This window comes from Doryrhamphus excisus, chromosome 17, assembly GCF_030265055.1.
Source record: "Doryrhamphus excisus isolate RoL2022-K1 chromosome 17, RoL_Dexc_1.0, whole genome shotgun sequence".
In the NCBI taxonomy this organism is placed as follows: Eukaryota; Metazoa; Chordata; class Actinopteri; order Syngnathiformes; family Syngnathidae; genus Doryrhamphus; species Doryrhamphus excisus.
The window spans coordinates 17377022-17449110 of NC_080482.1; the positions used below are offsets into that span (position 1 = coordinate 17377022).

The following is a 72089-nucleotide window of genomic DNA, read 5'->3' on the forward strand; positions in this document are numbered from 1 at the left end:
ACAAGAGATAATCTTTGCAGAATTCATTAATTTAGGTTTTGTACTCAAAACTGTGCATTTTTTCAAATAGAAAGGATTACTCTAAATCAGAAATCTCATACAAAAGCTATCATGTAAAACTTTTTATGAATAAACTTTTCAATTACAACACTTAGCAGCATTCAATTGGTCTTATTGGTGAAATAAACTATTTTTCAAACCTCAAAAAATACACTGGCCTTCAAAAATATGAAAAGGACCTCAAAATAGATTTTTTTCGATAAAATGTAATTATTCGTTAATTGAGCATTTGCTAAGTTGAATTTTTTGTGTTTACATTTTTACCTGTGTGATAAGAAACGAACGAAAATTTTCTTTTGTTAATTCTACGGATGAATTGATCTTTTTTGAAGCGGCCTTTCTCAGGTTAATCGTATAAGCAACTTTTGAAATGATATTTTTTTCAAAAATACTGCACAAAGATTCAAAAATGAAGGCAATCAATAACCTTTTCAATTTAATAAGGGCTAATTTATTTGTGGTAGATTAATTTATGAAAACAAATTCAATTCTTGAATGGAAACAAGTATATAAAAGTAGATTAATTTTAATTTTTTTAGTAGAAAATAGCATAATTAAGTAGGTGCAAGTTTTTTTCAAAGCTTGATGTACCATCAGAAATTAAACTTGCTTTAAAAACCTAAATACAATAATACAATAAAGGACCGCAAATAATTTTCATTATCGAATTTAGAGTAATTTAACAACAGTTTTGACCGGATATAGAATTTTCTCAAATTGTGAATTTGAGCTATTATATAGATGAAGTTTGCAAATTTGGGATTTTTCATTTGGAAAAGTGCTCTGTTGAACGGTTAATTAAATCAATGACACATCATTCTAATCATTTTCATGATAAATTCATTTTAGACAAATGGGAAGTGTTTTTTCATGGATTTGCCATTGAAATGCTTTTTTTATACAAAAGTAAAAAATGTGACATCTATAATGTCGGATCATATATCAAAAAAAGAACTTTTGGTGAATACTGAATTGATAAAACAGATCTAGTTTTCAAAGAAACAATCATAACGACAAAAGAGTGTTTTGTGATTATTTACATTTCAATCTGTTTTCTATTTATAGTACATTTTGCTGAAGAAACTATGACCTTAAATAAAGATTGAGAAATAGGCAATAGAACATTTACTTTTCTTGATCAAAATGTTTTTTTATGATTTTTACCTGCATTTTTTAAATATGTAATTTAGTTGAGTGAAATCTAGTTCTTTCATATCACCCGATGTTCGGAAATTCATTTAAAAAATCTTATTTTGAAAAAAAACTTTTGAATAATATCAGTGTTTAATATTCTTTCATTAAGAATGCTAACTGTTTAGGGTTTAAATTGAATCTAAAATAAGGGCCAATCAATCGATTTAGATTTGAAAGAAGAAACGAAATAACTGATTTGTATATAATTGAATGATTCGTGTAAAGATGAAGTTTTTTTGGAAGATCTTCAGATTTTTGAAAATTTGAAAGTATACCTATATTTTAATTTTGTAACAGTTAATCTTATGGTAATATATTGAAAAAACATGCTTTCTGTTTGTTTAAAATGCAATAATGGATACAGATTGAAATGACTCACTTGAAAAACTAAGTCCCATTTAATATAGGATCGTCAAATTCCAGGCTTTTGTGAGAAAAAACAACCAGATAAGAATTAAGTCTATTTTATATTCGAAACTATTGTATGAATAATATGAAAAATATCATGATTGAGAAGAAAATGAATCAATACAATTATTGATATTTTACATGATGCGTAAATGTGCTTTATATACGTACGTATAAAACGACTTAAAAAACAAACAGGTGTATTGCCATTTGTGGTCTGTGCAATTTTGATTTATTCTGGCTATTGTTTAGAGAGAAGTTTCAGAGTAGGCGTCGATATGGATGCTGAAAGCCCTCTCAAAACCCTTTTAGGTAATGGTGCGCGAAAAAATTCACTCATTTCCAGCTTTCTTAGTGAGACAAAAATTGATGATCAGTTTTCTGTTGGTTTGACCAACCAAAACAACGAGCAAAATAGTAAAAATTTGTTCATTAATAATGGTCAAAAGCTGCAAAACATGCCAGATAAGTCGTTTACGGACCCAAATTTGTCACAAATGAATTCACCACCGAAAAAAGTTTCTGAAGAAAATTTGAAAAAGCCAGTCAAGAAAATTAGTGTACAGATCGTAAGGCCTAAATTAAACACTATAGAATCCACTAATCAACAACCTCTTGCAAAGAACTCTGAAAAAAGCGAAAAAGACTCCGAGGAAAGTGAACAAAAAACTACACCTGATCCATATTTACCATCACCTGAGGAATCTACAAGCACACATAATGATTCAGTGCAACTCAAAGAGAGAAAAATAGTATTTGATGATACATTTGAACAAAACGATTTCCTTAGAGAGCTAAAGAGATCAATAAACAAAAAAGAAAATGCTATTTCAAAAGCTAAAACTTTACTCACAGAGCTGAAAAAGACTGGTGGATTCTTGAGAGAAGATCTCAAAATGTTCGAAGAAAATTTTAATCAATTTCTGAAGAACAGTGCAAATTATCAAAATATCTTACTCAAGGCAGACATTAGTCCAGATTCGTATAAGATTGATTTGGAAGATCTAAAAAAAGAAGTTGAATCACGGTTAGAAATTACTTCATTATTAGAAAAGTTCTTAACCGTGTCTAAAAATGGGCAGCCAGGCATTATTGAAAAAATGAAATCTGCATTTAGTTCCAATTCAAAGAAAAAAATGGAACCGAATCAACAATTCAAGCAGCAAAGTGCTCAATCAAACCTAAAGAAAGCCACATTTAGACCTGAAGAAAGTAGTATGGCTGACAATCAAGCAAGCAACATTATGTCCGAAAACATCCAAAATATAACTGAAAATGATTCCAAAATGAATGATATGAATCAAAACACCTCTTTCTCCAAGCAGTTCGAACAAAATGAAACAAATACAAGCAAGATCAACCTAAAAAATAATTCTATGGAAGAAAACAATTCATATGAATCAAACTTGAAGACAGATCATGATCAAGACGACGAATCACAAGATCAAATCGTCCAAAAAAATAGTTTAATGCCGAAACAAAATGATCTCACAAGTCTAATCCACGCAAATACTCTCGAAACGAGAAACAATCTCGAAAATTATTCATCTGCATCCAATTTCCTTGAAAAAAACAACTTTTTACTTCCATTTGAAAATCGGCTTTTTTTGACAGAAAAAAAGGAAGAATCATCCAAAGACACACAATCATCTGATTTTGATCACGAAGAAATTGAAAATCTTGGTTTTATTCAAGCTTTTATGGTAGTCCAAGGACTTATTTGTTTAGTCATATTCATCTTAATGGTTTGCAATCTTTTGAACATAATCCCACCATGCAAATTGATTCTATTGGTTGTTTTAATAGGAAATGTATTCATAGGAATCGTCAGTATGATATATGCACAAGCTCTTGCCAAGCGATGTATTATCATGGACGTTCCAAATTGTCAAAACAGAAACCTATTTGATGTCGAGGAAGTAGTCGACATCCTTAATGAAAGAGAAGAGCCAAAAACAGAAAATGTTGTCCATTTTATTCAGTCTAAATTCAAAGAAAACAGTGATGAATTGAGCATTTTCGTTGAAAAATTTGAAACTTTCATGAAAAGTAACGAATCCAAAGCATTGCACAAAGTTGACGTTTTCAGAAATATGATAAACAAGCTCATGTTTATTGAATCTGATTTTGAACCTACAAGCAAATTTTTTAGCCCAGTATATACAATGAAAAGATCCTTAGAAGATATTAAACATCAAATCGTATCACTTTCGAACGAGCAAGTTTTTCCCATCTATAGGGAATTGCTTGAAGCTCAAATCTTTTTTGATGATCAAAAAGACACAATCAGTCAAAGAATTGAAAATTTTTTAAAATTAAATATGAAAAGGAAGGAAGATAAAGCAAATGATGATTGTAAAAAAGAAATGAAGAAAATATGCAAAGCCAGAAAAGATTATGAACAATTAGCATTTGCGCTTGTTGTTTTTGGCTTAATCTTTGTAATATTAGTATGTTTTTGATAAAATAATTTATTTAAATGTGTAAATCAGAAAATAAATTAATCAAATATCAGATAGGGATAATTGGCTTTTGATTTTTTTTATTTTTTCATCACTTTTACACATGTAAAAATCTTGACCTAAATAAAAATCGCTCAAGAAATTGAGCGTCAGCTCTTTCATGTCATTTCGGAGGGGGTACATTTTTTGCTTTTTTTATACCAGGACTAAAAGGCTTAAGAGAAACTGCTTTTCATATACAATCACCACTAAATTATGGTTAACCAAGCTCTTAAAACCTATCCGTCAAGTAAAACGATTTGAAACCATCTATACGATTATCACGTTGATTTTCAAGCAATTTTTGTGGAATTTCATCAAATGCCAGATTGTTTGTTATGAATTGTACTTTTGCCATTTCTAAGTAAAAAGATGTTTCACTTTGATCAATTTCAATCCAATCTGAAATATTTTGGCCATCAAAAGGAAATTCACGTGGAAATAGCAGATTTTCAAACTTTTTAGCAATATTTAAAAGATGAAATATCAGATATTTGTTGTTTTTAGAAGCTTCTTCTACTGAAATGTCTATAACAGAATGTTTTAAACCATTCTTCTCATCACAAAAATTTTCTTTGTCATAAAGATTTTTGAAATCGTCGTGACATTTATTTATTAGAGTATCAAACGGCTCACTATTGTTATTTTTGAAAGAATTAGATATTTCTGATATTTTATACTCAGCAGCCATCAAGAAAATAGCCAAAGAAGTTTCAAAATCTTCCTTCATATGTCTTAAGAGGAAGACCGCATCTTCAATTGACATTTTCTCAGTCACCTTTTTTAAAAGAACAAGATTTTTCTCTATTCGTTTTACTTTGATGAATACTTGCTTATTACAGCATAGCGAGTTTTTGACCATTAAAAAGTTAGAAAATGAATTCTTCACGTGGTTTGCCGCATTGAAGACAAGTAAAACATAAAATCGCACAAGAAAATCGTCAAACTTCATATGTTTTTTTAGATTCGAATAATTATTGTAAACTCTACAAATGCTCGATATTTCTATTTTTGTCTCAATTTTGAAAATAGCTTCGATTAAATTGTGAGTTTTGAATATTTTAAATGCGGTAAAAAATCTTTCACACTCTAGAATCTTGAAAATCTCTATTCTAATCCTTTCACTACTGATCTTTTGTTTGAGACTAGTTTTTATTTCATCCGAGTTGAATGCTTCAAGTACTTCACTGTCAATCTGAAAATTTAATCGTATTGCAAACCTAACAATTCTCAGCACTCTCAAAGGATCATCAACTAAAGTTTGATGTGGCGCCAATGGTGTGCGAATTATTTCATTTTTCAAATCTTCAAGGCCTTTACCTGTGAAATCTTCTATTTTCTCAGTCAATAAATTATAAAATAAAGAATTGATTGTTAGATCTCTACGAAAAGCATCCTCCTTTGCAGAACAGGCAACCACCTTCGGGATACGAGTATTTCCGTATTCCTCTTTTCTTAATGAGAGAAAGTCTATACTTATACCATTGATTTTCATGACAGCAGTTTCCAAATGCTTCGATTTGTCAGGGTTAGCTTTTATTTTTCCAACAGGGCCAGTCCAACTGTAATAACTTTTAAGTCCACTTGCGAAATCAATTCCAGAAATTGTGTCAAGTGTAATGTCTATATCATTAGAATCTTTTCCCAACAATTTATCTCGTACCCAGCCACCTGCTATTCGAGGAGTGACTTTCGGAAGTGTTACTGCATATGCCTGTATCTTGCTCAACGCCATTTTTTCATTCAAAGTGAGTAAAATGTTTGTTCTAAGCTTCATTTTCAAAAAAGAATATTTTAAAGGGGCATACAAAAATCAGAATCTTAAAATTGCTCAAAGGAGTAGAAATTAGGAGCAAATCCACAAATAGAAAATGTTTTGCACAAATCATTTAATTGTATCCAAAATATATAAATCTACAAAAATGTATGACAATTTTTCAATAAGGTTCTGGATCACCATCTTTAAGAAATTGGAACTGTCAAAAAACGGTTTCTTTATTTGATAATTTTGAATGTTGACAGACCAGGTAATTTTGGAAAACTAATATTAGAAGTATAGCGACTTCATCCAAAAGAGTCGCTGAGAGGCTGAAGCCGGGCCTTTACTTTGTCTGACGCGCCGCACATAAAAAATCTCTGAGATACAAAAAATGAGTTCAACCTTTTATTAAAGAAAATTAATGATAAACTTATGATACCGTGCACAAACTCATAATCAAAGTAATCACAGAGATTAAATGAATTAGCGGTCAACAAAAAATACGGCAACCCTGCTCACCCTCTCTCTGTCTCTTCCCTGCACACACAGGTGAACAGGTGCCTATATTAACGAAATATCACCGCCCATTACCAATTGACCTACTTCCCGTGTCCACGTGATCACAACGAATCTAAATAATATAAACAATAACAAACACCACTATTCAAATTTAAACCATCATGCACCTACAAAAAAATCAATCCAAATTCATTCATGGCTCCTACATTCCAGCCCCTAATTATTAGGTTCACACATAATAATTACCCATATTCATATCAATAGGAGACATGTAACAATTAAAAGCTTCATATTCAAAGTCCATAATACATATATTGTCTTCTGTCTTCTTTCATCTTGAATCCAAAGTCTGTGAAGTCAATAATCAGGCTCAATCAAAAGATTTTAGCCATCATTCTGTGGCAAGTCTTCAGCTTCCTGTAGTAGGCAGATCTTCGTAATTGGACGATCCAAGCAACTGCCCTTTGTTTTGATGCGCACCTGCCGCACTAATCCTCTTCTATCTGGAAAGGTTTGAAGAACTTTTCCCATAACCCAGGAATTTCGAGGTGCTGTGTTGTCCACGATAAGCACTATATCTCCAGGGACAATGTTGCGCTTCACTCTGGACCATCTCTGACGCTCCTGCAGTTGTGGTAAGTATTCTTTAATCCACCTTTTCCAGAATAAATCTGACATGTATTGCACCTGCCTCCATCGCCTGCGAGCGTAAAGGTCAGCTGCCTGGCAGTTTCCTGGTGGTAAAGATGGTAAGGTCTTCAGCAGCAACAGGTGATTTGGCGTCAAGGCCTCCAGATCATTCGGATCTGTAGATGCCTTGGTAATCGGCCTGCTATTAACGATGGACTCCACCTCACAAAGAACCGTGTGAAGGCCCTCTTCATCCAGATTTTGCACGTTCAGAGTAGAATTTAGGACTTTCCTCACAGACCGGATTAACCTCTCCCAAGATCCTCCATGATGTGAGCCAGCGGGGGGGTTAAAGGTCCATTTTATTCCTTTCTGAAGAAGTGCATTGTTAATCTGTGACTGATTCCATTGTTCAATAGCTGTTCTCAACTCACGCTTTGCTCCAATGAAGTTTGTCCCATTGTCCGAGCGCAGTTCCTGGACTTGACCTCGTCTTGCTATAAAGCGTCTGAGTGCATTTATGAAGGAGTCTGTGTCCAATGAAGATGCTACTTCGATGTGAATTGCCCGTATGGCCAAACAGGTAAAAATAACACCATACCTCTTTACAACACTCCTTCTGCTCTTCACTTCAAACGGTCCAAAATAGTCAACTCCAACACGAGTAAAAGGCGGCTCATCTGGAGTCACTCTTTCAGCAGGTAGATCTGCCATCTGCTGGGACACTGGCTGAGCATTCAGTCTCCGACAGATGACACACTTAGACAGAGCTCTCCTTATGGCTGAACTAGCCCCAGTGATCCAATACTTCTCCCGCAGTTTGGCGAGCATGTGGTTACGGCCACCATGTCCCACTTCCTGGTGAATATGCCTTAGAATAATGTCTGAGATATGGAAATCTTTAGCCAATATAATGGGATGTTTAGCCTCTGCAGGCATAGAAGACCTGCTCAGTCGACCGCCAACTCTCAGAACACCATCTTCGACCAGTGGGCAGAGTTTATAAATTTGGCTATGGCCCTTAACACTTTTGCCTTGTTGTAGCCTGGAGAATTCCTCTGGAAACTTCTTCCTTTGGCAAAACCCAATGATTTCCATCCCGGCCTTCTCCAGCTCCTCCACTGACAGACAACTTGAACGATTCTCCCTTTGGAAAACATCCATATTCTTCTTCAAAGAACATTCCTTGTGTATCACATCCAAATCAGACTGGGCAAGCTCGGTGGTCAACTGTTTCCTTTTCTGACAGCAAGCCAAAAGCCAGTTCTTGAATCTCAACATCCAAGCTACAGACCTTTTCAGACCAGTCCAAGATGAGAAATAACTGATCATGCGAATCAAAGCATCATCCTTCTCGCTGGCCTGTACAGCATTCACTGCAGCGGCTTTCTTGACCTCAGGGTCATCTGATGGAAGCTGTTGCACATCCTCAGGATTAACAGGCCACGTACTCTCAGGTTGATGAAGAAAAGGTGGACCTGACACCTATGTTAGATTTTTGAGGAATGCATCCACTTTCAAGCCTCTCGAGGCCACATCTGCTGGATTACTTGCAGTGTCTACGTACCTCCATTGAGAAGACAGTGAAACTTTGAGAATCTCCGAGACCCTGTTGGCAACAAAAACTTTGAACCTGGAAGTCTCATTCTTGATATATTTGAGTACAGATGCACTGTCTGTCCAAAACACGGAATCCTGTAGATCCAAATGTAGCTCTTTCCTCCACAGGACATCAATACGGCTCGCCATAGTGGCAGCGATTAGCTCCATACGAGGGATGGTAACAGACTTAAGTGGAGCCACCCTTGCCTTTCCCATGACAAAAGCACTGTGTACCTGAGAGTCTTTGTTACGTGACAGCAGGTAAGTCACTACCCCGTAGCCATCTTCACTTGCATCACAGAAATGGTGCAGCTGTGCTGTGGTCGTCTCTCCAAAGTTTAGTGGTTTCAGGCATCTCATGACGTTAAAACCCTCTAGACAGCACAGTTCCTGTAGCCACGTCGTCCATTCTTTGACAACTGGTACAGGTATGATGTCATCCCAGCCAAGTGATCTCCTGCACAGATCTCTCAAGATTTTCTTAGCCAATAATACTACAGGGCTCAGGATTCCAAGAGGGTCATAGATGGAGCTGACAGTTGAGAGAATTCCCCTCCTGGTGAGTGGTTTGTCCTTAATAATGATCTTAAACTTAAAAGTGTCCGACTGAATACACCATTCCACACCCAGCACTCTCTCCACTGGTAGCTGATCCTGATCCAGGTCCAAGTCTGTCATGTCTGTTGCTCGGTGGCTTTCAGGTATTGCAACCATAACCCCACGTCTGTTGCTTATCCATTTCCTAAGCTTAAAACCACCCTTTGCACAGATGGAGACAAGGTCATGATGCAGAGATACAGCTTCCTCCTCTGAAGTCACCGACACCAGACAATCATCAACGTAGAAGCAATGTAGGACTTTATCAATCACTTCTTGGCTGAATTGTTCCTTATTATCTTCTGCACATTTCCTGAGAGCAAAATTGGCGCAGCTGGGAGACGAAGTTGCCCCGAAGAGATGCACCATCATCCTGAAGTCACTGGGTTCTTGATTTAAATCCCCATCAGGCCACCAGAGAAACCTCAACAAATCTGCGTCTTCAGCTGGTACCCTTACCTGGTGAAACATGGACTCAATATCTGCCATGATCACCACTGGTTCTTTCCGGAACCTGGTCACCACTCCAATCAATGAACTGGTCAGGTCCGGTCCTTGCAGGAGCTCAGCATTAAGAGATGTTCCTTGGAAACTCGCTCCACAGTCGAAAACGACTCTGATTTTCCTCTTCTTTGGATGATAGACACCATGATGGGGGATATACCAAACCTTGCCATCACAGCGGTCCAACTCCTCTTCAGGCACCTCTTCGGCATAACCTTTGGCAACAAGATCATTCATGAAGGCTGTATATTCTGCGTGGAATGACGAGTCCTTCAGAAGCCTCCTCTTCAGGTATTTCGCGCGTTGCTCAACAATTATTCTATTATTTGGCATGTTGAGTTCCTCATTCCTTAATGGTAATCTGATCTGGTAATGACCATTCACTTGCTTTGCTGAGTTTCTAACCAAATCCATAAACTTCTGATCCTCTCTTGACATTCCAGGTTGCTCATCCATACTACATTCAGGGAAATCCACTTTGAACTGCTGCTGCCAAAGTTCATCCAAATTCACAACTGACACTCGGTTCACAGATAACTCTGGATGCTCACAATCCATCGCTTCCTCACTTTCTCCATTTAGAGGTCCATTCACAGTCCAGCCCAGCATTGTCCTAATTGCATAGGGCCCACCATTGACGCTATGAATGACTTGCAATGGTTCCAAAGCCTTGGGAACATTTGTCCCAATCAGCAGCTCAATCCCTGCCTCCACCTCAGGCAACTGGACATGTTTCAAATGTGGCCATCTCTGAAGATCCCTCTGTCTTGGAATGTTCCCACTGTGGACGGGCATATACTCCTGTGTGAAAGTTTTGGGCAGATCACAGAAATTATCGCAGTTTAAACCAGCCACCTCCAGTCCTGACACAATATGGCTGCTCACTACCCTTTCTTGGCCCATGGTCCGCAAGAGAATACGTGCCTTCTTTCCTGTGAGGCCCAGCTTGTGCAGTAGTGCCTCTGTGCAGAATACTGCTGTACTTCCCTGATCCAAGAAAGCATAGGTTATAATAATCTTGCTGCCCTTCTTCGACTTAACTTGTACGGGGACTATGGGAAGTTTACAATCATGATCACCAGCCCCAGTGAGACCACTTGACACCAGGGTGCTGTCCACTGCTTTCTCTGATTTCCCTTCGGCCTGATCAGAGTCCTTTGACTTTGTATTTGGAATATGAAGAACATTTGGATGTAAAAGACCACACTTTGCACAAGAAATCCGTTTTCTGCAATCCCTGCTAATGTGTCCTATACACAAGCAGCCAAAACAGACACCTTTTTCTCGTAAGAAGCCTATCTTCTCCTTGTGGGGTCTTTTCTCCAACTGGGGACACGAATCCAATATGTGTCCTCCTCCACAACAAAGACACATCCTCCTTGCAGCTTGAAATTGTTCCTTCTCTTTGGTTCTAGAATGAGTGTTTTCTACAGGAGCTACCGTGGTGGCGAAGCTGGTTCCTTTCATTCCAGAACGAGACTGTTGCTTGAATTTGCTTACACCTTTATTTATTGTCGCTGGGGGAGCATCATATATATTTCCAAACACTGGATCAGTCAAGATCTTCACTTGTCTCTCAATAAAATTGGTGATGTCATTGAACGTTGGTCTCTGATTGCGCCTCTCCTGCAGCTCACAGGATACGGTTCTCCACTTGTCTCTGAATTTGTAAGGCAACTTCCTTATAATGGAGAGCATATTGGCAGGCAGATCTAACTCGTGCAAATATCCCACCCCTGCCATGGCATTAGAACAGCCTCTGAGGAAAAGACTGTAGTCCTGGAGAGCCTTTGCATCCTCCGTTTTAATGGAAGGCCATGAAAGAGCCCGTTCCATATATGCTGCGGCGACTTTCTGCTCATTCCCAAAATGCTCCCTCAATAGAGCTTTGGCTTTGACGTAGCCCCTCTCTGGGTTAAAATGCTGGCAGCTTCTAACCAGTTCCTTAGGGTGACCTCTAGTGTACTGCTCCAGAAAATAGAGTCTATCACTGTAACTCTGAGTGTTTCGTTCCACACCATTCTCAAAAGCTTTAGTAAACGCTTGATATTTTAATGGATCACCATCAAAAATTGGGATCTCTCTCTTTGGCAATGATGAGAGGCATTGCTGTTGTATCAGAAGCGTTGTTATTTCATTTTGCTTCCTCATAATTCCTAGCATATTGTTTTGATCCTCATTTTTTGATTCAAATGCTGCACTCCATAAATCTTCGTTTCGAGCTTGGGTGTTTCCATGAGCGCAGTGGTTCACTGAATGTTGTTTGGGTTCATTAAGTGACACAGGCTCAGAGTAGATGAACTGGGGTACAGCTTTGTCCTTAGGCCTTGCACCTGGATCCATGTAATCATGTTTGGTTTCCTTTTGTTTCAGTGACGCTTGTGGAGTAAATGTTTTTGCGTTAGCATTGAGAGCTTTTGGTTTAGATTTTCCTTTCTCCAGGTAAGAGTTCATTCCATTGGAGCGCTTGGATGAGGTTCCACTTAAGATGCTCTGAGATCGTAGCACATTTAATTTAGCCATGTGCGCTGCAATGTCTTCATCCAATTTTAACTGCTCTTTCTTTCTCCTCAGTTGTTCCTCCTGCTCCTCCAGTTCCTGTTTGTCCTTCAGTAGTCTCTGTCTTGCCATTAAAGCTGCCAAATCAGCCTCAGCTTTAAGACGTGCCGAAGAAGCAGCAGAGACAACAGACTTTCCGCCAGTAACATAGTTCTTGCTTCCCACGTTTGATACACTGTCACTTGGTTTTATGTTATCTTGCATGTCCTCTGTCGTGATTATGGACACAGCCTGAGTTGGTGCTTGATGTTCATCCTCAGTTGGTAAATGAAGCACTTCTTCACTGACTGCAGCAGGATCTGATTGGCCAAGACTGTTATTTTGCTGTGGCTCCTCAGCTTCACTAAGCCACCTTTTAACATCCTCTTCAAACGTGTTACCATATTTCATGATGCTGGCAAACCATTCATTTTGTTTATTTAGTTCGTCCTCAGGAAGTAAAGGAATCAACACATTATGTGATGTGATAGCATTTTCACAAAGTTGAATTAAGTTCTCCAGGTGAGATTGAACACGTGAGACGTTTCCCTTGCTTTTCATAAGCGTTTTCATTTCAGGTATGAGCCCTTTAATTTTATTCACAAAGGTTTTGCGTTCATGCTGAAGTTTTTCAATTTTATTTGCCCAGGCCTTGGCTGTGAGTTTCGTTTCTCTTTTTCCACACTCCATTTCAACACCAGCATTTATTTCACTCATCTTTATATTTTGATTTCACTTAATTTTTCTCCTTTTGAGATCCTTTAAACATATCCTTTTGATTTATTCGTTTGCACCTTTGAAACACATGGACTTCAAAACTTGCAACAGCAGCATTTTTTTTGACTCCGTTTCCTCCATTAATTTCCTTTTGGGATTTTCTTCAATGTATTCTTTGTGCATTTAAATTGTATCCACAGCCAAAAAGGAAATTCATCCAAAAATCATCCCACATAACGGCAGAGCAGCAGCAACGTCGGAGCGAGAGAGCGATATTTCACATATTTATAGCATGGAGATAACTTCAGCACCAGGATGTCTCGCAATAAATAACGCCGATGCGCCGAAGGATTCAACCCTCAATCAACCGCGCCATCATTCCCAATGAACAAACAGCAGTCAATTTCCAAGCCGCATTTCTTCCATTAACGTACAGCTTCATGCGCACATCCACAGGTGAGCTTGCCTGGCTGTAGTTCGCTTTGCAGCGGCTCCAAATTTGTTTGACAGCCACCTCCTACCTCCGTACTTTATGTCCGATGGTTGTTGGATTTAATCAGCTTCCTCTTTTTGTCCTCTTGATCCATTGATCCGTTGTGCTGTCCTGATGTCTCCTTTTAATGCCTTTTTTTTTGTTGACAAAATATAGCGACTTCATCCAAAAGAGTCGCTGAGAGGCTGAAGCCGGGCCTTTACTTTGTCTGACGCGCCGCACATAAAAAATCTCTGAGATACAAAAAATGAGTTCAACCTTTTATTAAAGAAAATTAATGATAAACTTATGATACCGTGCACAAACTCATAATCAAAGTAATCACAGAGATTAAATGAATTAGCGGTCAACAAAAAATACGGCAACCCTGCTCACCCTTTCTCTGTCTCTTCCCTGCACACACAGGTGAACAGGTGCCTATATTAACGAAATATCACCGCCCATAACCAATTGACCTACTTCCCGTGTCCACGTGATCACAACGAATCTAAATAATATAAACAATAACAAACACCACTATTCAAATTTAAACCATCATGCACCTACAAAAAAATCAATCCAAATTCATTCATGGCTCCTACAAGAAGCGTCAAAATAGTTCCTAAAATATGAAAAGTGGATTTTAACGGGAGCATATATCAGATTTGAAGAATTTTGATAAGCATATAGCAGATTTGAATGCTAACCATTCAATTTGATAAACCATGGAAAAGACGATTTTGAAAACAGCATAAAACTGAAAAAAATTTATTATTAAGGATAAAATTGGCCATTACTTCGTTTAATCTACTATTTGGAAAGGTCTTGTTTTAATTGATTCAATATTTGAATTTTATCTGCATGAAATCAATTTTCTAAAAAAAATTGATAAATTTAAAGAGTTTTGACAAATTTGTGATTTAAGTACTGATCAAAATATCTTTTTGTGGATTTTTCATCTAAGAGCAATAAATAAGATGAACCTAGCTTTTAATTAACACATTGCAGGCAATGAATTTGATTGAATTGTATTCTAAGTAAACAAGCTCGGTGAGACCGAACTAATAGCTTAATTTTCACTCAATTATCAAAATTGAGATTTATTTATGCTCAAAAGAGTTTTTAACTTGAAAAAGGCTATCATATTTTTCATATTTCACAAGTGTCATATGAATCAAAAAATATAAAATCATAATATTCATTATGTTGCAAATTTTTGGAAGATTTTTCTTCTTTCAAATATTTCTAAATGAACCAATCGATCAACATCTTGTTATTCAAACCTTTTTTGGTAAATTGCAATTAAATGGCATATTTTCCTTTTTTGCTACTTTTAAGCTGACAAAAGATAAAATTGGCTGTTTTTATTGGTTATTATAATATCTTAAAAACGTGATTTGTCAGACCTGAAAATATTTTTCTGAGTTTTCATCACATTCGATGCAAATATCTCATTTTTGAAACCTTTTTTTTGAAACATTCATTTTGCCTCAAGCACCAAAAATAAACAAAATACCCCCTTGATAAAAAAAAGGCGGGGTATTTTTCATCAAAATTAGATTTTCCCTCCCAATCTATTCTTTTTTGGTAAATCCACTTCAAAAAGGTTACTTTTTCATGGTTTTGATCCATTTCTTATTTTATTAGTGTTTTAAAAATCAAAACTAACAAATAATTATGTTTTTTTTGATCTGAAACAGATCATATTCCTACTTTTGATTTTACTCCTTTTTTTCAAATATAAAAAAGAGTTTTATCATACCCTTCAAATGGCAAGAACAAAACAAACAGCGAGAAAGAGCACTGGTGGAAAAGCACCACGTAAACAATTAGCAACTAAGGCAGCAAGAAAATCAGCAGTACAAGGTTCATCACAAGGAACAAAAAAATTACGTTTTAAGTCTGGTATGGTCGCTTTAAAAGAAATCAGAAGATATCAGAAATCGACTGAAACTGTTGTAAGAAAGGCCCCATTCCAAAGAATGGTAAGAGATATTACTTCTAAAATCAGAGATGATATGAGATATCAAGCACAATGCTTGTCTGCTTTACATGAAGCATTCGAAAATTACATTGTTGGTTTGTTTGAAGACGGTCTCCTTGCTGCCAATCACGCTAAGAGAGTAACAGTCATGCCAAGAGATATTAGTATTGTCGGTAAACTTAGAGGCAGATTTGGATTCTACTAATTACTAAAAGTACCTTTACACGTATAGCAAATATTTTTTATTGTTTCTGATTTATTTGATTTTGGAATTTCTTTCTTTTCGAAGATTCTAATTTTTTGTAGATTCAATTATTTTTTTGTTGTTTTTTGCTCTTTTTTTCAATTGAGAGCGCAATGTTACTAAAAACGGAAGGTGTTGACAGCTACTGCTAACATCATTTTTTTAAAAATAGGTCGTATGCATTCACGTAAAATGGTGAATATGTGATAGAAATACATCTTCATTACGTAAAAACGTATCAGTCAGGTTAATTTGAAATATTAACTTGAAATTCAAATATTTGTTTTGCAATTTTTCACTACAAAGACAAACACTCAAAGATGGTTTTCTTGTTGGAGTAAATTGATTAGTTTTAAATAAGAAAAGAATTACGTTTTTTAAAAAGTTAGTTTTATTGATTTTCGTTTCTTGAGACTATTCTTAGAAATATAATTGAATGCGCAGAAAATTTTCCTTATGACAGGATGGTTCTGATTTTGATTAAACATGATTATTTATTGAGACATGACTAGAGATTTTTGCTGTCATAAGTTTTGAACTCAATTCAGTTGAAAATGTAGATTTCAAGCTTTCTTAGAAGTCTTCGATTTCAAACTGAATAGGTTAGAAAAAAACAAAAAATACAAACATTTGAACTGTTTTAAATCTATAAATTGACACCAGATGAAATTTTCATTTTCAAGTTTGAATCAACAATAGATGTTGATGAATACGATTAATTTGAAATGCCCTTGAATATATGTCAATTACATCATTGTTGTCGTTTTCAGCAGGCATTTTTGCTACAGAACATTCTTATATGAAAAAACCAATTTCAACCGGACTTATCGGAGCAACAACACTTTTTTACGCAGGTAGTTTGTTAGAATGGGATAATTTAGTGGCTCTACAGCCAATTAAACCCTATAGGCCTGGTTTTTGGTTTTTCTGTGGTGGTATGAGCAGTTTAGGACTGATAACTGGTGGTTTTCTTCGAATGGCCACTAAAAAGTCTTCATTTGAGATATTTCAAGACATTTTGCTATCTAAAAGTGTTTTTGCACTGCCATACAAACAAAATAAAAACAAACATTGAAATAAAGCAATAATACTAAGATTTTAAAATCATTTATTTTTCTTTTTAAAATGTTGTAGCAAATTCGGTTTTGTGTCGAATATTTGACTTTCTTGTATGTTGAAAATATTCTCATTTTTGCATAATTTTTTCTGCCAAACATCTATTTCATCAAAAGTTTGTAATACCGTATTTTTTTCATCTATTAGAAAAGTTTTCATCTTAAGAGGCTGTTTTATCAGTAATGTGCCATGTAAAACTGTTTCAGTCTCATTAGTGCCTTCTAATTTAGCAGTATTAAATGGTATCTTGTCGGTATGTTTTGGAAAGGTGATTGGAACAATTTGCGGTTTCATAGGATTGAGGGCTTATTGTCGCTACTTTTAATTTTTTTGGAACTTTGTTCAATGTTTGAATGAAAATATTTTCGACAAATGTCAAATTCATGTCAGATGTCAAAAATTTCTCTAAAAACAATGAATTCTATTGATATTCAACTAAAAAACTAAGTTCTCCGCGTTTTGTAAGTGAATGAACATTTGATAGTAAATTATTTTCATTATGAGACTTTATTATAGAGTATTTTTTACTTCTGTTCTAGAATTTTTGAGAATGTAAATGAACAATTTGAATACCCTTTATAAAAGCATGTCTATGTCTGACAAAAGCCATCAAGCAAAAAAAGAGTCTCTACCCGATATTTTTCTGACAGGAGATCCATCACGTGATAAAATCATCAAAATATTCTTCAAAGCATTTCAAGATGTGATTCCCGATTCTGATTCTACAGCGTGTGGAAAAATTGCCTATGAAATAGAGTCATACATAAGAAATAGGAGAATAGATGCACAAACAGTAAAAACTAAATTTCTGAACTTGAAAATGCCACAAAATCAATTATGTTATAGGATTTATTATAACGAACTGTCAATCGGCGATTTTTTCGATTTGACAGTCGAGCAAATGAAATCAACACAGATGATTAAGAATGATGCGAAAATGGTAAGAGAAGGTATTTCCAATTCACAAATGGCAGAATCTGGTGAAGTTACGACCCTTTTCACATGTGCAAAGTGTAAGCAGAAAAATGGTAGATATAGACAGCTACAAACAAGATCTGCTGATGAACCGATGACCACATTTGTTTTTTGTCAATGTGGACATGTTTGGAAGTGCTGAATGTTCAAAAAATAAACATTTTCTCTTTTTCTATACTTTTTAAAGTCTGTCGTTTGAATTAGAATTAACAACTTGACGAAGATCTGTATTTTCCTTGATGATTTCTCCAAATTATTTGTTCTATTCATTTAGTCAAATTAAATTGTTTTCTGAGTAAATTTAATCTGCTCTCGAGCGGAGTGAGCTCAAGCGTAATAAATTACACAATCGACTGTAATTTGCAAAATTTAAAAAAATCGAGGTTACTGTTTAATATTGAGTGGATATCACCTCTATTTCGTTTTTTTAAACAAAAGGAATAAAATTGTGTTGATTTTTCATATTTTCATCAACGTCTTTATGAAAGAAAGGTGAAATGATAGAAAAAATGACACTAAAAAAGCTTTAGGAAGAGTCAAATATAGTTATGTGAAAACCAAAAAATATAGATTCAATACAACCTCATCATTTTTACTTTTTGGTGTGATTGTTTCAGAGATGCCTCGGCACAAGCTCTGCACAAGTCGAAGCTGGTGCTAAGACTAGTTTTCTAGACAGAAATAAATTTTTTTGATGCTTATTCAAAACCAACATATCAAATTTTTGTTAAGAAAATTTACATAGCTTTGTTTTCGATAGTGCTATTGAGGCAGATCTCATCTGAGTGTTGTAAAAAACATTACTTTCATTTCAATAATGAGAGATCTGCCCCAAAAAATTGAAAACAAAGTGGAAGAAGATAAAAAAAGAAATGAAAGATCTTTAATTTAAAAGGCATTCCTATTTTATAACTAGTTGATGATGGTGCAGTACAAAAGTAATTTTTTATATGAGAATTTGCTTTCATTTGCTGGTCCATGGGCAACCTTGGTCCTTTTATTGTTTTTGCACTTCCATAATTTCAGTGTTCAATATGAAAATTTCGTACAGTTTGTCTTGAATCAATAGTAAAATGAGCTCAATTATATATCCCGACAGAGTTTTACAACATTCTTGTCGAGAAATGTTAATTTTTACAGAGAGAGTTTCAAAAATCATCAAGTTCTTGAAATTTTATACACTCTTTTTTGCTAGTTTCAATTTCAAAATCCTCAAATTCTTGAAATATTTTTACCCCAATGTTGTTCAAAAAAAATATGTTAGTTATCATAACAAAAGGCAGAATGGCATCATGTAAAGGTGTTATTTTGGACGTTCTACCTGATAAAAGACTTCTAGTCACAGGTTATATTAACAGACGTAAAAGAAACAGAGAGACCAAGGGAGCAAAATTATTCCTCAAAAGAATGAACCCAACACATGTTTTGGCCACAAGTCATAGTATTTCGGTCGATTTCACATTGAGTGAATCCATTTTTGAAGATCAAAAGGCCAAAAGAGAGACACTAAATCAAATTGAAAATCTTTTGGATAATCAAAAAGTAGCAGAAGCCAAATGGATGAAGAAAAAACTTATTTTCAAATAAATTTAAGTTTCTCACATTCTTTTACGTTTCTAAAATGTTTTTAGTTCGAAAATATGAAAAATTCAGCAATAGGTCCCAAATATTTTATTCATTTTCTTGCATCCCTTATTCCTTCATGACAGATAACAGAACTCCATCTATCGAAAGTTTGACTAACCACGAGTTTTTAGATTTTATAAATTCCGATTTCACTGCATATTACAATTATCTAACATTAGGTGGTTCTCAAGATGATTTGATCAAAAAAATGGACTGTAATATACAAGAATATCATATTTATTTCCCTAATAGACAAAATAGAAAATGTTAAAAAAAATATTCGTAAAATAAAAAATGTTTACAAAATTGAATGTAGCTCAGAAAACAATTTTCAAAATAACAGATTGGTTTATGAAATAGCGATTCACGATAAAAACACTGCTCTTTTACTTGTCAAAGGCAGAAAATGGCCGTTGCAACAGTTTTACACAGAATTGCAGAAAATATGTGAGAAAAAAACAAAATGAACATCCTTAGTGTTTGCAAATTTCTACTAATGATACAATTGAATTTATTCGAATGAAATATTCCGTGCAACTTTTATTTTTAAGTTCTTAAATTCTCAAAATCTTAAAATTTTGAAACTTGAATGGATTGATATCCAAAAGACTCAAAATTCTTTAAAATCTTAAGTTCATAAGATTTTTTTAGTCTAAATGTTGGTTTAGACAATTTTTTTTCGAAATTTTCACTTCTATAAATATTTCCGTATGAGCTTTTTCAGTCAAAAGGTGATCTTTTTTGCCTTAATCGTTTATTAGATGGTTCAAAATCATCATCATAGAGACTTTTACGTCTTTCTTGCACAATTATGTCCTGGTCAAAAGCTCTGCTTCTCTGTTTTGATTTTCTTATACTGTCATATAATTTTTTTTGTAAATTTTCATTTGTTTCCATTTTTGAATATTCGCCCCAATATTTATCGAACAATAATTTGTCCATTTCCATAAATTCTTGAACTAATCGTGTGATATATTGTCTGTCAGGAATGTCCCAAAATTTTCTATTGATATTGAACATATTTTTGAAAATAGCAGGGAGAATATTTTTTACATTCAATCTCATTTGGTAACGAAATTGATCACAGAAGATGTATTTTTTTATTATACTTACCAAAAGATGATGCTCGTTCTCGAATGCTGAATTCAAAAAATAGCAAAAATGCTTGGTGTAATCCTCTAGATTTTTGTATCCTGAGATCAGAACAACAAAAAAAATCTCAAAGATTGTTTTTTTCACAGGTGTAGGCGAATGTGAAAAAATTTCCATGAAATAATTGAATAGTTTTTTGGTATAAAAAGAGGAAATAAAACAGACACTCTTATATAGATTTACAGCACTTGTTTGATACAAACAGGCATTTGACGGTGTAAGCAATCTGAAGACGTAATTATCGATAAATGATTGCAAGCTGTATTTTGATTGTGTTTTTGAATTGTGTGATGGCGCAGTTATCGAACCATTTCGATTTATCGGTTGTCCATCATATGAATCATTCAGAAGAGAACAGGAAAATCGCCTGTTTTCTTTTTTGTTGAAAGGAGAGTTGTTAGGACTGTTCTTATAATCTGAATTCAGAAACCGAGTCATATCTGATCCAAAAGATCGTCTACGATCTTGAGACTTATCATCCGATTCAAGATAATCTCTTACTATAACGGTGGTTGAGAGATCAAGTAGAACGTCTATATATGTAAAATTTCTACCGTTTTCAAGATAAATCGTTAATTCATTGTAAAGTAGATCTAACAAAACAGTTTTTAAATTGTAAGGTGGATTGTTTTTTTCTATGTTAGATGTTTGAGGCTCTATTTTATCAAAATTGCCACTGTTTGTAGGTTGAACACTACTAGATTGTGTTTTTAAATGAGTGACATCTCTGTTATTCGATTGAGGTCTTTCTATCGATTCTGTACTTATCTGTGAAATTTGACGAAAAGATATATCATTTTTGAATCTATTGTCGAAATCTAATTTAGTTTCATTTTCCCATTTACAAGCATTTTGCATCAAAATTTGCCAAATACTTGTCATAAGAGCTTTATTTTGAGAATTCAAAAGATAAACCATTCTGTATAAGTTCGGCAAGTCGTTTGTATTGAAAGATTTCATAAAAATTACCTGTGTACATCTTTTATGAGTAATGAATTCTGAAAAAACAACTAGCTTGCCAGAAAGATGAACATGGATTCTTTCAATATTATCTTTTAGTTGCAACAATATTTTATGATCAAAAGCAAGCTTGCCTGACATTTGGTCCTTTTTGAGCATTTCATTTCGAGATTGCTCACATTTTAATCGATGAAAAATTTTGAAAATATCCTTTTTCAAGCTTGTGAGGCCAAAAACCAATTGGTTTTTGTTAGATCGTTCAGAAAATAATAATCTTAAGTTACTAGAGTAAATAGAACTAGGCTGGTCTTCATCAACTGGGCGTCTTCTTTTATTTTCATTGGCTTCCTGGTCAGATTTCGTATTTTCTGTGTGATCCGCATTGGAAAATCTTCGCTTTAACATTGTTCTACCGAGTGATTTCACAATTGGTAAATCTGGGTTAAAAATTTTGGGTGTCTTTGGTGAGGCTTCACATTTTTTTAAGTGGTCATTGCTTAGATGAAAAGAAAAGCTATTTTGGTCCTCAGGACTTTTTGATTTAGATCGTTGTTTTTCACTTTTGAATTGTTTAGAATAATCGTCATATTGTTCCCGAGCCTGCTCGTTGATGTTATTAAAGTGATTTTGTCTTTTTTCATTTTCAATGATGCTCGTTTCTGCTTTAAATATCTGTTTCTGTTCAAATTTACCTTGTTTGAATTGACTTTTATCCCTAACTTGAATATCTTCAACATTCGAAATATAAGTGTTTTCTTCCTCAGTCTTTTTATTAGTTTGGTTTTCTGTATTGGAGTATTCCGATTCCTTTTTTTTGTCCAATCGCTCGCACGTTGGCATTTTCTTGCTTATGTTGTTTTTTATGTTTTATGAATATTCTTGGGGTTGTTGAGCTATTTTATGAAGGCACTTTTCTCCAAAGTATTACAAATTTGTAACTATACTTCAAAATTACCTGTTTTGTTTGAAGAGGTTTGAATTGTATATCGTTTGATCTATGAATAATTTCTTGTTTCCTTTTGTGATTTAAGAATCTATAAGGGTATTTGACCAATGTAGGCACAATCTACTCTTTTTGGTTGAAACCGATAAGAAATATCAATTTACTAAGGTATCAATCAATAATAAATCAATATATAAATGAATTGATTCTATTGATAATAAAACTTCTATAATTTTACAGATTTTAATTGAGAAATATTGTTTTTATCTGAAAAGATGTAAATTATTTCAAAAATGGCAAAAAGTATTGTGATGGCGTAGCAGTAAAAAAGCGCTTTTTGATATTATTTATATCCAGAAAAAGCTCTTTGTTTGAATGTAGATACTATATATGGTTAATTGCAAATTAGTCGGCAATAAGAATCTATTTTTGCCCGACATCTTGCATTTTGAGGAGCAAATATTTTCTTTAAAAACTAAATATTAAGAAACATAACACCATATATTGGAACATATAAAACTGACTGTAAAATATTCTCATCTAAATGAAGTACAATTGTTTGTTAAGTGAAATAATATGGCCGACAGAAAAAAAAGGTCGGGTAAATTGGTGAGGTGTGTCGGGAAAAACTGGTTTTAGTATCGAATAAACAAATTTCAAATACGAAAACAATTGATCATATGTAAATAGACATTTAAAGTTCTCGAATTTTGAATAGATTTCGAGGCACTTTTCCAAATTTTTAGTTTTCATATGAGCCATCAAATTTCAAAGTTGTGCTTGCTTAAAAAGGTCTCGGTTCGTTTCTTATAAACTTCTATATTGAAAAAATTGAAGTACAATTTATTTTTACTTTTTGATATGTATAGATTATGCCTTGCCTTATATCTTTTTATGATTTTTTGAAAATTTATCGAAATTTGATTCTTTGACCAAATAGCAACTTGACTATACACAAAAATAGACAGCTGGCCATCAAACTCGCGGTCCAACAGATAATCTGTTTTTCCTTACAGAGACGGGGCAATTTTTAAATTAAGATAAAAAAATTTTCTGCACATCAAAAGAAGTGTTCTTTATCTGAAATCAAAGAATAAAATTTGAGCCTTTTGTCTATTGTGATCTGTTTTACGGTTTGAAAAATGAAAATAAAATTTTGAAAAATATCTTTCTTCAAAGACAAACCTGTGAAGATTGAATGAATAATAAAATGTTTCAAATAAGTTTTAACGAATTTAAACCACAATAGTTTGAAATATTCATAAGAGATGAATATTGCTGATTGTATCATTCATACTAATGAATTCAAAACATTTTTAAGACTCAAATTTGACCATTCAATTGTATATTTATATGTTTTGAGATGGGAAGTTTTTCAATAGATCAGTTTGAAGCTTTTTTTCCGCTTGAGGTGTTGATATTGAAGTGTGCCTCAAAATTTATCTAGGAGCGCTTTATAAAACAAAAATGTTTTCATTTAAAAAAAAACACCTTCATAGCAAAAAAAACGAAAAAATAAAATATTCATCGATAATCTGTTTTACTTTTCAGTTACCCAGATTCCCTCCTCATTCCGTTTTTCTGTTCCTTCACCCTCTTTTACAATAACTGGTGTTTCAACTTTATAAACACCGGTGATTCTTCTAGGATTTCCTTTGAGACCTATAACACACAACAATTTTCCTAAAGTCACTTCCTTTTCGACGAAACGAAAATTAAGCTGATTCACGTTTATCATATTATCTTGATCTTTTGAGGCACAAACACTTGATTCATTTTCCAAAACGGGTTCAACATGTAAAAGTGCCCTATTTCTTGCACATTTCGTGAAAAGAAAAGATAACCATTCACTCCATTTTCCTTCCATCAAAATTACCATAATTAAAAAAAGAGCTGACTTATTGCTTATATTATCAATTTTTTGGTAAAATATTGTTGATAAATCGAACATACATCCTCCCAAATTTATCAGACCAAGCGATAAACCTTTGAAAAAATCAACCATTTTATCACAATCTGTAAGGGCTCCTTCTTGTTGAGAAAAAGATGCAGCCTGGCCATCATTATACGATCTCTCTGTTTCGTTATTCTGTGATAATCCCCCTATTGCTTCAATTACCTTTTTATTACCACTGCCAGCACAAACCATTCCCAATCCAACCAAACGATAAACCAATTGATCTCCTTCTAACACATTTATTCCTCTTAAAAGTGCGTCAATCACTGATTGATCGTTTGTGCTGTTAAACAATAAACCTATAAATAACGAAGACAGTCTCCTTTGCCTTAAGAGTCTCATACATAAATCTTTGTCATTTTTACTAATCAAAGAGATTGATAACATTGCCATATTTACATCTGTATAATCGTCATATGAGTCATCGATGCTTTGTTGTTCAACTATATTATTCTGATTGTTCAATGGATTATTGACATTTGATTGATTATTTAGATTGTTTGTGTTATTATCAACCAAATTTTGATTGTTGCTGTTTAAATTATCGTTGTTCTGTTGATTGAACCCCGAGTTTTCGTCATCATCATGGTTAGCATAATTTTGTGAAAGAATTTGTTCGATCACATCAGTTCTACCTGTTCCATAATAACGCATTGCTATCAACAGCATATTTACGTCCAAAGGTACATTTTCTAATAAGGTTTGTGGTATTTCTTTTTTATAGTACAATAGAGATAGGGAAAGAGCTCAAATATTTCTTGTCACACTGCTACTGTCAGCTGTATTATTTGTTTGCAAAATTAAACTGGTTATTACATCTGATAGTGTCTCATCAGACGATCCTATCATAGAACTGGCAATAACAAACACGATCAAGGCTCGATCGAAAGGTATTAAGGCATTTTCTTCATCAGATGGAATCGCCTGTTCCAGCAAACTATCCACAGAGAGAAGGCCCCTGTCCCATTTATCAGTCAAAAACATTGCAATTAACAACTTGGCTCGATTGTCATGACTATCCGGAATATTCAATAATTCATCATATTTCTCTTTCAAAAGTGCCATTGTAACCTGTTCCTCTTCTGTTTTGTTCATTGCTAGAGCCAAAAGACCATTTATATCATCTGTGAGAAGGGAAAAGTCTAAATTACCTGTAGAAAGAGGCAGCCCATCCAAGCAATTTAATAGTTCTGCATTGTTTTCTATTGGTTGGCCGTCTATTGATTGATCAGTGTTTTCTAATTCATTGTTTTCACAGGAAAGCAGGCCGTAATTTGAAAAAGCCCATTCAACCAAGTCACTTTCCTTGATTCCTCGTTTTATCCTGAAATCTTTTTGTGTATAACCAGCAATTTTATTGGGGAGTCCTTCTATGTATTTTTGAATGACCAGTTCTGTAGAAAACCAAATCCATTTTTAAACGAATCGTACTCAGTTCTGATTTCGATAAAAAATTTTCTACTTGATCATTAAAATTATAAAGTTTCTGGTTCACCTCTTCGTATAACTCTCTGGCACTGCTTATTTGGTCCATTGACAGTAACATGATCAACTGATCCACTAAAAGGCCGTGCTTAGAAAAAATTGATAAAAGAGTGCTCTGAAGCGTGTTGCTATTAAATGTGTTATTTTCGGTATTATTATCTTGGTTTATACGTAGGTCTACCTGTATCACCAATTTGTAAAAGTCCCTCAATATAATCAATTATCCTTCTCACATTATATTTATCTGTAAGCTCTACTATTTTATTGATTCTCTCCACCTCTAGTAGATAATCAATCGTGTCAATCTCTGAGTTTGTGTCAATCAGAAAAGAAAGGCATTCATTCTCTATTTTCATCAAACGGCCGTATAGATTATCAAAAAAGACACTTCTACTAGCCGCCTGCTCATTTTCAGCATTATCATTGGATGATAAGGAGAGATCCTTTCGTTGAAACAGCTGAATGAGCTGTTTCATCATTTCTTTGACATATTGATGACCAAATTCTTTTAATGGTCTGATCGAGTGTCTGTAAAGTATGTCATTCATTAAAAGACTCAAAATATCTGAAAGAATGGATTGACATTCTTTGTTTTTGTCTCCTTTTAATGATTTATATGATGAGAGTATCTCTGTAAGCTGTTAGGTGTATTTTTTTATCGATTGCAAATTATTGTAATCTTTTAAAAGAACAATCAGAGATTGTAGTGCATTATGTTTTATGAAAGGATCCTCTTCTGACAGCCTGTCTATTATTATTGGTAAATGATCTGTCAGGTCTATTTCTGTTTGTTGTGTCTCTTTTTTAGGTGATACATACGGTCTGCTGTCTGAGGTGTTCATTTTGAAGGGGTCTTTTTTGTTTGTTTAAAATTAATTGTTGAATTAAACTTGTTGAATTAAACTGTAGGATGTTATTATTATTTGTTTCATCCTATATGTACCATCAAAATTTTTAATCATTCTTATCTGATTGCTTATCAGGTGACTTTCAGGTTTTGAACATTCAAAATTTATATTCGGAGTTGAATTCTTTTAGCTTTGTGAAATAAAATTCGAAGAGAAGATCACATTCTTTTCTTGAAATTTAAGGCTTAGCTCCAAGATGATTCGGACAATGCTGTCAGTTGAATAACAGATTCAAAAATTACGACTCTTTTCTTTTGGTTAATCCTTGGATCTTTAAAAGTATGACAGGGAATTGACACACAAAATTGAATTCATTCTTGTTCTTTTATGATCACTAATACAATGATTCCACTGACTATTTGCAAAAACTAGAACTGTTCTGGCTCGATCCGGAGCGGCAGTAAAAAATTCTTTGAAAATCTCTTGATCCATTTCTCCCTATTCATGTCTCACTGTGGCTGGTTGATGATTTTACTATACGAAGAACTCAAAAGCTGAGACAACCTACAGAGAGCAAAAAACTTGAATACATTTATTTGGTTTGTTCAGGAATTTTTTATTGGTCAAATTGCTTACCTTTGATATGATTCGATATGTTATAAGAGATCGATTTTTATTTTTTGAAAAAGACAATCAACTTTTTATACACATGATTTTCAGTCATAATTAAAATCATCGAAAACAAAACAATTCACTGACAAAAATTAAGCTTTTTTCTTAGTTTTCAAAGAGTGCTTTGAAAAAATTGAAAAAATGCGCCACGCTTTGCTCTTTCCGGAGTAATATGGTACGTGTTGGCTTCGGGCATGAGCTGAGCCAGGCACTACTCATTAAAAATCTGTCTTAGTATTATGAATGTATTCGATTTGCAATTTTTCAAAAATGTGATCTCTTAAGATCTGAGAATGATTCTTGAAATGAGTAAAAAGAAGCAAAAAAATCTAAAAATCATTTTACGAAGAATTTTAAACGATCCACTTTTTATTTACCCGGTCCGAATGACTAAAGATTTTATTTTATCGCCGACCATAACCATGACTTTATATTGAAGATGGCCTAACATCAATTTTTGTTTTAATACATTCAAACAATCAGTTAACAGTTTTATACACTCATAGATAGTCATATTATTTGAATATTTCCTATCTAATAACCCGTATAGAAAAAGGGAGGCATAACCATGACATATATAATTTTCTCTTAATAATACGCCGTTATTGTCAATTGAACAGAGATTATAGTTTTTATCCATAAGCATGTAATTGGATTTACATGGCGATTGTGTTCGCAGAGAATCATGAACAGATTTTTGAATAAAGGAAGAAACAGTGTTGATATTAATGTCAATGTTTTTAGTCAACTCTACTAGTTTCAAAGATTGTATAAAAAATTCTTTTCTGCCTACAGAATCACCAAAATCGCCACAATGTGATAAAATAACATTCTTATTGACCATTCTGAATTTATCGTGTTCAGCTGTAATGTTTAAAATACTTCTTGAAACTGTCATGTCACTTGCAATCATAACAAACTTGTCAGTTCGTATTCCTATCAGGTTGTCCATTTTTAAGGGCAAACAAAATTGGCTCTCATAATTCAGTAAAACAGAAGCTGTCACTTTCAAAGGACAACAATGAATTCAAGAGAAAAAATTTCTAAATAGAATTCAAAAAACACAATTTATTATCTGGAACGAAATGATTATTGTTTATCACAATAAACGCAATAGCAGAGATCGTTATGCAAAAAATGTGAACAATCCGTGCAATAAACAGTTTCACAGGTCGGACATTTTTCTCTGCCAACCATTTTACAAATTTTACACTTGAGATTGGCAGTAGATGAAATCGCTAAAAAGTCCCGTAATGGATAGCAAAAATATAATGATTGTATCAAACTAGAATTAACGACGAGCTGTGTCTCACAAATTGGACATTTATAAGGCAATTTACATATTTTTGTATTACAAATCGGACAAATATAGCCTATATTGCTCTTTTCAAAGCAGCAAATGCAATAAGAAAGCTCTGTGGTTATATTTGGGAATCCTAACCGTAATAAATTGACATTTATCGTTGTGTTAATCGTGCTCGGCATGCAAAATTGTTTCAAATAGAATGAAATATCTTTCACATCTATTGGAACAAAAAAATGACCGTGTGTTTTTTTTGATAATTCTTGAAAAAAAAAACACTTCACCTCTTATACTAAGAAAATGAACTTTTATGTTTTCTAAACCTGCTATCTCTTGTGTTTGACTGCTTTTTGAGATGTTTGACAATAGAGTATGTGCCTGTGTAGTATAAATAGACGCAGTAATGACTAAAATTTCTTTTATATAATCATTCGATATGAAATTTAATGAACTCTTAAGCGCATCGGTTAAAGAAAATTCTCCGGATCCTGATTCGCTGAAAAATTTGTCTATATCTGTGTTTGTATCAACCAGAGAGTACCTTTCAATATGATTGTTTCTATATATGAGAATAGAAAGGATGGATATAGGATTTTCTGAATAAAATTTTTTTACAAAAATTTTTAGTTCTTCACAAATGTTGAATCTGATTGATGGGAGAAAGTCGTTCGATTCTATAGATTCAGAACAATCCAAAATAATATGAAAATGTCTGATAATACCTTTTTTGAAAGAATTCTGTGGAATTTTTTTATATGTCAAATATTCGTGGTCTTCATTATCTGAAAGATTTTCCCATGTTCTTTTATATTGCTTCTCCCAACTAAATGGATTTGTCATCCGATGGGCTAATTTTGAAATAAGGGCAGATCAGTTTTTTACGGTTTTTCCTTTGGCTCATTTTATTTTTGACAAGTTTTTTCACATTTTAACAACAGCATCGAAAACTTAGAAAAAGGAAAAATAACTTTAGAAATTAGTTTGTTGATACTGCACTATAATTTATAGGTCAATAATGTAAAAAAAGAATGCATTTTTTTCATGAGATTAAATAACCATTTGTGTCGTTTAAAATACTCTAAATCGAAGAGTCTGAATTTTTTTCGATTGCTTCAAGCAAAGTCGAGAAAGAACCATCATTAAAGACCCCTCGAAATAGTGGATTGTTATGTTGTCATTCAGCGGTATGAATAGGGAAAAGCTTAAAGCAATTTTTCTTTTAGCTAAAAACACACCAAATTTGCAGGATCAAATTGAAATGGCCTTTCAATTCAGTAAAAAATTGAAGAACAACGGAAAGGTGTTATTAGGATTATGGGAACGTGCACAGGTTGATCTGAGAAAAGACATTTTTTCACAATTGAAAATCACTGATTTCAAAGATGACACTTCAAATATAGCACATTTTGAACTGATCAGACTTCAAATGGGAGAGAAAATTGATTTCAAAAGTTTAAATGAAATTCTTGATAGAACAAATGTACATTTTAGAGAAAAAGCGGAAAAAATAATCAAAAAGTATCAGGTTTTTATCAAAAAGCAGCATAAATTCATTACTATCGGATCTTTCATTTTGAATCCTTCGGATATCATTACAGGACAACCATATGGAGCAGAAAATTCTGTACTCTTCGCTAAAAATGCGAAATCTCTAAATTTGGACGAGCTTTTTGACATAAATGACATTGCTCTAAAGAAAATAAGTTTAAAAACAAACGGACAACCGAGCTCAGTTTCAATTCAGGTTAATGAAACTCTCAAAGAATATAATATAAACGAAAACTATTATAAAACTATTATCTGATGGAAATTTCCATAAAATGGAAAGATACCTCCAAAGAGAAATAATTTTAGCAGATTCAAATTTTCATTACACATTCATGAATGAGATATATTCATTGATGCTCAGACTCGCCGACTTGCCTGGTCCTACACCACAAATATATTTAATATCAAATGGCCAATGGCAATCAAATTTTCTTGAACGGAATATATTATTTAAACCAGTGTTTTTCAACCTTTTTTGAGCCACGGCACGTTTTTTTTACATTGGAAAAATCTTGTGGCACACCACTAACCAAAAATGTTACAAAATGTCACCACGACCTCACACGTGCATCAATAAGTCTATCGGAGGAACAAGGTAGGTGTTGCCACACGGACCAATATTACATTGCTCTGCCAGTCTTTACACCACAGACACTCAACAGTAGCCACGTTTTTACATGACCAGTTTTTCTCTTTCCAAATGACCTTTCGAGAAACAATGGTATCCATGGAAAGGAATATTCCAATCTCTTGTCTACATGCGCCGTGAAAATCAACCAAAATAGTCAATGGGTCATGTGCAGTAAAACGTAAACATCAACATCACGTGATACTGGCTTCCCCAAGTTTTTCTTTCACTTGTTGGAATAACTCTGTATTGTCAGTTTTTCATCTGTCCAGTCTTGAAATTTAGTTTGAATCAAAAACAAACTTTGCTTAGTCCAGTGCCGATTGCTGGCCTCCATTTTTAAAAGTGACGAACATCTGGATCTGCGTGTTATGTCATATCTGAGCATGCGCTGAAAGAACGCACCCGGGATAAATTTAAACAGGAAAAGATCAAATTCAATCTTGCTAATATTTTATAATTAACTTGGGACATGTTTTATATAGATATATTTTTTCTTTTTTAATAAAACTGCACTTGTGAATAAAGTATGGAAGGGTTTAGATTCTGTTTCACAGATGGCGCTAATGCACACGAAAGCTGCTTGCCAACCGCCAATAAACAACAGAAGAAGAAAAACACCACGAAGAAGAAGGCACCCTGACGACGTTTGAGCGGGTACAAGATACCTCAATCGGATTGGTAAAAGGAATATTCCATCCCTGTTCAATTCTTTCCGTTTGAGCAAATAAACCAAATGCAATTGGAATATTTGGGTCCATATTCATGGCTATTGACATAATATTTGCAAATGATGATTAATAAATGATAAAAAAAGTGATATTAGATAATTCCTCACGGCACACCTGATGGTTTCTCAAGGTACACTAGTGTGCCGCGGCACAGTGGTTGAAAATCACTGATTTAAACCATTTGATCATTGTTTGAGAGACTTCAAAAACAGTTTCAGCTCGTTCAGCATTTTTAAAGAAAAAATAACCAAAATTGGTCCAGTTTACCTGTTTTATGAACGACAGGAGCTTTTAAAGATTTTTGATGTTAAAAATAATAAAACAATTGCAACTAAATTGACTATTAGAAATAAAATGGTTGAACTTGGCTATATTATCGAAAGATCCAAAGAGACGATACGTAGAAAGGTTGATTCACCAGATCAAATCAAAAAATGGTGGCTTGATAGATACATTTTGGACAATGAGCTATGTGATTTGCTTTCATTTGAAATAGCAAATTTTCCAGAAGATAAATTTCACATTTGTCTAGATGACGATTCGATCAATTTTCCTTTTGAAAACAGTGAATCACTTAAAAACAAAACTGTTATGAGATTACCGTGTTCAGATTTCATCAAAACTACTGAAATCAAAGTTTTTAGCGAATCATTCGTACAAAACAACGAGAATACTGTTAAAGACAATACAAAAGTTCGAAACGAAGAAAAAATCAACATAAACAAATCAATTAGAATAATAACAGGCGAGAATGTCATAAAAACAGAAAAACGAATCTCAGATTTTGTTAAAAAGCACGAAAATTTAATAAACAACAATGAGAGTGATTTGATGGCGTATTTCGGTCACGGCAATGGAAAAAACATGCTTGTGCATACAAATTCATCCTTTTTTCTACTATTTGGATGTTCATCAGTCAAAATAATCAACAGAACAGGTTTCAGACGAAACGGGTATGCCCAGTCACTTCTTCAAAAAAACAACACAAATACCATAATAGGTTGCTTATGGGATGTGACAGATGGTGATATTGATAATTTTGGTTTAAATTTTATTGAAAAATATTTGAAAGGAAATGACTATAAGGAATCTTTTACCTTTGCTCTAAAATCCATGAGACTAAAATACCTTAATGGTGCAAGTATTGTGTGTTATAGCAAATTGATAATCTAATAACTCGAGGATTCCGACTATTGAGTTGAAAAAATTCTATCTTTCTTTCAAAACGCATTTGACATCTTTTTGATGCCGTTTCTTCATCTTATTCCTCAAAAAATGTTCACTGATAGTATTTTGCCCAATTTAGAATTGAACAAATGAATCAATGACTGATCATTGTTGAAGATTCCTCATTGATAGAAAAAGATCAATATCTTGACAGCCTCTCCTTTTCTCCTTTTTCATAAAATATAAAAGAAAAAATTAGTTAAAAAGCAAATATGAAGAATAAAAAGGAAGACACTGATCGAATAATTGACACTTTACTTGCAATGATAAAAAAATTAGAAGTAGATTTACATAACCTGAAAAATTCCTCAAAGAAAAGTACAAAAAAAAATAGAATATTATTTGAAAGAAAAGAAAAGATCAATCAATTGGGTAACAAAACTGGCAATTTTTTCAACCTGTTTGTTTCTAATTACTGTTTTTGGTTTGTATGTATATGCGAAATCAGGATTGATTAAGTTGGCCGTATAAATAAATTTTATCTTATTTTGTTAAAGTGTGATTTTTTCAATCAACAGTGTTTATAAAAATAGCACATTCATTTTGAAGAACTGATTTATCGGTTTTATGATGAAATTTGCAGCAAATCAAAAAAACAAATAAAAATTGATTTTAAAATTTAAATAAAAAGTAGCACATTATCATTGAAATTGAAGAAAACAATTCTAAAGTTTTTCAGCTTAATGATAACAAATCATTTGATAAGAATTTCGCCTTTAAAATTGAAACATCAGATATGGATTATTTCAATGAAATCTTGTACTATAATCACCATTAATTGGGTTTATTTCTATCTGGATGTAATGAAAAACACAGAAATTCTTCGAAATGATTCATTTCACAGCTTTGCATTCCTTTGAGATAAATTTATTTTCTATAAAATTATAAAAAGTAATCTTTTGAATTGTTAATCCAATTTTTTATCAAATTTCACTAAGTGCCGAACCAAAAAGCTCAGGTCATTTTTTCTGATAAATCTCATTAGCCAAACTGTTAGAAATGATATACGATTTTTTGATAGAAAATACATTTGTGAATTAAAGTATGAGTTTTTCACTCATTTTTTCCTATTTAAATATTAGAGAAATTAGATATTCAGATAATTTTTAACATATTTTCAAGAAAAAGTTGATAATATTTCTTCAAAATATCAACAAAAAGCAATTTTGATAAAAAAATTAAACATTAAAAATACCGTTAAATTTGACATTTTTATGTGAAATTCGACTTTATCATAATTTGATCATTCTTGATAGAAAATATGAGCATAGAAAAATTGATGTATCAGCTGACGAAATTTTTTATCAATAAAAAGCTATAAAAGCCGGTAGAATTTCAATCCATGTTACTTTTTTTACCAGGATTTTGTTTAACGGGATTAATTCCAAATCGAGAGCTCACAGGATTGGGTGGAAATGTTCTTACCTCTACAAAAGATGAAGATAAAAGATGGCGACCAGATCCTTCAAATAATAAACCTATCACTGGTATCACAGACATACCAAGTGCCATTGCATCAACTGTGAACGGATCTATATTTGATAATTTATTGAATAACCCGCCAAATAGGGATAATCGTTGAATATACAAGCGAGTTTTTGAAGTAAATTATTTATTGCTTCCATGTTTTTGATATTTTTCTTTCAGGTAATTCCTTTGAAAACTCTTGAAAGGCCATAAAAGCTTAATTTTTCATAAATATTTCACATCGTTAAAGATATGTCATTTGAAGACCAGTTTTTCTTGAAAGATATATCATTCGTGAATGCTCTTTCACAATTATATTTTTTTATGATATCAGTTATGAATTTCTTGGAAGAAAGGCTTTCAAAACGAGCTGAATAAGTATTTTTTGATTAAAAAACAAGTAAAAGTATATTTAAGAATTATTTCGATTATCACGCGCTATGTTTGACACAAAATTTCAGAAAATTTAGTCAGGTAATTTTTTTGAAATACTTGAATAAAAGATGAGTAAGTACATTTTTGTCTTGAAAGTACACAAGTGAGCACAAAAACACAAAATTCTTGTCCTCAAACCAGCCATTGGCTTGTTTAAAACACTTTGATTGGCTTATTAACGAATAAATGCTTTCAGAGTATCTTATCAATTTTATGTGACAGCCTAAAATTGCAGATTTCAATTTTTCATAAAAATATGACTTCATCTATAAATTACTCATTTAGAACGATTGTCAGTTTTTCTGTATGTTTTTCAATTTGATGTAGCTATCACGTTTAAATTTGCCATCTCATAATACAATCGGATGAAATATTCATTACATTTGTCTTCTTTCATTCAAAAACGAGTTTGTCACCGGAATGTAAGGAATGATAGCACAATGTCTCTGCTGATACGAACCGTGCACGATAACACACTATATATCTAGAAATACTCTTAAAAATCTCTTTTATCGTCTCTGATATCTGACAGAATTCATTTTGGTAAATTTTATAAATTTGAAATCAAATCAATTTTCCTCATCGGATTCTTGAAACAGAATCAAAACGTTGATCAATTTTCTTTTGTAAACAAAAATCGAGTTTTCTAGTTCAAATAATGAATTGAATGCCTTATTACACCAAAATTTTCTTTCTGGTATATCGCCAAAATTTATCAATCAATGTATCAGTGATTTCATACCCTGAGATTATCTCTATAGATTAATAAAACATGAAAAAAACGTTATCATATCACTTTTATTTACAAAAATTAATTAATGTTTCATGTTTGTTTGTGTTTCATGCTTGTTTACTTTTTTCAAAACAAATGGACTATAAAAGAAAATCTTGAAGTAAACAAACAGAAAATGGAAAATATCCAAAGAGAACCGAAACCAAAAAACAATATGGTAAAGGTGACATTTAAAATCGTGAACATAATTACACTTACAGTATTTTCTTACATATTATATTCTAAATTGACAGATGACCATTTAAATGAAATCAAAAATGGCCTGAGGACAATCGGTACCATAATAAAAAAATCCACCGTAGGTGGATATGCAACACAAACCTGCAATATTGCTTATGACGGAAGCGTTTATTGCATAGATAAGGCTGTCTCACAGATAGAGAAGCTGAAGAGATTCAAAAGTGCGACGTCAATTTTAAAAAATTTAACGATACGACCAGCCTATCAAGCTATAAATTCCATCAAGCATTTAATGAAATATTTTCATGAAAATATTAAGAAGCTTTATAACCTTATTCAGGTAATTATGAATAAAATAGAAAATACAAATCTTGTCGTCAGATTAGACAGGTTCAACAAAATATTCATAAAATGGTTGAAAAATATCGGCAGAGACACTATGAATCGGGTTAAAGATTTTTTCAATCACATAAAGACTATTTTCAAGGAAATAATTGCGATATTATTACAAACTTTGGTTCAGATTCCTCTGATATTGAAGAACATTGCCATAGGAATTCTGAGAAGAGAATGGCACGCTCTTGAAAGTTTTGTGAGGAAAACGATTGTTTTAGTCTTGAAAGTAACGATAAGGACATACAGATTCTTCAAAGACGTATTATTTATAAAAATTCCATTCATCGTTAAAAATATTTACAATTCTGAAACTACGCTATATACAAAAAAACTGGCCGCTCAACTGAAAGAAAATTTCATAAGCTGGATTCAATTAATCAAAAATGAATTTGAAGATAAGCCAAAAGAATCAGATCCTAAGGAAGCGGTTGAAAAGCCTGACACAAATGAAATAGCTGTCAGGAAAAAACCAAATGTTATTGACACAGTAGAAGCACCTGTCGCTGGCTGCAATTTGAAGCATGATTTCAGAAAGAAATTGGGAAACGGGACATGGTATCTATTACATACTATTACTTTGAAGTATCCTGAGAAACCTACGCTTGTTCAACAAACAGAAATGGCCAATTTCTTAGTTCTTTTGGGTAGAATTTTTCCATGCGAAGAATGTCAAAAGCATTTCCAGCCTATGATAGAAGAGAACCGACCAGACCTGTCATCACGAGAAAGTTTCAAAAGATGGATGTTTGATATTCATAACATCGTCAATAAAAGGTTGGGAAAGCCAGAATTTTCCTATGAAAATATTGAAAAAGAGTATAGCTGTGGGTGTTAGAGCGAATTGGTGAGAAAATAAAAAAATGAAAAAAACTGTCTTTTTCTCATCAATCAAAAATATTTTGAAACTTCTAAGATACGTATTCTGAATACGTAAGTAAACTGATTCATTCCTAAACATAAGGGAATGATTGTAAGTCTTTTGAATGCCTTGTCTTATTGATAGACCTGATTAAAACCGCACAGTAAGCTTGCTTAGTTTGTTTGAACGAACTGTCAAGAAAATGCCCTGCATATATCTTTGAATTTTAATAGTTCTCAATTATGAAAAGAACTGAAAGATCGTGAATAGAGAGTTTTGTAAAAAAAAGAGTATTTTCTTGTGTTTGCTCTATTTATATATTCCACGGTGATTGATATCAATTACAGATTAATTGCAAAGTTGTTTATAAACAATTTAATCAACTGATACATTGGAAAAATATTTTGATGCTTACTATACTGTATAAACTCTTCTTAACAGCTGTGATTTCCAAATTCATTTTGAATACTATGTTGATTTATAAATTTCTCATGAAAAATCAATTCTATCAAAATTATTTCGAACCTTTCAGAAAGTTGATAAAAAAATAAAAATAGTTTGAGCTCCAACTGAAATATTTCATATTTTTCAAATGATGAAATCTTTTAACATATACGCTTCACGAATTTAAAAAAAAAGATCAAATAAACATACTTTTTTCGATATTGATACGACAACCTGAAATTCCAACCCTATCACTTGTTGTTCAACCTGCCATAAACTTGAAAAAGTTCCTTTTGAATCCATTAAATTGTTTTAGATATACAATTAACTCTATCGAATAACTTCAACTTTTCATTTTGAGTATCCTCTGAGATGAATTCTCCGTTATAAATCAACGGTTATTGATAATTTAATAGTTTATTTTTGGTTCTTGAATATTTTGTTTGTAATTCGATCGCCTTTGTCTGAAAATTTCTTCATAAACAGGTCTTCCTCTCGACTGAAACATCTCTTAACAGAAACTTAGTAATGAAAACTCAACCCGTGAAAATATTGATGTAATTCGGAAAAAATATGACTGTAATGAAGCATTTACTCGTTTTAGATTATTTTGATGACAAAATTGATATTTTCACTTATTTTTTATGCCCCTTCTTTGAAATAAAAATATTCTAACATTTTTGCATAAATAGCTTCACAGTAAAAAAAATGGCAAAATTACTCGTTAGCAAAAGACAAAAGAACGAAAACCACCTTTCAACAATTAATGAAACGAAATCATTTTTTAAATCAATGATAATTTGTGATATACAACCAGTAAGAACCAAAATATTACATTCTTTGAGAGAAGAATTCAGAGCCGATTCAAAAATTATTTTTGGTAAAAAACGCCTATTAAAAAAGGCATTAGACAATCACGAAAAACAATTCACAGATGCTCTCACAGCAAACACCTTCGTAATTTTCACAAACTCTGCCACAAACACCATTTTAGAGAAACTTACATCATTCAACAAAGAAAAAACAGACAAAATTATCAAGGCAGGTGTCCTTCAAATAAATGATAAACCTATAAACACCACTCTAAAAAAGAATCTCATTGAGTTTATTCCTGTTTTCGAAGAAAACGGTGTTCTCAAAATAAAAGAAGATTTCGCTCTTGATGAAAAGAAACACAAAAAAGTAATAAAATTGCTGAAAATAGATGATGAAAGTGTTCAAATCAAACCACTTTACATCTATGAGAATGAGAAATACACAAAAATTGAATAAATCTCATTAAATTATTATTTTTCTTCAAATTATTTTTCGCAAATTATTTTCAAAGAAACGAAACAACGTAAAAGCTTCAATTTTTGAAAAAAACATAAAAACATACATCATATTTTTGAAAAATTCTTTTACTTTTTTCAAAAATAAAAATTTTCCCAATAAGCTCATTTATTTTTTCATTTTACAACCGATTGATTTTATCATTTACAATTTTTGGCAGATGCTCCTTCAACTTCTGACTCTCCTCCTTTCTATAATTAAATTTACAATTATGTTGATCAAAAAAATAGTGATTTACACAGAAAATCTTTTTACATTTACATGAAAAATAGAAAAAATAATTTGAGCTTCTTATTGCAAAATGAACAATTGAGTGTCTCTTTCTTCTTTTCTGCACGTATTTCTTCCTTTTCTACTTGTTTTCCTTCTTCTAAGATATTTGGTCTGACTCTCTTGAAAGGATTGGCTGTTTCATTTTCCTCTATCACATTCATGTTTCTTATAGCACTATTTGTCTGATTATTTGTTGAATTATCACTGTTTGTTTCTGTGCTATGGTTTTCGACTGACTGTCTCATTTTGATGGGGGCTAAAGAGATTTTCAGTTTTCACCTTTTTCCTTCTATTTCTGTAGACGATGCAATAACAAACAAAAAATAAGTTTTATAACTTGGATTGATTGTTAATTTTCTTTATTTTTTATTGTTTACAGAAAATATACAATATTTCTAAAAATAAACTAAATATTTGACAGTTTAGACAAATAAATATGATAAAAACTATAAAGATTGTATTTGACAGTTTAAAAATGCTTATTTGATAAAGATTGACACTTTTTATCAAGATTTGTCTACTTTGCTTCGATGAAATAGTATGTTTGTATCTTTGAGTCACTGTAGAACCTTTTCAATTATATCGGGCTATACCTTTTTGAATGAATTGAAATTTTTAAAATAGAGTTTGTCAATGTGTTCATATCGAAAAGGTATGCAAATTATAAGAACAGAAGAAATGGCCTGAAAAATTAGAGATCCTCAAGATATGCTTAATATCATTTGGTTTGATGTAATATATTTCTATTTCGATCATTCAACACAAAATAAGTTGAAAATATCCAAAATTTTGAATATTTTAACTGAAAAGTACAATCGGTGCAAGTCAAACTCGTGGATTAATTGAAGCAAAAAAACATGCTGATTTGAGTGATACTAAAGTTGAATCTAAGAAAGATTCAAAGATGTTGAAAATCTAAATCAATACGAGTGCACTCAGAAAACTCTAATTTGACAAAATACTCAAATCAAGTATAAGAAAATAATCAAAAAAATGTTCGATTGAGAGATTCTCAAACAGCAAAAGATTCGAAAAAAATGATATTTTGTTGATCAAAAGTTAATTTATTGGTTAAAAATGATTTTTAGAATAAAATTTTTCTTTTCAATGCATTATTTTGTCAATTTGATAAAAAATCCATACTGATTGGTAAATCTAAATCATCTAATTTTTCAAGTGTTTTTTCACCAGTGCTCCATTCATTTTTATTATTTTTCGAATATAAAACTGTTTTGTTCTCCTCTTTCGTTAAAAAACTGGTCAAGTTGTAATTTCTTTTGTTTAATTGTAATATTTCTGATAATCTTATCAAATGATCGGCATCGGAGGTTAAAACGAGTATCAAAGGATATTTTGATATTTCTATATTCTCGATTGCCAATGCATGTTCTAAACAATCACTGATTGTGACGAGGTTTCTTCTTTTGTGCTCTTCTTGAAGAAGCTCTCCAGGTTCTTTTAGATGTGGAGTGGCGTAAGTTTTCTTACTTTCTTTACGGTCCTTTTTAAAAGTATCAGGCTGTAACTGAATAGTGTCTTTCGTTATTTTAAATGGTTGTTTATGGATTTTTCCTTCATATTCACCATGAAAAATTTCTACAATAGGTGAATATTCCTTTAAAAGTTTCTTATCAAATTTGTAAATTTTCTTTTGTGACGAGTTCCAGTCCTCTTGTTCAAAATAATGAGTGGAAATGAAATCAGAATGTGCCTTTTTTGTGATACTTCTATAAATCTCAGATGGTTGATTACCTAAAGATGCCATTGTCGTATCATAAGCAAAAGGATTTCTGCAAATGTTCTTCTTTCTTGTTGGTGACTCAATATTGATATTTGAATGTGTATCTTCTTTTTCTGAGCCCTCTGCCGTATTATGACAAAAAGATTGTAGACATTTTTTGAAATGAACAAGTTTGCACAAGAACGGTGTATAAACACGTGTATGATTGATTTTATCCTCGACATCTTCAATCATTGTGAAAAATAAGGAATTTGTCATCAAAGCTGTCAAAATTGACTCGGCAAGATTATTTTGTGGACAATTTACATAAAAAATCTGTTGCGGTTAGATTATCAGATGTAGGAAGCAATTTGTTGCCAAAAAGGAGTGTAGGAACTTCTTTTTGCTCATCTTTTATAGAATTGCCAAATATAAGATCGTATTCCTCTTCAACTGTAATATCTGATTGGAAAAATACCTTCTGGTCCTTTTTCACCATTTCTAAGGGTTCAAAATAATTTGCAATTTGTGATTTTTTTTCGAGTCAAATTGAACTTAAAAAATACGAAAATCTGAAAAAAAGAAAATTTTTGAAAAAAACAAAACTGCTTTAATTCTCAGGTTTCATCGCTGGGAAGAATAGCACATCCTTAATGTTAGCAGCATTTGTAAGGTACATTGTTAATCTATCAAGACCGATTCCCCATCCTCCGGTAGGTGGCAGACCGTATTCGAGTGCGACACAAAAATCTTCATCCATTTCCATTGCCTCTGTGTCACCAGCCTCTATGTCCTTAAGTTGTTCTAAAAATCTTAGGCGTTGCTCTGCAGGATCGTTCAATTCCGTATAGGCATTTACGATTTCCTTTCCATTTACAAATAACTCAAATCTTTCAGTCAAACCTGGTTTAGATCGGTGCACCTTTGATAAAGGAGACATTATAACAGGTTGGTTGATTATAAATGTAGGATTGATGCAATCTGGTTCTATGTATTCACCTACAAGTTTGTCAAGAACTCTTGCAAGTGTTCGTGGTTCCTCACAGACAAAAGAATTTTTATCAAGATATTCACACAATTCTTGATGCTTAGATTCAACATTTTCACCTGTCAATTCAATGCCAGTGGCCTTTGAAAGTGCCTCAAAGTGCATGTCAATTCGTCTAAAAGAAGGACCAAAATCGATTGTAACAGGATCAGGTCTGTTTTCTCTCTTTTCTGGATGGTATAGCACCTGAGTATTTCCATCAAACAAACTCTTTACCAATCCACGCAAAAATTCTTCAGTCATATCCATAAGATCGTTATAATCAGCATATGCCATATAAAACTCACATGATGTGAATTCTGGATTATGTGTAAGATCGATACCCTCATTTCTGAATTGTCGGCCGATTTCATACACTCGTTCCATTCCACCAACAATAAGCTCCTTCAAATACAATTCTGGACTGACACGCATGTAAAGATTCATCTTTAAATCATTATGATATGTCACAAAAGGATTTGCAGCTGCACCGCCGGCAATCTGATTCATCATCGGTGTTTCCACCTCTATAAAATCTCTCTCATTCAAATAATTTCTTAAATAGTTATAAATTTTACTTTTAGTAAGAAATCTCTGTCTAGATTCAGAGTTCATCACCAAATCTAAATATCTTTTTCTATAAATTGTTTCTGATGCCTTTAAACCGTAATATTCACTTGGTAATGTTCGAACACATGGTGAAAGAACCGTAATATCTTCAGTAAAAACACTGAGCTGTCCAGTCTTTGTCCAACCAACAACACCTGTTAAACCAACAATATCACCACGTTTTATATTAGAAAATCCTTCTTTTTTTTCTTGACAAGTCGAAGAACAAACAATTTGCAAAGTCACACCATCATAAAGAAGATTCATAAAAATAATAGAACCGAGATCTCTTATTGACATAATCCTACCAGCAACAGAGACTTTATCCTCAGTTTGCACACTTTTTTGAGCCACCTTATATTTTTCAACAATTTTCTTAGTAGAATGAGTCATAAAAAACTTATGAGGATAAACATTGATATTTTCCTCTTTCATTTCTTGTATCTTCTGTCTACGTTGCAAATAATAATTTTCTTCTGTTAACTGATCTGATTCTTTGATCGCAGCATCTTTTGACATCTAAGGGTTATTTTAAAAAATTATATTTATAACACAATTGAAAGATAAATTTAAAACGGGTCCCTATTTAATCGCAAGCCGAATTACTGAATCACAAGCATTTTTACTGAATCATAAGCAAAATTACTTAAAAAAATAAGCCGAATTACTGAATGATAAGCGTCTTGAAAAAAAATGCTTCAAATTGCAGCAAAAAAATAATGTTTTTTTTTAAATTTTTATTTACATAGAAAAACCATCAGAAATTTTTCATAGCTCATTAAGACGAACAAAATGTGTTGAGTTTCAAAAAAATTCTTGATAATTAATTGGTTAGAAATTGTTTAATAAGGTTGCAAAAATAAGAAACATGTCAAAGATCCTTCATTGCTTTTCTTGTCCATCTTTTTTCACCTTTTTCACCTTAGATTTGAAATATTTCTAGTCAGAATTGTTCGAAATTTTCTTTTGCCGGCCTTGCGTCTCATTTGTTACGAAAGGAATTTTTGGAAACGATATTGTTTTCAAATTAAGTAGCGTTAAAAATAAGTTACCGCATTGCTTTTGCCTAGTTTAAGAAATGAAAGTGCAGCGTAAGTAACAAATAGACTGAGTTTGATTTGGTCTGAAAACTTAACAATATTTATCATATCGTCCTCATCATTTTAACAGAGATGATAGGTTTTAATTCAGCTTGTTTTTTTCCATTTATCTGTAATTGCAGTGCCGTTGGCTGATTTTTTACTCAAAAATTGAATTTTCTTAAATGAAACTTTAAAGAAATTTCGCTTTTCTCTATCATGATTTGACCTGTATAAAAGCGTAAAAACTACCTGTGAAAAATTTCTGATGGTTTTTTTATGTAGATAAAATGATAAAAAAAAACATTATTTTATTGTCTGCTGCATTTTTGAGCATTTTTTTCCAAGACGCTTATCATTCAGTAATTCGGCTTATTTTTTTAAGTAATTTTGCTTATGATTCAGTAAAAACGCTTGTGATTCAGTAATTCGGCTTGCGATTAAATATTTATCCAATTTAAAACACATTTGAGAGATAAATTTATAACATTTGAAAGAAAATTATTCGTTCTGTTGTAATTTTTGTTTGAAAATATCATACTTTTCAAATTCAACTTTTCTCAAAATCTCCAGAAAAATTGTAAAACTGTTCTGTTTTAAATATTTAAAAAAAGGCAAATTCTTTATAATCTAATTGAAGTACATTCTCCACAGATTTGCTTCTAATTCGATTATATAAAATAAAACGAATGAAACCACAATTTTTCAAAAATTTATATTTCAAAAATGTATATTTCAATTTTACAACAAATGTTTCATCACAGTTATTTCGAAAATAATTTGAATTTAATGAAATTAAATGAAAATCAATGAACTGAATTCAAATATTTTGAACAAAAAAATATACAGTTTCCACACTTTATGTCTATTTATTCATCATTTTTCTTTATAAACCTATTTACCTCTTTGGAAAGTTTATTCCATCCCCAGGTGTTGTACTGATAGGCAACAGCCAGGTTGTCCATTCATTACCGAATATTTGCAACCAATTATCCGTCAATCCTAAATTATAAGGATTCATCACCGGTCTGTCGAATACCTCCTCTTGTGTGACCAACAGCCCTTCTTGAAAAATATACACAAATCCTTGATCACCCTCATAAAATGCATCCAATGCTATTGACTCAGTGGTTGTTTCATTTCTTGAAATGGTAAAAGAGTGTTTTATAAGTTTTGGTACACAAAATACCAGTACCATTGCTAATAAAGATATAGCTATGATAAAATGCACCTTGGGATTGGTATTTAAAGAAGGATCACCCACCAATGTTATCATTAGCAATGTTATAACAAAAACATCATAAATAATAGAAGTAACCAAAAATAAATAAAAGAACTTATAATTATAAAAAGCAATACAAACACCTAAAAATATGCAATGATGATCAAATTTTAAGAAACATTTTTTACAGATCGTGCAATGATGGGCCCTTGGTGGTTTATAAGTCTGACAACAATCACATTTTTTTAACATTTTTCTTTTTTTTGACTCTATTTCCTGATAGATAAAAGGATTAAAGAACGTTTTTTCCAAATATTTTTTATCCACCCCTTTTCCTTTGAATCTATTAGCAGTGGAGGTGTCATCGATTCCTAATATTCTCATATAAAATATCAGATTGAATATAAGAAATAAATGAAAGATAAGAAAGTATAACAATATTAACACTCTGTCGAATGCCTGGGCCTGTATGCAATATTTCCCTACAAATACGAAATATGAATAAATTGTTATGACAGGGTAAGTGACTGACAGTGCAGAGTAGAACAATCGGACAGGCAGGGCGTGGCGTCCCTTCATATTTACTTATTCTCTTTTATATTCTAATAAAGTGTAGTATATTTTTATATTGTATTTTATTTAAAGTGTAGTATATTTTATTTCTGTAAGTATATTTTTCAGTACTTGAATAAATATAATATTTTATATTATTTTCATAAATATTTGAATTGTTTGTTTGTGATAAATTCATTTTAATTTCTTCATTTTTGGCAATTTATTGTTTTGTTCTAATCTTTAAATCAAAATATATTTATATATTTATTTATCCTTATACTTCGTACAACCCATTTTTAGGAAAGACGTACCCGTCATCCAGCCCTGTATAATACGGCAGCAACCAATTGTACCAATTTGGTCCGAACACCCTCAACAAATTATTTTTATAATTCAGATTATACGGATTCAACCATTTTCTTATATTTCTATCATCTCTATCAAAAATAGGCAATAATTCTTTTGATAAAGGACCTTCTTGAAAAGCCTTCTCCTCGAAATAATCACCGTCAATCACATTTTTTATACAAAAATATTCGATTGTCGTTTCATTTCTGAGAATTAAGAAAATGTGAAAAATTAACATTATCAAACAAATAAAAAATATAAAAAAAAGAAAGAATGATACCAATAATGTAAAACGGTCTCGGCAGTGTGTTAACCACAAATATTTCAATAAAAAATATGATAATTTTACCAAAATAATAAATCAGATTGGCAGTTAAAAACAACAAAAAGTTTTTATAATTTTTCAACCCTATACAAATATTAAGAATCGTACAATGATGGTCCATCTTGAAATAGCACACATTGCAAAATGAGCAATGATGTGAACGGGGTGGTTTAAAAATATTACAATATTTGCAAATACGTATCAGATCATTCCTTTTCTTAAGTGTCTCTTCAAGGAATGCCTCATTAAATAAATCATTTGAATTATCATTATTTTTTACTGAATTCTTAAATTGATTTTTTTTTAATTGATTTGATTTTTTTCTGAATTCTCAAATTGATTTTGTTCAGAATTGACATTTTTGTTCCTCATTTCCAACCGTGTCTCACTCTTTTCATCCTCCTCACATTCTTGTGTATCAAAAGTATTTTTCTCTTTTTGATTGTAAGAGTGTTTTTTTTCATTTTTTTCATTTTGTTCATTTTTTTCATTTTTTTCAATTATTTCATTTTGTTCATTTTTTTCATTTTGTTCATTTTTCTCATTTTTAATGATTCCATTTTCCAACAACAAATTTTCCTTCAAAACATTTTCCAATTTCCTAATTCTCCTATGCAATCTATTCTTATAACAATCGAGCCACAATTTGCAATAAACGATAATAATGTAGAAAGAAAGGATATTAGAAAAGAAAAATATTATTAAATATTTCTTATCGCAACAAAGATTTTTCATGTGGGTGAATGTCAGAATGAAATATGTGAAAAGGAAAATTAACGGATACAAAAGACTGCAAACGGTTAAAACGGATCGGTGCAGGGGGGTTTTTAACATTTTAAAATGAAATAAAATGTGATATAAAATGTGAAATATTTTTTAAATTGTACAATATTTTTTTAAATTGAAATAAAATGTGAAATATTTTTTAAATTGTACAATATTTTTTTAAATTGTTTATTTTGAGGGTGCACAGTCCAAAACCGTACAAATTTATTTAAATTATTTATTTATTTAAATTATTTATTTATAAAATATCTTTTATTACCATTTCTCACGAAATAATCCTCCAACCTTCTTCTTTTCTTAATTTCATTTATTTTCCTGTTCTGATCAGCAGAATATAAAAATGAATATTTCGTGTGATGGGAAATGAAATTTGGCTTCTTTTTATAGAACAGACTTTTTGAATTATTTTTTATATTTTTATTTTTTGTAATTTTTTTCGTTTCTGCTGGTAAAATCTGTCTCATTTACTTTTTTACTATTTTTACTTTTTTACTATTTTACTATTTTTATTTTAAAAAGATAAATACTTACAAGGGGCTGCTGAATGAAAAAATAAAATTAAAAATATTTTTAAACTTTTTATTCTTACACTACAATTCATCTATTTATTTGATTCATTTTAAATTATTTAATTTATAAATAATTTTCATTTTCTTATAAACATTTCTAAATTTCTCACATTCCTTTTTCAAATGATAATTCTCATTTTTCAAATCATTATTCTCATTTTTCAACCCCTCAATAATCTCATAATACTTTTTATTATTTTTTTCTATCTTTTCATTATTCTCTGATAATAAAATATTTTTATAATTTTCTATCTCCCTCTCTACCGTTTCATAAATCTTTCCTTTTATGACAAACATTCTTTTGTGTGTCTCTTTTAATTTATTCAATTCAAATTGAAGGGATTCTACCGTTGGCTCTGATGATTTTTCATTTTCATTTGATTCTATGTTTTCTTTTTCTGATGAAATATTTTTTGTGTTAAAATATTTTCTTTACTTTTTTCTGTTAAAATATTTTCTTTACTTTTTTCTAAAAGAATATTTTTTTCTGTTAAAATATTTTTTTCAGGTTCTTTTTCTTTGAAAATATTTTCTTTATTTTTTTCTGTTAAAATATTTTCTTTACTTTTTTCTAAAAGAATATTTTTATTTTCGTGATTCCTCCTTTCACCGAGTGGCACCCTGCCATTTCTCACATTCCAATCGAAATAAGATAAATTGAATAAATCATTAAAATCATTAAAATTATTCAAATTATTAAAATTATTAAAATTATTCAAATCATTTTTAGAATGTGAATCTTTCAGGAAACTGTCGAAACGGGACAGCTGTGCGTGTTTAATATCATTTTCTGAACCAGTTACATTTTTTACATCTTGTTTCTCAGAATCAATCGTATTTTTCTTTGTATCATTAAAATTTGTATCATGTTTCTTAAAGAAAGAGCGAAACCCCAATTCCTCCTCATCCAATCCTTCCAGTATCACATCTTTTATTTTGTTTGTATTATTTTCTAAAAGAAGGGAATCTGTGAGGTCCTCCTCCAACTGTTTGTCTTTTCTTCTACGGACATTTATTTTATTAAATGAAATTAAATATATTTTTATAAAATGTTTTTTATTTACAGGGGCTGATTTGTTTGAAAAAATAAAAGTGGGTTACTGTAATAATATGAGAAATAATAAAATATTTTATTTAAAAATAGAAAGAAATTTTATTTTTTACTTAAAAAATAGTTTGTGTTTATTGAAAGTAAATTTTTACCAAAAACCACTTTATTAAAAATATTTTACTTAAAAATTTATTAATTCATACTTTCATTCATGAACCCGGCCGACAATCCTTAGATATGGCCTGTCAGTACACACCACATCATAAAATACAATATTTTTAACACTTTTTCTAAAGAAAAATGAACTAGGATGGATATGTACAATCTTATCAGCTGTCTTATAACAAACAATTGAATTATTGTTTAGATTATTATTTGAATTATCATTTATATTTTTCCTAAGAGTAGCTCTATTGAAAGCGAATGCTTTTGAGAATGCCACCTCTATATTTTTTATATTATCACCTTTTGAGAATTTTAACAGTTGGTTGTAAGTGAGAACTGTCCTTTTGAGTGCCGGTTCTAACTTTTTTAGATCATTTTTATCTTTTGAAAAAGTATTTTTTTTATCTTTTTTATTTTTGTCTTTTGAAAAAGTATTTTTTTTATCTTTTTTATTTTTGTCTTTATTAAAAGTATTTTTGTCTTTCAGAGTACTTTCAACGAGCTGCTGGTCAGTGAACGGGTCAACATCCTCGTTTTCCGACTCGTTTTCCGACTTGTATTGCTCAGTATATTGTTCATAAACGGTGACCAACCACAGTATATCATTTTGTTTTGCCCCCTTTACAAAATTATAGTTATCCTCTAATAACAAACTGATAATTTTTATGGCTATCCGGCCGCAATTCAAACTGTTTGATACGTGTAGAAAGTATGACAAAGTTACTGGAAGGGGTAAAGTAACAAGCTCACGGCCTAAAACTGATATCTCTAATCTTATATTCAAATTATTGAAATTATAGTTTGAAATATTGTTATAGTTTGAATTACTCTTTGATTTGAACCGGTCAAGCACTGTGCAATAAGCTGTTTCATTTTTTTTATTTAGATTATTTTCTTTATTTAGATTATTTTCTTTATTTTCTTTATTTTCTTTATTTTCTTTATTTTCTTTATTTTCTTTATTTTCTTTATTTTCTTTATTTTCTTTATTTAAATCATTCAAATTGTTTTTTTTATTAAAATCATTCAAATTATTTCCATCTTTTGATTCAGAATGAGAAGTAATTTCATTTTTCTTCAAGTAAACAGCACCGATAGAAAAAAGATAAGACAGTGCTGTTCGTACATTCCTTTCATTCGGAAATGTGAGAATTGTTTTATTGTTTGAATCAAGAAAAAAAGGATCAATGCCCACAGCCAACAGCCACAACAACAAATCATTCAGTTCATTTCTCAATATTTCAGGCACCATCCCTTTCAACTGTTCATATTTCTCATAGGTGTACAATCTACAACAAATCCCGTCATTCATTCTGCTACATCTCCCTTTTCTTTGTTCTGCTGATTCTTTAGAGATAGCTTTCATTCCTAAATGGTTATATGATGAAAATATCTTCGTTTTTTCTAAACCACAATCAATAACATATTTTATAAAAGGAATTGTTACGGAGGTCTCAGCTATGTTGGTTGAAAGAATTATTCTTGGGATAATTGATGGTTTTTTATTGAATAGTGTATTTTTGATTGAAGAATATTCATTTTTTGAATTATGAGAATTTTTTGAATTGAAAGAATTTTTTGAATCAATATGTTCATTTGAATTGAAAGAATCTTTCAAATTTGAATCATTTAAATTGCTAAAATCATAAGTTACATGTGAATAGACGGCCGTCGCATCCTGTCCGAGCCTTTTTAACATTTTTTTTAGTTCTAAAATGTCCTCCTCACCTGGCAGGAACACCAGGATGTCTTTACTTTCTTGTTTATTACATTTACTTTCTTCTTTGATCAGAATCTCCTTTATTTTGTAATAAGCCGCCAGCAGATAATCACTGACCGGTTCCTTTTCATAGAATATTTCTGATTTATATCCCTTTATTTCAAGATCGATCCTTTTACAATTGTAAAATCGTTCAATCTCTTCGTTTGAAATGGTTGCGGACATGAAAATTAGCTTTTTGTGAGAGTTCATTCTTTTCAATTGTAAAAAAATTAAAAGAAACTCTATTCTTAAATTTCTTTCATGTATCTCATCTAATATGATAATATCATATTTCTTATTATTCAATATTTCTTTTATGAAAATACCATCTGTCATTACAGTAATATTGGTATTTTTATTTATTTTTTTTGAATGTCTTATTTTATAATTTATATTCATTCTTTTCTTTAAATAATTATAAATATTTAAGACGGCCAATCTTCTTGGTTGAATTAGTGCTATTTTATAATCAGCATACTGTTCTGTTAATATTTGTGGGATGTATGTGGATTTGCCCGTGCCCGTTGGGGCGGTTATCAAAACGGTCTCGTTTTCTGCAATCACATTCAATATCTTGGATTTATACTTTGTCTTAATTTCTTGATACTTTTTTAATTTGAAATTCTATTGATTTTATGAGAAAGATTACGTGTTTTTTTAAAGAAAATGTTCTACTGAAGAGGGGCATATTTTTTATGTAGAAAGATTGAAGAAATATTTTTTATATGAAAGATTGAATGAATAAATGATTATTTACAAGCTAGTTGATAGAATTTGAAAATCAAATATTTGAATTGCTTATAGTTTTTTTATTAGATCAACAATTTCATACATATCAATTTAGTGATTTTTTAATAGCTTTGTCCATTTAAGCATGATACTGAAAAATATCGCTTTGATGAAGATTCGAAACAAAAATTTCATTTTTAATAGAAGAGATATCACAAAATATCCGATATTAACAGCATATAACGACAAAACAACTCAACCCACAAAATATGGATAAATTGATGAAAATACTCAAATCACGTGTTGAAATAATTCAAAACACTAAAACTGTTATAAAATTAAACAAGAAACTGTTTTGAAGAAGAGTCATTTTACATAATTCTCAATAAATTTATAGAACCATGTCCTAAGACAAGGATTAACCTATGCATATCGATAAGAAATATGTACTTTAGACTGCGAACAAAACATTCAACACGATTTTCTTGATATATAACCACTGATAAAGTAGTAGATCGATGTTATCAAGTTGAATTTATCATTAATCTCAAATTGATCAACTGTATGGGCAGTGATCACGATCTAAATGATCATACATTTTCAACACAATGTTTCAACACAATGTTTCAACACAATGTTTCAACACAATGTATTAACACAATGTATTAACACAATGTATTAACAAAATTTAAATGTACGATCAACTGACATAACTTATCAAGATAAGAATAATCTCACTGAAAGCGATTATTTTGAATAATTTGTTGGATATTTGAGCACAATTCGGCTCGAAGCTCCCCACAAACACAAAATGGCATTAACAACAAGAATGCTTTAGAACACAAAAAAGTATCGCTTCTATCATAATGATGATACAAACTATTTTATCACTAGAAACCTCATTTTTTTCGAATCAGCTGAAGGAGTCGTGATTCAATCCAGTTTCTGTTCTATATGTACTTCAGAAAAATCTGATTTTGTGGAAAAATTCTTAATTTCATATCAAAAATTGGTCTTTTAAAAAAATAAGTATAAGTGCGTTTTTATCATTGTAGTTGTTATTGGCAATCAAACAAAAGTATTTGCAAAGATAATACGTGATAAATCACAAAAATGTGTCCATATTACATCCACGTATTCATAAGTATCAGACAAACATCAAGCTTTCCTTCCGAAAGTAAAAAGGATACTATACGAGCTATATGCGATACAAAATGTTCATTTTTTCGAAATTGACTGCAAATCATTCAGACAACAAATATTAAAATCATAGTAATTTTAGCCAAATGCTAAAAATTTTAAAAGTTTATCACGAAATAACAATTGGTATGAAGGGTTTTAATTTTGTGGCCCCTGAAACGGATAACACTGTTGAATCATACAATGGAAATTCAAAACAAATCATTTCAAAGGTCGTATTCTCAGGCTTGAATCAAAGATATTTAGTTCTCCAGTTAACTTTCAAAAAAAAGCTGCCAGGACCGAAAAATCCAGTTCACAAGAGAATTTTAAAATAGAGTCAAAAACACGACTACTTAATAAATCAGAAGGTAAAAATACAACTGATAGATATTTCTTCTATATCCTTATAGCTTTTTACAGCAGAAAGATTTCAGAATTTTTGTTTATCAATTTGATAATCTAAACGATTAAATTGATTTTATGCAAACATATTCTCCTGATAAAAACTGTATCAAAGGTTAGTTTTGTTCATATAGAGTGTGCATGTCTGAAAAACTGTCTGGTCACCTCTATTACACTGAAAAATGCACAGTCCTGCTTAGTATTCCCATTTCTGTTGCAAAGAAGAAAGTTCGACCCTGAAAACATCCAAAATCATCATCAATACAGAAAAAAATGAACCAACAAGAAATCTGTTTTTTTCATCTGAATTTATTTATCTCTCATAACATCCAATACACTTATCTCTCAGAACATACAATACACTTATCTCTCATAGCATCCAATACACTTATCTCTCAGAACATACAATACATTTATCTCTCAGAACATTCTGGTTAGATTAACAAGCACGAATTATAAAAAGCTTGTGAATAATCAGTTGTGCATAAATCGATATATTTTCGTTAAAAAGAATCAAATAAATCATTTTAAGTGATGCATTCATTTAAAGATTCTTCATTATATTCGGGAACCTCTTCTCTCAAATTCCTCACCATTTTCATAAATAAAAAGTAACAAACTATCTTTATGATTGATAATCAATTTTTTAAACAATTTTTCTTGTTTTAAAATTTCAGGACCGTCTTGAGGAAAATTAATATCATAATTCGACCAGTTCTCTCTTCCTTTTTGAAAATTATTCTTTATTAGAAATAAAGATTTTCCATTTTTATGAACCAGAATGCCTGACAGAGCATGATTCTTCAAATTAAAATCTCTTAAATCTGTGAAAGGGAAGAAGTTCATTTGTGCACCAGGTTTTTTTATCAAAAATTAAGAAATCTGGAACATTTTCAATATTTTTTAAATTCCTCATTTCAGTTGCTTTTTCTCTCATTTTATTTAAATCAAATGCACAGAAGTGATATTTATCAATTATTGGTATCTTTAAATCAAATGGTTTAAATTTTAAATCAAATGGAACAGTTTCACTCTTAGATGTAAGAAACATCTCAAATACACATTCTGGAAGAATGTGCCTTACTATATCATGAGAATGACCAGGATTACGTTTGATCAATTCTTCTATTTGTTTACAATATTCTATAAAATATTTTACTAAATTATCATAAGTATCGTAAATATCACACTCATAGTAATCTATATGTTTCCAGGTGCCCTCAAAAATTATTCTGATATATGCTTTCATAAATTTTAATAAACAGTATTGACTGTTGTTCTCTGCTCTGTCAATGTGCTCAGCTAAGCTTCTTTGTGTTATTATAAACATAAAAATATGGAAATAAGAGAAAATAGAACGACCTTCTTTATAAAATAACAATCTTTGTAATCTATTGATAAATTCACATTTATCTCTCTTGTAATGATTAATTGCATCTTTTTGGAAAATTCCCTCAAAGAGATTCGATTCTTTTGTTTGTTTTATTCCATCATCGGATGATTCTTCATCTGAACTACCATATTGGTATTTTTGTTTCAGATAATTGAGACTTGCATCACGCATTTCTTGATCAATACTGTCTATTCTTAGATTTGAATCACAATTTTATCACATTCTTTTCTTAAATCTTCAGGTAACTTTTGAAAATTTATTGTATTTTGTCCTTCTGCTGCGATCTGATCGAAAAATTGTTCTGTATTTTGTATTTCCAATCTATTTTTGAAAAGAGCTCTCATGATGTTGAGTATAGCTATTGCTACTTTCATTTGATTTTTTTGAGAAAAATCCTTTATATACATATATTTTTACAAAAAAGGAAAGTTTTGATGAAATCTCGATTGAGAACATTTGATAGAAAACATTTTAAAGAAAATATAAGATCAAGTTGTAAAATTCTTGGTAATAAATTTCCATGTTTGCGAAAAATATTTTTGGAATATCACTCCAAGGAATTTTCCATTATGGCACGGTTTCTAAATTTTCTTATACAGGACATCATTCAGAAGAAATTATAAAAAGACGAACAGTTTCAAAAACATCATTATTTCCACCAATGTGATATTTTTTAGCTGATTTTTATCCATCTTAATTGTGATTTTTAATGAAAATGTGATATAATTGTTAATTACTGAAAAGAAGAATCTTGAATATATGCGGATTGTAGAAAAATCACATGTTTAAAAACATTTTTATGATCAAACTAGACTTGTTGACAAAATGCGTTTTTCACACATTTTTTCTCTTTTCAGGATAAAAATTGTATTTATGCACCAATAAAGATTTTTATACAAAATTTTTATATTTATATAAAGAATTCAATTACATCCAGATTAGAAAAGAAAATGGGTAATTTGTCATTATGTCAAAAAATAAACTTGTAAATATTTTCAATTTTTTTCGATACATGAATTTTAAGGTCATGTTTTTCAAAAGAATATATTTCATGTTGTAAGAAAATAATAAAAAAGAATGACATTTTTATTTCACCATATTTTTATTTCACCATTTGAGCGTATCAAGTTTGGAGATGTTGTTTGTTATTTCATCTAATGTTTTTCTTGCCTTAGCTCTTTTAAAAAATATTGGACAATCTTTATTAGCACATATCACCTCACTACATACAGATTGTATACATCTCTGACATTCTAACCAACATTTATTGAAAATCTCTTCTGTTTTTCTTAAATCTTCTAAACGACTGGTGTAAATCTCCAAAAAATTGGGCTCGCATGCCTTACATAAAATTGAGCCTCTTGTTTTACAAGATATGCATGTCTCGGATTTCTGTACAAATTTGGCCATTGGCCCGGCCATCTGTCCTGATTTGACTCTTGTTTTGGTATGTTCACCTTGAAATAGTTCATTTACATTATCCATCAATGGTTCAAATAATCTTTGAACTGGATTGCTTATCTGTTGCTCGATATAATATTTTATATCCAGTGCTAGATTGTGTTGTAAGGCATATGATGGATCTTCTGATTTTTCATATGCATTCACTTTCGGTCCTTTATCAATTATTACAAATGCTATACGATCACCTATCTCTGCTACAATATTATCTCTTTTTTGCATTTTCTCTGCTAATTCTACATGTGCCTGTTTCGCTGAATAAGATTTTTTTGAAATCGTCTTGGAAATTACCAACATGCTCATATCTATTTTATCTAAATAAAGATCGCGAATGGTGTCTTTCACGAACTTCTTTGCCTTTTCAGGATCTCGTTTCATTAAAAGAAGGTCTAATGATTCTTCTATTAAATGTTTTACCAATTGGCAATTGTCTCTTCGAACAGTTTTGATTCCCTTCGTGTCGATTCGTCTTTTCGTCACGGTGATCATATTTTTGGCACGTTTTGCATCATTATTGTTTGAATCTTTCAATTCTTTTTCTTGAACTGGTGCAGGCACGAATTCTCTTGTTTCTATAACACCTGCATATCTTTTTTTGTTCATTAACAGATAAGGATAATAGATCTTTTCAAATTCTAATTTTATAGGATCTAAAAAGATACCGGATGCTCCTTTTGCCATTTCACCTGCTATATCAAAAACAAAATCAGAGTTGATATTTTCTCCTAAAAATTTTATCATGACAGAATCTGTGTCACCGTAAATCACCTTTGCTGTAAAATTGTGCCCCTTTTCAGGATTGAAATTAGATTCTATATAGTTTTTTGTGAGAACTATCATTTCTCTACCATAACCTGTGATTGTTTGTCCTATGTCTAAACATGGCAATTTACTGATTGATGAACCGGTAAAACCGTAAAGAGAGTTCGCTGCTATTTTAAATGCGTTTTGTCTGGCATTCATAAGTGATTTTTGTAATGGATCTTTTTCCTCTGTCATCTTTTTCTTTACTTCTTTTCTTTTCTTTAATAAAGATTGTAAGATTATTGGTAATAAACCGTCTTTTTTACTTTTCTTGATGAACATCGTGCCAACCGGTGTTTTGGACGCCTCTTCTTCTGTGAATTTGTTTTTATCCTTGTTAAGAACAAGCGTAGTGTAACACAAATGATGTGCTATAATGATACTTGGATAAAGACTTGCAAAATCAAGTACTGCTATTGGTTCATCGTAATATCCTCTCTCTGGATCGATGACGACTGCACCTGTATATCCCTCTGAATCACTTCTTACTATTGGAATGACGTAATTATGGGTCTTAGCCTGTCTCAATATCAATGTAAACATTTTTATAGAGATTCCTCTATTGAAGTGCCAATTGATCGGTACGCCCAGCACACGTGCCATTTCTGTACCCGTGAAAAGAACGACCAATTTTTCAAAGATGAGAAGTGGCAGCATTGTGTCTTTCAGACAATTAACTGCAATACGTCTACGAGTTTTCTCATTTCCCTCGAAAAGAGAGTTCATCAAATAATATGGTATGTCCTCCTTCTGATTGTTTAATATTTGCTGAGAAACGTTATTTAAAGTGTAACTTCTCAAAGAATGGCTTTTCTTTATCACTGGCAGCATATCGATGGTCAATCTTGATGTAAATTCAATATTTTCATCTTTTTTCAATGTGCTACAATTTTTACACGTTTTCAACTGATCCTCAATTGAATGATACAAGAAATGAAAATCCTTTTCATTTTGATGTATTTTCTCTATTTCTGAAATTGTAATTGTAATTGCTGTTTGGCTCATCAGAGAAAATTGAGATGTTTGCTTAACAGTTTGTATCTCTGAAATGATTTTATTGAACAGTTTTGCATCTTTCGTTCTTTCAAGATATTGTCTACAAAGACACAGACCGAGCCCAAACTGTTTCGCTCTTTGCATTACATATGGAAAATCGAAAAATTGATGTTGTATCCTATAATTATATCGTAATCTAAAATGAAAATATATTTGAACCAAGCCTGTAACATTTCTTTTTCTGTCTTAAACCATCTTACTTCTGCATTGTCAATTGAGGCTGTTTCACCGACACAAAAAATAATTTGTATTTTCGTATCTTCTATTTTTATCGTGTTACCTATTTGAATTATCGGATCAAATGCGGCATCAGGAAATTTGTTTTCTCGATTTTTCGTTTCAATATCGAAGGAAAGTACCTTGAATGATGGCAAGCTTTTGTCATCAACTGTTGAAATGTTTTTGAATGAGATGTATTTCTTTAGACCGATTGGTGTTCCTGCCAATGGTGATGATATTTCACTATTTTTACCATCAGAATCTTCTTTATCCGTCTCTGAGGCAGCTGAAGAAAAATTAACGCCTGCCTTGGTGTCTTTTTGTTTTTTCTCGAATGTATCACTCGTCTTCTTTACATCTATGTAAGTCATTCCTTTTAAACCGAGATCCACCATAAATTGGACCATAAAGGGGATATTTCTGTTATAAACAGTGTAAGAGTTTTCTAAAGCCTTTTTTGCAGAATTCAAATGAGTAACTGAACTGAAAAAACACTTGACTAATTTCAAATTTGTTTCCTGATAACCAAAAATGTTCATTTTTTCACTTTGAGTGTATTTTTCAACTGTGACATTCCTTGCCTCAGGGAAATTAACGATTTCTAGTGGTGTATTTTTCACTTCCACATACGTATATGTATGGCAAATAATCGGTTACAATCAACTGATATTTTGAATTTTCATCGTCTAAAGCGTCAATAACAACATGTGACGTGGTTGTATCGTCTTCTGTTAACGTTGTGGATGTTATATTCGTTTGAAAAAATCTCATTTTGAAGGGCTTCCTTTTTGCTCAGGTTTCTCAAAATGAAAGAATCTGTTTTCATTATGATATTTGATTAGAAAATATTTCTTTATTAATAAAATATTTTAAAGTTGACTAAAATTCCAAAATCCGCCTTGATTTTTTTGATGAAAAAAAATTATTTTTGAATCATCGATTTGTTTTTTTTGGAAATATTTTGAAAACAAATGGCAAAGCTGTTCGATCGATCTGTTTTCATTGTACTATTAGCATCGATTACCGCCTGTTGTTATTTACATTATTTTGGACTTCCGAATTTCTTTACAGGCGGTCCGAAGAAAACGGTCAAACCTCCTTTAGATGCAAGAGTGGCAAAAGCAGAGCAGCAAATAGCAGTTTTCAAGAAAATATTAGGTATAGATGGTGGTGTAAAACCTGCTAGTTCTGATCATAAAAGCTCCAAGCCAAAATCGTCTAGTATGATGTCAGGTGTTCCTGGAATACCGAGTTTCTAAAATTACGAATTTTATAATGAAACTTTCATTTGAATGTTATTTTTTTCATATTTTTATCAAATTTATTTGTTTGTAAATAAAAATGGCAAAGTTCGATCGATCGCTCATTCTAATTATAATTTTTGCAATAATGGCATCTTTTTATTTTACTAAATATGAATTACCAGCTTTCATGACGGGTGGAAACAAATCTGGTGCAAAACCAAAAACCATGTCAGGTAGAATTGATCAAATTGAGAAAGACATTGAGGCGATTTATAAATTGCTTGGTGAAAAAGTGAAATCTGGTAAAGGCGGTGATTCAAAAGATAAAGGCAGAGACGGTGAAAAAGAAGACGGAAAAAGCAAAGAAGGTGAGAAAAAAGATGATAAACCAGAGAAAAAATCCGGACCAGAAACAGTAAAGAAATCAGCAGCTGTTCAAAACGAAAAATCAAATTCAGAAAATAAAGGAACTCAGAAAGAGAAAAAATCGAGCCAAGACGAAACAAAAAAGAAGAAAAAAACACCAGAAGAACCGAAAGGATTTGTTTGGACCGGATTAAATCCTGAACAAAGCCAATCTGAATAAATTGCAGTACATTTTTAGAATTATGCACATTTTTTATTTTTCAACAATCTGTTAAATGAGCAAAATTGATCTTTTTGTTGCCTTTTTGATCAAAATGCACTAACGAAGGGCATTTTGCCCCCTTTCATGTTCAATTTGCCATACGAAACTGTCTCTGAACAAGTTTTTAAACTGAATACGCCCGAAAATAGAAACAACACAAGTTATATATTTCTTTTAAGTAGTACATATAAATCAAAGAAAGATATAAATGTCATTTTCTTTATGGTTTATTATGATATTGGAACACTTCATTATTGGATGTATGTGGTTTTGGTTAAATATTTCATTTTAAGAGCGAAAATTGGTGTCTCACTGGAGATATTAAAATATGGAATACGAAAAAACGTTGTAGGTTTTGAAAAACTTGTTGATTGCAAATCAAAAATTGAGAGTATGTTACGAGATGGACAATTTATAGACCTGGTTGATACTATTGGATTAGAAGAGGTAGAATATTTGGCAATTTTAGATAAAATAGAGAAAACCCAGCATATTCATGGTCTAAAAGACATTTTGCCACCAAACTTTGTTGTGTTTGGCAAAATATTCTATAAACAGCCTCAAGCCACTAAAAATAAAGCAAATTATACAAAAAATGATGACAAAAGTTTGCTGGAATCGCGTGCACAGAACTTTTTTATGGAAAATGAATCAACTAAAGATAAAGTTGCCGAAAGTTCATTACCACCTGAAAAAGACAGCTCTATGCACAAAATTGAAACCAGAACAAGTAAGTCAAATAAATTTCCTGAAAAGGATTCAAATTCAATAAAAAGCTCTGTTAATGAATTAAAAAGTGATTTAAGCGTTGAACAAAATAAAACAAAATCCATAACACACATATTTGGATGGAAAAAGACCTGAACTTTATGTCAATCTCTCATGATGTTGTTAAAAGCACAAATTTCATACAGATAGAAGAAATGGTTGCTCCTCTTCGATCGAATGCAAATGACAATCATGTTTCAGTTGCACAGGAAATAGCATCTAATGAACAAGTCAATAAAAATAGTGAAGATTCTAGAGGGCTTGAAATTGTTAAAAGACAACATATTGCTGAAACTGAAAACATTGGATTGAATAAAGAAAATCAGGATATCAATGCAAGTGAACACACTCAAGATCAAAATATGAAACAAAATGAACAAAATTCACACGAAGATTCAAATGTAGACTCAGAAAGCCATTCTTTTCCAAATACAAGCCAAAAACAATTCAAAAATGAAGAATTACAGGAGAAAACCGAAAATATAGATTTTTACAAACTTCATAAAGCTGCTGAAATAACTGAAAAGACAATTCATCTGCAAATGTCTCCTAATGATAAACAGAGTGAGCCAATCAAAGCTGCTCAAACACCTCAAAGACTGAATGAAATGTGTGAAGATTTGCCAGACATTCCAATAATAGAAAATGAACATGTTGCATCTGATATTTCATTTGTTCGGATAGAAAAAGAAAATGAGCTGCAAAAAGACGTAAATATAAATTTAGTTACCCAAATCGAAGTGAATAAACAGAAGATAGATGACGAAAACGATGTGGTTTCTCAAAACAAATCAAATAAAGAGCAAAAGGTCGTTGAAACTGATAAAATCATTCAAAAAGTATTTAATGACCAGCAAATAGACATCGAGGCAGATTCTTATTCTCAAAGCGCTTTCAATGAGCATGAAAATATCGAAAAAACTCATACAGCCACTCAAAGCGAATTTTATGAAAGGCAAAAAAACATTGAGATCGATAAAAAAAACTCAAATCGATTTGAATGAACAGCAAAATATTCTTAAAACTGATAAGGTCACTCCAAGCGAATTTAATGAACAGCAAATAGACAGAAACATAGAATTGGCTGCTCAAACTGTTGTAATCGACCATTTCGCAAAAGAAAATACAGTTCTCACTATGCATCCTGAGAAAGCACAGGCCAAATACGAACTTAAAGCCACCTTTACCCTTGATGGAACAAAATATAAAATAACTGAAATCAAACCAGACACGTTTGTTGCACAAAATACACAAACATATGATTTTTTTCAATTTAACGAGAAAATACCCGAATCTTTCACACCAAAGAATGATGTATTAGACTTTTTTCTGCTCAAACCTATAGAAACGAGACTCTTTGATAAAACATATTATTATTTTCCCAAAGAGTCAAATCTGTGGTCAAATTTTGTGTATTCCTCTGATGCTGTTTTGTCATATTTTATCTTGCAAATTTTCAGTATGATCAACCTTCTTGTTGAACACGACATATTCATCACACTGAATATGAATGATCTTTTCGTGATTGACAATGGATCGCATTTTATTATCAAAATGCTACCTCAAGCATTAGAATTCGAGCAAAGTCCCGAAAATTTGATAAAATTAGAATGTTTGAACGAATGGCTTGAAAAATTAGGCTTGGAAAATCTCGATCTCGACGAGTTGATTATCAAATTAAGACGCCACATTTCTCTGCGCGATATCGACAAATTAATGGCTGAACATCGTCAAGAACTTATTGATCGGATCAAAGATTTTGAAAAAAACATGTTAAAAAGTGATCATTATTAATTACATTAAATAAATCAAACAATTATCGACGTTTTACATTCTTTATTTTCGATAGCAGCTATTTTAGAAAGTCAATTGTGAAAAACTTTTAAATGTGTGATTTTTGATTGATCTGAAACTCATATCAAAAAAATTGTTTCATATCGAGAATAAGTAAAAATTTAATGCACATCAACAATAGGAAAAATGGGGAAAGAAGAATTCACAGGTGCATTTATAGGAAGTTCATTGATTATTTCTGAGGATAGAACACGGATAGATGCACATTTCTCAGTCAATGATGGCAATTTCTGCATTGACACCCAGGCCATGTCTTTCAATATAAAAGTTAGCAAAGGACAGTCTAAAATAAAACATGCTTTGTCTGTTATGGATAGAGAAACTGCTGATGACATGGCAAGATGGTCATTGAATCTTGTTGGTGAAATAATTTTACCTGAAAGCCTTATTTGCCCACATATTTACGAGAAATTTGTTGAAGAGGAAGAAATCAATACATTTCTAAAAGAATCAGCAGATAAAAGTACAATTTACACAGATGACATAAAGGACCTGATTGATAAAAGCAGTCCTTTACTAAATAAAGATGCAGACGGTAATACTGTAAATGTTTATAAGACACTAATCGATCATTTACATCGAACAATGAACCTAAGCAAACAAAGACATGATGACTGGCGAATTTGTAGAAAATGTGATCGTGTTTCTTACGCAAAAGATTCTTTTTCCTCATCATCAACACGTAGCTCATCCATGAGCATGTCAGAACATCTTTTAGAATATGAAATAGAACATTATGAGGACACCTCTTATAGAATGTTAAGTTTGGCATTGGCGCATGTCTTTGAAGCATTCATTTCATTCATGGATATTTATACAAAAAAGAATAAGTTCAAGATTATTGCAATAGGTTATCCAGTTGCTGCTTTAAAATATCAACTCGTTAACAAATTGTTATTTTTCACATGGAACCATTTAGATGCTTTTCCATGTTTCTTTGAAACAACAAGAGACGATATAGAATCTGTAAGTGATTCTTTTTCAAGAAGAGCGACTCGTCTGATAGGATATAACAATCTTGTTCGTTTATCAATTGGTAAATACAATTGTGTAGGTGTTGATAGTGACTGCATCTCTCTTTTTGGTTTAAATGGTTATCGTGTGGCATTGCTCGAGCAAGGTGAAAAAGGAACAACACAGAGATACAATTTTAATAATTCGAATACAACATTGACAGAATTAACGGAAAAAACAGGACCGTCTGAAAAACCAGACGGGTTTCCTGATCAAAAAAGCCCTATCAGTGAACAATCAGACGCACTTGACAGCCAAGGTTATACAAATAGCATTCAAATAAATAATCCAAAAAAAGTTTGTTTCAAAAGTATAAATCCTTTTGCTTTCGAAAAGATAAAATACACAAACGAATGTGGAAATATTATCAACGACCTCATTCTATAATCAAAATCATTTAAAAACACCAGAATATCATTTATTTCATCCACTCCTCAAGGAGGTGGTGTTGCTTTAATGAGACACGCACATATTAGAATGTATCGTATGTTAGGAATGCGTGTCAATTGGTACGTTACAATCCCTGTAAATAAAATATATGAAATAACTAAAAAGAAGTTTCATAATATTTTACAAGCAGTTTTCTTACAAGAATGTGATTTTCAAACGGAGTTTAGAAATTGTGATGAAAATATTGCAAATAATCACCATAATGATACAAAGACCGACAAAAATCAAGAAAAAAATGATCAGTTTGATAAAGACAATTACTTGACAGAAGACGATAAACAGAGCTACGAGAAATGGATCAAACAAAACAGTGACCGCCTCTGGTCCGATACAGTTTTTCAAGAAAGTGATATAATAGTATTAGATGACCATCAAACCTCCGGTTTTGCACCATTGATCAGAAAACTGAACAAAAAAGTAAAAAATAATTTACAGATCACACATACAAATCCGTGGTGAGCATTATCCGAAAGAACCAAGGATAAAAACCACATGGGATTATATTTCGAATAATTTTTTCGATCAAACGAAAGAAAATCCTGAAGAACATCCAATTATGAATTTATTTTTAGCTCATCCAATAGAAACATTTGTGCCAAATAATATACCAAAACATCTCATTTCTTATTTACCACCCAGCACAGATCTGTTAGACGGATTGAATAAAAAGATGTCCGATCGAATCTGTCTATATTATCAAGATACATTCAAGAAAGCATGTTTAGATAGTGGATGTACACCAATTGATCTAGATGAAACAGAATATACTGTATATTGCAGGTGTCCAGATTTGATCCTTCTAAAGGATTGATTGACTGTATTGAAGTTTTTGCAGCCGTATGCGATTACTTGGAAAAGAAAGAGAGTTCTGATAAATATTTTAAACAAAATTCAAATAACAATGCGCAAGTTAGAGATCAAGCAAAACAGGTTGAAGCAAATTCAAACAATCAGAACAATGGTAAAAGTAATAGTGAAAAACAACATTTCAATGACAAGAACAAAAACAAACAGCTGCATCTGATTCTCGCCGGTCACGGCTCAGTAGATGATCCTGAGGGCACCTCTGTCTTTAATTACATGGTAGCATTTCTACAACAAGAAAGATTCAAAAGGATAAAAGACCGTGTCAAACTAGTAAAAGTACCACCTTTAGATCAATGCCTCAATCTTCTCATGACAAAAGCAAAAATAAAAATTTTTCAGAGCCAATCCATATAAGTGAATTTACGTAAAATAAAATATATTTCATATTACGTAAATATTTTGCAGAAATTATTTTTCATTTAACGTAAATATTTTGCATAGAGTGTTCAATAAAAATTTTACGTATTTTTTGAATTTTCTCAAAAATAAGTACGACATGTTTAAAAAAATACTATAATTTTCAGAAAAACGAACGTTCATTCAGTTTCGTGCAATATTCTCCCCTTGCATGGTAATATTAGCCTGCTGTTCCCTTTTAGCCTCTTGATAAAGTGCCTCCAACTCATTAGAATCTCTATAAATGAAAGATTCTATACCATTTCTTAAATTATCATCTAATGCTTCACCATTTTTCATATATAAAATAATTCTTGATAAAATATAAAAACCTGCACCCAATGCTGATGGTGACCGGTTGTTCATAGGAATAGCCAAATCAATAAAATGTAAAGAATTATCTGTATTACAAAAAGCAATAACAGGTGTTTTAGTTTTCGCACATTCTTGTATTGTTTGTGAATCAGAGAAAGCATCTGCTGCCAATAACAATTTTGGTTCTGAACAATTAGGTCTTTCGAAATTGGAAAAACCACCAGGAATAAATCTACCAGTTATGGCTGTTGCCCCTGTAGATTCACAGAATTTAAGAACGGCTTTTCTACCAAAAGATTTGTTAGAAACAACCACAATATTTTTAGGATCATTTATAGAAAGAAAGGCTCTTGCAGCCAATATCATTTTCTTCCACATCATATCAGTATCAATAACTGATATTTTATCAGTACGAATACCAAAAATATATGGGCGCATGTGAATATCTGAGGTGTTACCGCCTAAGTGACATGAACATTGTAACAGGGCGGTGACAATCTTCTTAGATGGTTTCTGTAGATCTGACATAATTTAAAATATATTTTTTGAAAACTTGATATTATTGAATGTATTGAATGCAAGTAAAAAAGAGTGATTGACTGTGCCGAGTGTGCTGAAGGGGTTGAAATTTTTTTTTTTTTTGTAAGTAAGGGATTTCAAAAAATTACCACAATCAAGCCGTTTAAATTTTCAAACCGTTTGACAGTGAAATATAGAATTTTTCAAACGATCCAGAAGACTTTAAATGAGAAGAAAAATTCTAATTAGATCGGAGGAAAAGAAGGCATTTTTAAAAATATAAAGGCTGAATCAAGAATTTGCATTTTATATTTCTGAAAAAAATGAAATAGCATTTCAGGATCCGATTATTTTTTAGACAAGGTTTATGCTGAGAAAGACAATTGCTCAAATTAACAAAATTGCAAACAAAATATAGAATACTATCAAAATTTCGCTGTTTCTTTAAAATAATTTTTTGTAAAATATTTTTAATAACACTCAAAAATTATTTTATAATTATTATTCTATAAGAAACAGTAAATTTTTGATAAAAAATCAAAAGATCAAACTAGTTTACTAGATCAAACAATCCATAGGTGTTTTTCTGATAATTTCAACATTTTTCGTATTCAAATTATCGTAGAAGTGATTCTCGGTCAACATCAGTATATTTTCATCATTGTACATCCCGCCCTTCGATTTACAGTCAACCAACCTGATATTGGTGAAACAAATGTTCCTAAAACGAAATTCGATGGCAAACAACCACGATTCTGTCAGATCAAAGAATGAACAATTTTGAAATTCAAGAGTTGTCGTATCGGCCACCACATCTTTCAATTCTTCCAATACATGCAGTGGTTCATCTGAATCTCTTATAACTATGTTTGATACTTTTTTAAATCTGTGTCTCCATTCTTGTAATTGCATCGAATGCTTTAAAAACAACGAAATCACACGATTCTACTTTTCGTTCTGAATATCTTTTGGTAACTTTGAAAGGAACCTTCTGTTTAGAGTTATGATCTATTAGGGTGAGCTCCTTTAAAAACGGACATATTTTTTCAATTGTGGCTATCTTTGCTCTGAATGGGTCTTTGTCACTTTGCTCGACCGTGACATTTTTAGATCTTCGGTATTCCTGCTCCAAATTCTCATATTCAAGAAACAGGTATTCCAAATTGATCATTTTACATTTCGAATATTTTTGTGATTCGAAAATATGAAAAAAAAACGATTCGTGTATGAACATTATGACCGGCATACGTCTTTTTAAACCATCTTTCAGATCTGAGTCTACTATATTGATCGACCAGCCTTGATCAGATATATTCGAATGAAAATTAGATATGTTCGAATGTTTTCGGGCATCGAGGCTGAGCAATAATATACCACTGGCTGCTTCTGCAATTTTTTTACAAGCTTTTTCCAATGAGCAGCAATGCCGAGCGTGTACAATGATTCATTATCCTCAAGCATCTTTTGTAATACAAATGCGCGAATGTAGCGGTAATGATCGAAGAAATATTCATTTCTTTCAAGCATCTGCAATATCTTACAGTAACCACCACATTTCTCAAGTGTCTCGTTCCAATTTGTTGCATCTTCTTGATTCTGTTGATTCACGAGTGTTTCTGGTATAATTTGAGAGAAATAATTGAAGAAATCCTCTGACACCTCCAAGAATATTTTTATAACAAATCCTGATTCATTTTTTTATGACATTTGACAGAAACATTCTTGTATCTGAACAATCTGTCTGTATAAGATTCGATCTTGTCAGAGGTGACCAAGTCTGGCAGCGCATTCGTACGTGCACGAATCGTGAATTTCTTTTTGGTTGGTTTCTTTTCAAGACATTTCCTTAATGACCTTTCGAATATCATGAAATTGTTCTCGGCACCTGTGTAAATATTATTCTCATCATTCTCTATGATTTGCTCAATATTTTTGATTATTCCAAGAAAATAGAGTCTTGTTTCTGATAGCACAATAGAAAGAAGAAGAAATATTCTCATGGATATTGTAAAACTGTTTTATTTATAAGAGCTGTCAAAAACTTATTCTAATACTTTTATGGACATGTCAGAATGTCTGATGTTTATGGTAAAAGTTTTTATGGTAAAAGTTTTCATGGTAAATTTAGCGGATTTTTAATTTAGATTATAATACAAAGATATTTCATATTAAGACAAAGATTTTTATTCGAAAACTATCTATGTAGAAACAATTTTCTGTCAATCATAGTTATCTGTCACATTTTTGGTAGTTTTTTTGACAGTTTGACAGTTTGATGTGTATAAAAGTGGTAACTGTCAAATAATCGCTATGATTCACCAGAAATTGTGTATTTCAAGAAAAAGGGAGTGTTTTATCTTTTAATTTTTCAAAAGATACACAAATTTACCATCTGACCGGTTCATTTAAGAAATGAAATTATTTTGAGAACATCTCTCTTAATTTCACTCGGGGCACTGAGATTCATGATTCAGGGCTCAGCAAAAATGTTCGTAAAGACTCATAACCACAAGAGTCATGTTTTTTAACTCAAACAAAAAAACTTTGAAATATCTTCATTTTTTCTTCAATCTCAATAACAAACACGGTTCAATCAGATTTGATAATTTTCAATTATTTTGAAACATGCGGTCAGCACTCTGTATGGGGAAAAATCAGAAGGGGCTAAAACAACATTTTACAGAATATCAGTACTGATCATCTTGAAAATTATAATTAATTTAATATCAATTATTCGTATATGTGGTTTTCTGTCCTTTTCTTTCTTTATTTAAATGCCTTTATTGAAATGCCTTTATTGAAATGTGTTTATTGCAATTCTCATCGTTTAATCAGATGAATCAATCAAATTACATAAATCGTTCAAATCAAATGAATAAATCAAATCAAATGAATCGTTTGAATCAAATGAATCGTGTTACTTTCACACTGAGAAGGAAATACTGTACAGATTACATTATTTTCCTGAACATTATTTTCTGTTTATTGGAATGAGTCGATTTTAAAAAAAATAAAAAATACTCAATCTACATCTGAAAAAAAGGGCAGATCACGAAATTGTACTCAACTCTCAAAAAACTAAGAAGACCTGATTATACTACAAGCTGCTTATTTCTTATTCTTAAATTTATGAATTGATTTTTTCATTTTTATTTGATCAAGGCTGGTTGATGAAATAAAAATGAAAAAAATTAATGAAATAGTTTTCTTTCTTTTTAAAAATTCAACTTGTTTGAAAAGAACCTGTTGATCAAAGAAATGATTTATAAAATGAAAAAAGGTATCTGTTCATCTGAAATTTTGAATGATATTTAAAATGAGAAAATCATTTAAATAAACTGTGCAAATTAAATATGTTTCAAATTAAATGGTTTTTTTAACTGATTGAATTTACTGTTTATTTTAAAATTAGGAGAAACGTGCCCCTTCAAAATTGAACTAAATAAATTTCAACTGTATCAATTCAAACTGAATACATTTGAATAAATTAAAATTAATTCAATTCAAACTAAATAATTTAACTGAATCAAACTGAATAAATATAAATAAAAGAGAAACATGTTCACACTTAAAAGTGATTTGTTAGAAGATCTGATCCGTTACCGAACCAATAAAAAATCGAAATTATCAATACAAAAAGAAATAAAAAATAATGTAAATGATGAGCAAGTGGCATTTTATAAATGGGCAGCTCAGCAAATCGGAATAAGGAAGGATTCTCAAATAAGTGACACGGTACATATTGAAAATAAATCAAGTGAAAAAAAATCAAGTGAAAAAAATAACAACAATTTAAATAATTCAAATAATTTGAAAGAAAAAAATAATAATTTAAATTTCATTTTAATTTATTTACAATTAACAAAAGAATCTTCTTTTAATGAAAGAATCCTAAAATATTTAAATAATATTTATTATTGTGATAAAAATATAATAAATTATTTAAATAAATTAAGTATAAAGGAGGAGATAAAAAATAATAATTATTATAATGGATTAATTATTTGTTATATTTATTTATTTAAAATAAATGATTATTTTACTGTAAATAATTCAGAATTAAAAAATAAAAATAATTTGAATATTTTAAATAATTTTAATAATTCATATTCAAAAAATGGAAATAAAATGTGCAAATCACTGCGGTGCATCTGCCAAATAAGAGAAAATAATAATTTAAATTTAAATAATAATGTAAAACTGCATTTTAATGAAAAAGATTTTCTAAAATTAAAATTGCAGATCATCAATTTAAAAGGTGTATTTCACCATAAAATAAAAAAATATAATTTTCTAATTAAGAATAGTATCATTGATTTAAAAGAAATAATTTTAAATAATAGATTTATTGATAAAATTATTATTAACAATTTAAAAGAATGTACAATTAATTATTTGCAGAAATGGTTTGTGATTTATAAAAATGAAACGGATTATGATTTTATCAGATTAATTTATAAAAATATTTTAAATGTAGAATTAAATAATTTAAATAAAAATAATTCAGAATTAAATAAAAATAATAAAAATAATTCAGAATTAAATAAAAATAATAATTTAGATTCAAAAAATAAAATAATTCAGATTCAAAAAATAATTTAGAATTAAATAAAAATAATAATTTAAATTTAACTGATAAAAATACTAATTCAAATAAAAATAATTTAAATAATAATATTTTTTATTACGCAAATGATTTCACGAGATTGTGTCATTTAAATCAAATATTTTTCTTAAAAAAGATATTTTTAAAAAACACTTTATTTTTTACTGATAGTCATTTAATAAAAATAATATTTTCATATTTAAAAAAGAATAAATTAAAAAAAGAACGAGAAATGATCATTCTGATAATCAAGAAATTATTGTTGAATGAAAGATTGAGAAAAACTGTGATTGATGAAATATTTTCAAATGATTTTGATTATTTATTTGTTGATGAGAGTTTCAAATTATTTTTTGCTTTTTTTTTGTTGAAAAATGAAAATGATATTTTATTGATGGTGAAAAATGTGAACCGGTTCATGCAATTAAGTGAAATTATCAGGTTTTTGAAATTTACGGTTTTTCAAATGCGCATTCATGATTTGAATTTTAAAAATGATGAAAATAAAAATAATTTAAATTTAAAAAATGAAAATTTAAGAAATTCTAATTTAATTGATGAAAATTCATTGAATAATTCAGAAAATGATGAAAATAATGAAAATTTACTAAATAATTCAAAAAATGAAAATTCAAAAAATAGAAATTTAATTGATGAAAATGATTTGATTGTCAAAAAGACGACGGCCATTTTGATTTTTATTTTAGAAAACGTTGATGAAAAATTCAAAATACGAATCGTGAATGAATTGGTGGAGATGACGGAGTGTCTGATGAGAAAAATAAGTTTTTCAAATTTTCATTTTTTGGACGAGAAGGTTTTTGAAAAAATAGTTGGTGGAATCCTGAAATTGCTAACAAAATTAGAGAAGGAGGAGGAACTGAACAAAAAGAAGAAATTGAAAGAGAATTCGATAAATAAAAAAATTAATTCATTTATCAGTAATATCAGAAAATTTGAGGGACAGATGTCCGATGAAAAGAAACAATTTGTGATTCTAAGGCAACGAGGCATTTCTTTTTTTTAGATTATGAAATAAAGAGTATTTCAAATAAAATACAGGGGTTTGCATTCAATTTCGACTTTTTGCAATGAATTCCGTCCTACTTTATTGATAAAAATGTGAAAAAAATCGTTTTGAAATTATTTTGGAAGAAAATTCTAATCCCATATTCCTCTATTGCTCTCAGCATGTCGCATTGCTCTCAGCACATGACATCAAAAACCATAACACTCTTCAGCGGTGATTCCATGTGTCAATCATCTGATAGAAATGTTCAGTATTTTTCTCACTATCTGCTTGATTCAGAAAACACGTTATCAATCGGGTTGAATTGTGTAAAAGGAGGAAGAAACATTCAAGTGTGGCTTTACTTTTAAAAGCAGTTTAACATCTTTATTTGCGTGAAATGGTGCATTAATCCAATCCTTTGATTGCGTAAATGAAACAAGCTCACACATGTATTATAAAATAAGATTTTGTTGAGGGCTGTGTTAGAATATTGTAGAATTCGTATCCGTTTTTGTTTATTGCACAGCATTATGTTCCTTTAGTGCAGTTTTCGTTGGTTTTGTCAAACAGGTGCTCGTATATATTTTGAAGCGTAAACACAAAAACCGACATCATCAACGGAAATAAGCTCTACAGCAACATTGGTTACTGAATCTTGGATCTTTGAGCATATGCTGCTCTTGCAATTCGTTTGCTTCCGTGTAAACTGGCCGAAGATTCCTTTTGATCATTGATAGGTGAAAAATATTTGATAATTTGATACCGTTCTTCGGTAACATTCTTTTTTCTTTTACAACCTGTGTGCTTTTGAATGAATTTTGAATGAAAAAATGTAGATTTATGAAGTTCTGCTTACCGCTGATCACCTTATTA

At 31.2% G+C, this 72089-nt stretch overlaps 5 protein-coding genes across 6 annotated transcripts; 2 read left to right on the forward strand and 3 right to left on the reverse strand.

Annotated features, from left to right (window-relative positions):
- Window positions 1–1477: 1477 nt before the first annotated feature.
- LOC131105367 (repetitive organellar protein-like) lies at window positions 1478–9351 on the forward strand. Of its 2 annotated transcripts, none has more exons than XM_058053407.1 (2): window positions 1478–9232; window positions 9304–9351. In XM_058053407.1, exon 1 carries the CDS (start codon window positions 1815–1817, stop codon window positions 4122–4124), a length of 2310 nt encoding a protein of 769 aa, XP_057909390.1. In that variant the 5' UTR covers window positions 1478–1814; the 3' UTR covers window positions 4125–9232; window positions 9304–9351. The 2 variants fall into 2 exon arrangements, with proteins under 2 accessions (XP_057909390.1, XP_057909391.1); XM_058053408.1 differs by lacking the exon at window positions 9304–9351 and having other exon boundaries at window positions 1478–7654; window positions 8800–8930.
- Window positions 9352–14869: 5518 nt separating this feature from the next.
- Window positions 14870–28939, forward strand: LOC131105368 (histone H3-7-like). Its single transcript, XM_058053409.1, has one exon. The coding sequence runs from the start codon at window positions 15271–15273 to the stop codon at window positions 15688–15690; it is 420 nt and encodes a 139-aa protein (XP_057909392.1). The 5' UTR covers window positions 14870–15270; the 3' UTR covers window positions 15691–28939.
- An 11986-nt stretch (window positions 28940–40925) lies between these two features.
- LOC131105428 (uncharacterized) lies at window positions 40926–43048 on the reverse strand. The gene has a single exon (XM_058053541.1). The coding sequence runs from the start codon at window positions 42952–42954 to the stop codon at window positions 41410–41412; it is 1545 nt and encodes a 514-aa protein (XP_057909524.1). The 5' UTR covers window positions 42955–43048; the 3' UTR covers window positions 40926–41409.
- Window positions 43049–43959: 911 nt separating this feature from the next.
- On the reverse strand, window positions 43960–45831 carry LOC131105664 (palmitoyltransferase ZDHHC20-like). The gene has a single exon (XM_058054033.1). The coding sequence runs from the start codon at window positions 45313–45315 to the stop codon at window positions 44413–44415; it is 903 nt and encodes a 300-aa protein (XP_057910016.1). The 5' UTR covers window positions 45316–45831; the 3' UTR covers window positions 43960–44412.
- A 9240-nt stretch (window positions 45832–55071) lies between these two features.
- Window positions 55072–57701, reverse strand: LOC131105644 (uncharacterized). The gene has a single exon (XM_058054006.1). It carries the CDS (start codon window positions 57406–57408, stop codon window positions 55111–55113), a length of 2298 nt encoding a protein of 765 aa, XP_057909989.1. The 5' UTR covers window positions 57409–57701; the 3' UTR covers window positions 55072–55110.
- Between the last annotated feature and the right edge of the window lie 14388 nt (window positions 57702–72089).

Coding starts and splice junctions, on each gene's coding strand:
- LOC131105367 (XM_058053407.1), top strand. CDS start 1,815: ATGTGCTTTATATACGTACGTATAAAACGACTTAAAAAACAAACAGGT.
- LOC131105664 (XM_058054033.1), bottom strand. CDS start 45,315: ATGAAGGGACGCCACGCCCTGCCTGTCCGATTGTTCTACTCTGCACTG.
- LOC131105368 (XM_058053409.1), top strand. CDS start 15,271: ATGGCAAGAACAAAACAAACAGCGAGAAAGAGCACTGGTGGAAAAGCA.
- LOC131105644 (XM_058054006.1), bottom strand. CDS start 57,408: ATGCAAAGAGCGAAACAGTTTGGGCTCGGTCTGTGTCTTTGTAGACAA.
- LOC131105428 (XM_058053541.1), bottom strand. CDS start 42,954: ATGTCAAAAGATGCTGCGATCAAAGAATCAGATCAGTTAACAGAAGAA.